This window comes from Rutidosis leptorrhynchoides, chromosome 3 (assembly GCF_046630445.1).
Source record: "Rutidosis leptorrhynchoides isolate AG116_Rl617_1_P2 chromosome 3, CSIRO_AGI_Rlap_v1, whole genome shotgun sequence".
Classification (NCBI taxonomy): domain Eukaryota; kingdom Viridiplantae; phylum Streptophyta; class Magnoliopsida; order Asterales; family Asteraceae; genus Rutidosis; species Rutidosis leptorrhynchoides.
The window spans coordinates 80,904,631-80,967,705 of NC_092335.1; the positions used below are offsets into that span (position 1 = coordinate 80,904,631).

Genomic DNA, 63,075 nt, shown 5'->3' on the forward strand with positions numbered 1-63,075 from the left:
ACAACAACCCCGCCAAGAAGCCTTTCACCTCTAACGACAAGAAAGGCTATGCCGGAAGTCTACCATCTTGCAACAAGTGCCACAAACATCATTATGGCGAATGTAGCAAACCATTTTGCAACAAATGCCGCAACCGTCATTATGGTGAATGTGGTAAGTTAACTTGCCACCGGTGCCAAGGAAGTGGTCATACGGCCAACGATTGTAGGAGTGTCGCCCCCGTCGCCCAAAAGGCGCCCAATGCACACCAGACGGGTGTTTGTTTCGAATGTGGCCAATCGGGTCATTTTAAGAATGCGTGCCCGGAGAAGAAGACAAAACCCAATACACGCGGCCGAGCTTTCAACATTAACACCGAGGAAGCCCGAGATGACAACTAGTCACGGGTACGTTCCTTCTCAACAACCCTTATATTTCATGTTTATTCAATTCGGGTACCGTTAGACGTTTTATAACCAAGGCCTTGACTCGTACTCTTTGCACACCACCATATCCCCTAGACACTACCTATGCCATTCAAGTGACCAACGGAAAACTATTGCGTACCGACAAATTTATCGGAGAGTGTACGTCAAACTTATTGGGTAGGTAATTTGAACTTTGATTTGACATCTATAGAACTAGGGAGCCCAAAACCTATACGTTAGGAAGGGAATGTTTTCCCCACATATATGTGATTTTAGTGAACTAAATAATTTCCGTTTAAGAACCGATATCCTCTTCCCCGTATCAACAACCTCTTGAACCGTTACACGGATCTCGCGTATATTCTAAAATCGACCTTCATTCTGGTTATCATCAATTGAGGGTTAAGGGAGAAGATGTCTCCTAAACCGCTTTCCGAACTCGCTACGATAGTTATAAATTTCTTTTAGTGCCATTCAGTTTATCTAAGGCTCCGCCCGTATTCATAGACCTCCGGAACCGCGTATGCAAACTTATCTAGACAGATCCGTCATCATATTCATAGGTGATGTTTTAACCTATTCAATTCAAGCAAAGAAGAAAACGAACAACATCTTTGTCTTACGCTTGAACTCTTGAGGAAAGAGCAACTCTATACCAAAATCTCCAAGTGTGAACTTTGGTTAAACAAAGTCCAATTTCTAGACCATGTTGTTAGTGGTCAGGGTATTACAATAAATCTCGCAATCGAAGCCACACGTAATCGGGAAACCCTCACAACTCTGACTTGTATTCGTAAAATCTTAGATCTCGCTGGTTATTACCTAAGATTCATTTCCGACTTCTTCTCGCGTTGTACGATCTTTAACCTCGTTAACTCACTAAGAGAAATTTAAACCTCTCCATTCCCGAACCTTGACCGTGATTATTCACACCAACTTTGCTAGCTAAATTCGTATAGCACAAGATGGAACCAAAAATGGAAATATTTCTACTTGAACGCCGGAAAGGCATACTCTCTCGACTCGAAATCAAGTAAACTGAAATTCGTCATTTTACACGGAGAATTTGAGTACTTAATTATGGATTCAATCAACCTTCTCGTCATCACGTACCACATTACATAACTCTGTTATTTCACCATTACCGTCTAGTATTACTACTCAACTCCGAACTATACAACTACGTGTACTATCTCGTTTCCCACCCCGTCTCAACATTTGACCACTAGATGCGCGATGTGGCTACCTCAAGACGTAAACTCATCCTGTTCTAAGTTCTCATTTCATTCCTATCTTTTCACTCGTACTTCCGTATACGGAAACCTTTTTATATAATTTCTCAATGGAGAGAGAGACTCTTCACGTGTTACTAGTATTCGCCACGAGGGTGACTAGCCCTTACGAACATTTTTCAGTAGCCGACAAGAAACCTGTTCTAACAAACGCTTTCGAACCCTAACTAACTTGTCCAAGCATATCTTAAGAAATTATATTCCAACACGGTGTATCATTGTCAATTATCCCGGATCGAAAATACTCGTTACACATCTTGTTTACAAGAAGCCTTCGGAACACGTTTAGACGTGAGTACTGCGTATCTTCCACAAACAGACGAGCTAAGCAAACGAACAATTTACATCTTGGAAAGACATGTTACAAACTTGTATTGTCGCCTTTAGTTGATCCCTCTTACAACAGTAGTTACCACTCGCGTGTTAACGCGCACTTTTTGAAACTTTATATAACCACAAATGTTGTTCTCCTATTCGTTGGACCGAAGTAGGTGACAAGCAAATCATCAGATCCGAAATCATTCAAGAAATAACCTTTGAGATAGTTCAAGTCCGAGAAGGGCTCAAGACGGCCCGTGGTTGCCAAAGGAGTTATACCAATGTTAGATGAAAATCTCTCAAATTTAAAGTCAGTAACCGTGTAATATTGAAAACCACACCTTGGAAAGGTGTAATCCGTTTCGGGAAATCGAGGAAATTTTGTATCCGCAATATTGATCCTTTTGAAATCTTGGGGCGTATTGGAACCGTTTCCTACCGTTTAGAACTTCCGACTCAATTAAGTTTCCGTTTACCTTACGTTCCATGTAACAAACTTAGAGACGTATCCTGCGGAACAGGAATGTGCTACCATTCTAGATAAACTTACTATCGATGACAAACTCCCCTTCGTGGGAAAACCGGTTGAAGTTGTGGATCGTAAAATCAAGCCTTAATACAACGTGAAATCCCGAATGTCAAAGTTCATGAGAATGCCCAAGGACGTATCTTCACTTATTCATAGCATTGACAACGTAAGGTCTCGAGTAAGAGACATCGACTATTACTTCCAACTAAATATCGGGACGAAATTTCTTTTAAGGTGTAGGTAATGTAACATCCCGCGTTTTTCCGTTAAAATTTATTTTTAACACTATCTTTTTTTTTTAAATAATATCTTTTGTTATTCAAATTCGTAGTTTTCGTTAACTAACGTTCTTAATATTTCTGTTATTTAATTATAACATCTCTCGGTTACTTTAGCGTTTTTAAAATATTCGTTCGGTTAATTCACGCACCCGCTTTGAAACTTAAGGGACCGAAGTTGTCAAGTGGGCAAACTAGTTGACTAGGTCAACTAGTCAACCCACCATTCTCATCCATTCATTTCCATCCACCTTCCACCTCCTTTCTCCTTCTTTTCTCTCTAGTTGCAAGAACAACCATAACACCCAATTCATTCAATCATCATCTAAATTCGATCTAGGAGGCCAACATCAAAACAAATTACATATTCGTGATCCTCTCTTCATCCTCTACATTTTGGTACCAATTTCATCACATTTGGGTAACATTTCTAAAACACTAGATTTCTCTAAATTCGTTTTATATACTTGAAATGGTGTTAGTTAGTGTCTATGGCTCGTGTCTAGCATGAATATATGTTTTGTTTGCTCGATTTGTTGTTTTTGGAGTAACTAGAATGAACTTGAAATAGGTGTGCTTAATCTTTGATTTTGGAAGATTAAATGTTGTTAAATTGTTAAAGTTCATGTTTTAATTGTGTTACTAGTATCACTAGCTTCGTTATGATGTGTAGGTTGATTAAGAAAACTTCAAATACATGATTTGTGATGTTTGTGAATTTTGATTAGGGTTTGATGAACTTGAAATGAACTTTTGATACTTTGGATGCCACGAAATGTTGTTAGTAAGTGTTTAGTTGTAACGCACGTTTCATTACCTTCAAAACGGCATATCATATGTGTGAATTGGATTCCCGAAACTTAAAATGCATTTGATGAACTTGAACTTTGAAAATAAACCTTTATTGATCAATTAACGAGTTTTTAGTTATTGTAATTGATGTTTTTGCTTGGTGAAAAGTAGTTAGTTGTATTACTTGTCAAAATACCTTTCCAACGATATAAGATACTTGTTTTGGATGTTTACGCTTTAGGATTTATGGGTATTTGAAGTTGGATTCGTGCTTGAGTGTGAAAACTGCCAGAATTCTCTGCACAGGTAATGGCGCGGCGCGCCATATACCCGCGCTGTGAAGACCCGTCCTAATCCATCCGGACAAAGTCCATATCGATTATAAACGATTCACAACAGTTGATTACATCGCGAGGTACGTGACCTCTATATGATACATTTTACAAACATTGCATTCGTTTTGAAAAGACAATCTTTCATTACATCTAAAATTGACGGCATGCATACCATTTCATAATACGTCTAACTATAATTGACTTAATAATAATCTTGATGAACTCAACGACTCGAATGCAACGTCTTTTGAAATATGCCATGAATGACTCCAAGTAATGTCTCTAATATGAGCTAATGCACAGCGGAAGATTTCTTTCATAATTGAGAATAAACATACTTTCAAGTGTCAACCAAAAGGTTGGTGAGTTCATTAGTTTAACATGAATAATCATTTCATAATTTTAATAGACCACAAGATTTCATATTTCCATTTCTCATAAACATATGTCCCATACATAGAGAAAAAATATCATTCATATGGATTGAACACCTGGTAACCGACATTCACAATATGCATATAAGAATATCCCCATCATTCCGGGATCCTCCATTGGACATGATATAAATTTCGAAGTACTAAAGCATCCGGTACTTTGGATGGGGCTTGTTAGGCCCGATAGATCTATCTTTAGAGTTCGCGTCAATTAGGGTGTCTGTTCCCTAATTCTTAGATTACCAGACTAAAAAGGGGCATATTCGATTTCGATCATTCAACCATATAATGTAGTTTCAATTACTTGTGTCTATTTCGTAAAACAGTTATAAAAACAGCGCATGTATTCTCAGTCCCAAAAATGTAAAGAGTAAAAGGGGATCAAAGGAACTCACCTAATGTATTTTGTAGTAAAAATACATATGACTATGTTGAACAAAGCAGGGTTGGCCTCGGATTCACGAACCTATATCACGTATATATTTATTAAAATATATAATCGTAATCAAACAAATGTATATGTATTTAGTTATGTAATTGTTATAATATTTTATAAGTTTTATTATCTAATTATATTTTCATTTTATATAAAGTTAGTAATATAGTTAAGTTGTGTGTAAAAATATATTTTTATATATATAGTCTTCATTTTTATATTTATAATCTTAACATCGTTATTAAGACCTTTATCTTTTTAGTCGTAATTATTTTAATACTAATACTAATAATAATACTATTTATAAAATAATAATTTTTACTACTACTAGTTAAAATAATGATCCTACTAATAGTATAATAAATATGATACTCATGGTGTTATTAATACTAATACTTATAATAACCTAGTAATATTAATAATAACGATAATAGTAATAATTATAATATTAATAAGAACAAGAACAATAATAATCATAATAATAGCAATTATACTCAAAGTAATAACTAATAATAATAATAATAATAATAATAATAATAATAATAATAATAATAATAATAATAATAATAATAATAATAATAATAATAATAATAATGATAATAATAATAATAATAATAATAGAATACAACCTTTGAAGAACAAAGCATTTAAAAAGAAAAACCACTGCTCGGGCTCGAACTCGAGACCTCGCGTTCGACGACTAAATGCCTAATCCACTGCTCTACTCGTGTGTTTCTGTTATTATTCCTAACTTTAATCCATATAACCCATTTCATGATCATCATCATCATCTAACAACATCATTACCATTATACATATCATCATATGATCAACATCATCATCTTGCTATCATCAGTATTATAGTACGGTTATCACTAACATCATCTCCATGAAATTATCATCACGATTATCATATACTTCTTCCATCATCACGACATCATATATCGTTATTCATTATTCCCGTATACCATTATCTTTATCAACATCATCGATCATCTTTATCAATCCATCAACATACCCGTCACCATCATCATCATCATTTTCTTTCGTGAATTATAAATATCTAATATTATTATCTTAATTTTGAACAATTGTGTATGATTGTTACGGTTTCAAAGAAAGCCCAAACTTTGGAACACGGCCCAATACATGATAAGCCCAAGTCGATTGAATCAATACAGTCCAACCTAGCAGCCCATTAGCATAACTTAGGTTGTTTTCGGTTTGTAAAGAAATCAGGAAAAAGAAATGAGTGAGCAGCCGTGAAACAAAAAGAAATAAAGGGTTTTCGGTTTATAATATAACTTAAAAGAAAAGGCAAGTGGTAGCAGGTATGTACGACTCCTCCCATCATTATCATACTCGTCCCACCATCATTCTTTTTCTCTTTTCACTTTTACTTTCCAACAGAAGGAAAAGAAAAACAGTAGTAATCAACTTCGATGGGTCTTGTTTGTTTGTGGTTTCACGAAGTAAGACAGAAACAGCGAGCTGTGTGTAGTAGAAACAGGGATAAGGTGATAGCATAGCAGGCTTTTTGATTAGGAAGATGAAGTGGGTTTCGTTGTTGTTGCGTTAAACAGAAACAAAACACGAAGTAGGATACTCATCTTGATTCATCCTCTTCATCAACATAAAATCACGATTGAAACAAAGAAAACAACGGAGTAGAAGACGAGTAATAGCAATTAGGAATTAAGTGGTTTGGTTTGGGTGTTCCAATACAAAAGTAAAAACAATAGCTGCAGCTGGGTTTCTACGGGTTTAAACAGAAAATCAATATAGTTGCAGTAAGTATAACAGCGAGGATAGTTTTAAGGTGGTGTTTGGGCAGTTTTGAACAAGGTTATAAATAAAGAGGTTGTGGTGTTGGGTGTCGATCATACAAAGGTCAATAAACAGAAGGTTATCGTGTTTTGGTGGTGGCGTGTGTAGGTAATAAGCTGCAATAGCAGCAGTTTGTGCCAGAAGGAAAAAAAAACAACAAAAAGAAAATAAAACTGGTTAGAGTGATGGTGATGATAGTTGTTAAATAAAAAAAAATATTATCAATTTGATGGTGGTAATTTGTATAATTGTTGGAAGTTGTACCCTGTGATAGTGGAAGTGAAATCAACGAAAATAGAACAGTATAAAGTAGAAGCATTGATAACAAATTATTTGCATAAGTGAATGTTGATCTATGCCTCTTAACTATCTATATATATATCTCTCTCTCTCTCTCTATATATATATATATATATATATATATATATATATATATATATAAAATAATATCCTCTGTAATGTTTTAAAATTTGAGTACAAATCAAACACAGTGATTAGTTAGTAATTTCCATAAAATTCAAGGATGATTGAATCAAGTGGTGTCTTATTATCACATAAAATAAAGTATAATATTATACTATAATAATAATATTAATAATAATAATAATAATAATAATAATAATAATAATATTAATAATATATTCATTCGATTAGGGGTTCAATCGGTTGAAAACAGAATTCAAAACTTTAATAATAATAATATAATAATAATTATTATAATATAATTAAAAATATAAACGTGTGATTAAGTTAGCCGTCGTCTACTATTTCATTCACGGACTAGAATTCGTGCTCCATTGATCATCAGTGGTGGACAAAAGTACACAGAAAATCTCATATTTTTAAATTAACTATATTTATTTATTTTGGTCATTATGGTATAAAATTCGATCATAAATTATTAAATAAAAATTACATCAACTGTCCCTCTCATTTATGGGTGAAATATAAAAAGTTTTGAAATTTATTAATTAGCTTCTAAATATATTTTTAATAAACCTAAAATTTATATAGCTCATTTTCGGATCACCGTTTATTTTATAATTACATATGTTTGAATTTAATTTGCTTAATATCAATCGAAACATCAAACGAGTATTACAATTATTTAATATTTATTTTTAATATACTTTATTTATATGTGGAGATATATTTTAAATAACAATTACTATAATATCCTATTTTTAATTTATAAATTTTTAATAACAATGACATATAATACTTCAAATTATATTTCGAGTTATTATTTATATATATACATAAACACATATCTATTTACAATTAATTGTTCGTGAATCGTCGGGAGATGTCAAAGGTTCATGTAAACAGTTCAGAAATTTTGAGACTCAACTTTACAGACTTTGCTTATCGTGTCGGAATTATAAAAAGATTAAGTTTAAATTTGATCGGAAATTCCCGGGTCATCACAGTACCTACCCGTTAAAGAAATTTCGTCCCGAAATTTGAGTGAGGTGGTCATGGCTAACAATAGCAATGTTTTCATGACGCATATGAGTTAAAAATTAGAGTTTTTATCATCAATGAGTAATATGGATAAAACAATTTAATTTTTGTGAAGAGTACGAGTGAATCTATCGTAAAAGAGTGAAAAGTTTTGTCTGAAGTTTTGACGTAGTCATAGCGGATTTCCGGAATTCAAGGAATTTAAGGAAATCTTCTAATCAGAAAGAAAATGTAATATCATGATTAATTAGCAAACTGCTGGAATCACAGTAAGGATAGAACTATCAAGAAAATAATCTCTTGATATGTTTAGAGGTTAAGTAGAATGAAAGAGTTATGTAACATGGCACATGATGAGGGTAAGATCTGTGAATCATCATCACGTTCCATTAGAAATTCAGCATGACTTACTGTAATATAACCACGTTGGCCTGACATCATTATATTATACTAATTCATGCTTCAATTCCCAACACTTCTCAAAAAAACCATTCATAATAAAAACTCAAATTTTACAGTAATTTAGAAACTAAAATAGTTTCCTTTATAATGTAATATAGATAGCACGAAGAGATAAATAATTCCGGACCAGAATATTTATGAAAATATCTTCAGAAATATCGAAGATATTAATGATGATATTTTGGAATTTCTAAGTTCGATGGTTGATGAGGAAAGATTTTCCGCAGGATTTTAACATGATTTTGGAGCAAGATATTCTCTAAAGATTTCAACGTATCCAGAATTACTTGGGTTCTTTGAATATAGGGTTTGATCCTTGTATTTGTCCTCGGTCTCCTTCAGGGTTAGCTCAGTCCGTTTTTTTTTTTTTTTCAGTTTCAACTTTTCTGTGCTTTTCCAACATACTATTCTTTATCATTAAACTTTCGATGATTAAGGTCGTTTACGGTAGTCTACTGTTTCTGCTACTTCATTCAGCTTTTTCAACATTCAAAATATTGATTTGTAGACTGAGTGCTTTTCAGTTTCATAATGAAAGATCATAACTCTAAGAGATAAACATTATACATATAACTGTTGATGTAGATATGCTGTGAGTTTTCAAAGTACTGATTGCTGATTCCCAGTAATTGGTATAACAGTTCTCGTTACAAGATGCGGATGAGTATATGATAGGGTTTCAATGAATAAATATAATGATTTATCAGAATGATTTAAGCCAGGAAGCAACGAGGTTGCTGGTACGTCTGCTGGTAATGTGGTGGAATATAAAAAAAAATTCTCCGGTATCAAAAGGGTAATTGTATATATATCAGGATTATAGTAAGACTACTTCAAATGAAAAGTCGAAGTTAACTTGCTGGAGCTGTGACAAAATTGACTACTTTGAAAAGGAATTGCAAAGTTATTTTTGTTAATAGATGTCAAAGGATCTGACGCGGTTACGTGTTAAACTTTTACTCAGTTGCCGAGAGTTTCTCAGGTGCATAACTATATGCATAAACCTTTCCTTCCGTAGGTGAAGTGCGGTTGATTCATCCTATCGATTGAGGTGTTTTCAAGAATCATGAAAGGTTTGCACGCAGATTGTAATCGTCAAGATACAGATGAGGTTTAAGATGAGATCAAGTGGCAAACTTGAAGAATTGTTTAGTTTCATATGTTATAATCAATATTTTAATTCATTTTAATTGTTTAATGTTATTAGTCCACAGTCGATAGTTCACAATTAACAGTTCAATAATTTATATATAATTTAATATATAATATTTGAATTAATTAATACATATCGTGACCCGTATACGTCTCAGACTCGATCACAACTCAAACTATATATATTATTGTAGAATCAACCTCAACCATGTATAGAGAACTCGATCATTACTGCATATAGAGTGTCTATGGTGATTCCAAATAATATATATAGATGCGTCGATATGATATGTCAAAACCTTGAATACGTGTCCCGATATTTAAAGTGCGTAAAATAAATAACAGAAATTAAATAACTATAAATAAAGTGCGTAAAGTAAATAACAGAAATTAAATAACAACAAATAAAATTGCGAGAATTAAATTGCGATAAAATAAATTGCGATAATTAAATTGCGATAAATAAAATGTAATACGGAATTAACAGTTAGCTAGGAACAGTTAGCTAGGATTTTGTTAGCGTGGATTCTTAACAAAATTTCATATTGTTAATTAGTGTGTTTCTAATCAATTTTTATTGTGTCCATTTTTTTTTTCTTCATTATGCCACTTGTTGGATTCTGATATGTCAAAATCCTAATATGAAATTTGAATTTGAATGAAAATAGTTATTCTTTGGTGAACGGATACGTATATCGGTGGATGTAAGTAGGATAGTATATGACTGTTGAAACAGATTCGAAGAATGTACAATGTAACTATTTAATGTGAAATTTAAATATTCCTCGGGTATTACCTACCCGTTAAAATATTTTCATCATTAACAGTTTGTACAAAAGAATTTTTAATTACAATCTTTATGAAAATATATATACATATATATTTTCTTCAGATATAATCATAGATTTAATGAGTTAATATGATATTAAACTCATTTGGTTTACCATTAGAACTAGAATACATAATCTCTAAAACATTTAGAGATTACTTAATCGTCATGAAGAATAAAGATAATCGATGTAGAACGATACGTAGAATGATGATTATACTCGAGGTACATAATGAGATGTTGAGGCATGAATTGTTGATGGTACTGGTGCTGTTACTGATGGTACTGTTGGTGCCGGTGATGTTGCTGGAGCTGGTACATTTTGCACCATATTCTCCAAATTGATTACTCGAGTGCGAAGTTCATTGACTTCTTCTATTATTCTGGGATGATTGTTGGTCGAAACGAGCGGATGAATAAGGTTCAGAATTGTGGATATAATATAATCTTGTCAAGTTACCCTGGAAATGAGACTGAAAATGGTGCTTCGGATAGGTCCGCCGGTAAACGCTTCAAGTTCATTGTCAAGAGGTGAATTCGGTTGGTGGAAGGGATCGCCTTCTTCGCGTCTCCATTGATTAAGTCGACTACGAATGCATCAGATGAATTGGGAATGACTGATTGGTTGATACATTCTAGTGACACTGCTTTTGGAGCTTAGGTGAATATCCATGCCGGAATAGCTGTCGGAATAACTATCAGAATAGCTATCGAAATCTGAGGGACTCGAACTGGTGGAGGGATTCATCTCGTACGATCAGATGAAGGATTTTGATATGAAATAGATTATAGGATGTAGATTAGTACCCTGCAATACATAATTTTCATATGCATATAAAATACTAAAATCCCATAAGTTACGGAGGAATCTACAGAAGCTGTTCAGGCAAAGGTAACAATAACAGATACGCTAAGATATGAATTTATCTATACACTATCTATGCAATAGAGGCAGTAAGACATGTCTAGACTAAGAATGATAAGCAGGTAATTTCCTAAGGATGATAAGTAGATGATTTTTGACACGAAATGATAAGCAAAATTTTTGACATGCAGACACGGTCGAAGTCCAGACTCGCTAATGCATCCTAACGACTTATCAGTTAGACACACTAATGCAGACCTGGTTCACTAAGACCACCGCTCTGATACCAACTGTGAAGACCCGTCCTAATCCATCCGGACGAAGTCCATATCGATTATAAACGATTCACAACAGTTGATTACATCGCGAGGTACTTGACCTCTATATGATACATTTTACAAACATTGCATTCGTTTTGAAAAGACAATCTTTCATTACATCTAAAATTGACGACATGCATACCATTTCATAATACGTCTAACTATAATTGACTTAATAATAATCTTGATGAACTCAACGACTCGAATGCAACGTCTTTTGAAATATGCCATGAATGACTCCAAGTAATGTCTCTAATATGAGCTAATGCACAGCGGAAGATTTCTTTCATACCTGAGAATAAACATGCTTTCAAGTGTCAACCAAAAGGTTGGTGAGTTCATTAGTTTAACATGAATAATCATTTCATAATTTTAATAGACCACAAGATTTCATATTTTCATTTCTCATAAACATACGTCCCATACATAGAGACAAAATATCATTCATATGGATTGAACACCTGGTAACCGACATTCACAATATGCATATAAGAATATCCCCATCATACCGGGATCCTCCATCGGACATGATATAAATTTCGAAGTACTAAAGCATCCGGTACTTTGGATGGGGCTTGTTGGGCCCGATAGATCTATCTTTAGAGTTCGCGTCAATTAGGGTGTCTGTTCCCTAAGTCTTAGATTACCAGACTAAAAAGGGGCATATTCGATTTCGATCATTCAACCATATAATGTAGTTTCAATTACTTGTGTCTATTTCGTAAAACAGTTATAAAAACAGCGCATGTATTCTCAGTCCCAAAAATGTAAAGAGTAAAAGGGGATCAAAGGAACTCACCTAATGTATTTTGTAGTAAAAATACATATGACTATGTTGAACAAAGCAGGGTTGGCCTCGAATTCACGAACCTATATCACGTATATATTTATTAAAATATATAATCGTAATCAAACAAATGTATATGTATTTAGTTATGTAATTGTTATAATATTTTATAAGTTTTATTATCTAATTATATTTTCATTTTATATAAAGTTAGTAATATAGTTAAGTTGTGTGTAAAAATATATTTTTATATATATAGTCTTCATTTTTATATTTATAATCTTAACATCGTTATTAAGACCATTATCTTTTTAGTCGTAATTATTTTAATACTAATACTAATAATAATACTATTTATAAAATAATAATTTTTACTACTACTAGTTAAAATAATGATCCTACTAATAGTATAATAAATATGATACTCATGGTGTTATTAATACTAATACTTATAATAACCTAGTAATATTAATAATAACGATAATAATAATAATTATAATATTAATAAGAACAAGAACAATAATAATCATAATAATAGCAATTATACTCAAAGTAATAACTAATAATAATAATAATAATAATAATAATAATAATAATAGTAATAATAATAATAATAATAATAATAATAATAATAATGATAATAATAATAATAATAATAGAATACAACCTTTGAAGAACAAAGCATTTAAAAAGAAAAACCACTGCTCGGGCTCGAACTCGAGACCTCGCGTTCGACGACTAAATGCCTAATCCACTGCTCTACTCGTGTGTTTCTGTTATTATTCCTAACTTTAATCCATATAACCCATTTCATGATCATCATCATCATCTAACAACATCATTACCATTATACGTATCATCATATGATCAACATCATCATCTTGCTATCATCAGTATTATAGTACGGTTATCACTAACATCATCTCCATGAAATTATCATCACGATTATCATATACTTCTTCCATCATCACGACATCATATATCGTTATTCATTATTCCCGTATACCATTATCTTTATCAACATCATCGATCATCTTTATCAATCCATCAACATACCCGTAACCATCATCATCATCATTTTCTTTCGTGCACTATAAATATCTAATATTATTATCTTAATTTTGAACAATTGTGTATGATTGTTACGGTTTCAAAGAAAGCCCAAACTTTGGAACACGGCCCAATACATGATAAGCCCAAGTCGATTGAATCAATACAGTCCAACCTAGCAGCCCATTAGCATAACTTAGGTTGTTTTCAGTTTGTAAAGAAATCGGGAAAAAGAAATGAGTGAGCAGCCGTGAAACAAAAAGAAATAAAGGGTTTTCGGTTTATAATATAACTTAAAAGAAAAGGCAAGTGGTAGCAGGTATGTACGACTCCTCCCATCATTATCATACTCGTCCCACCATCATTCTTTTTCTCTTTTCACTTTTACTTTCCAACAGAAGGAAAAGAAAAACAGTAGTAATCAACTTCGATGGGTCTTGTTTGTTTGTGGTTTCACGAAGTAAGACAGAAACAGCGAGCTGTGTGTAGTAGAAACAGGGATAAGATGATAGCATAGCAGGCTTTTCGATTAGGAAGATGAAGTGGGTTTCATTGTTGTTGCGTTAAACAGAAGCAAAACACGAAGTAGGATACTCATCTTGATTCATCCTCTTCATCAACATAAAATCACGATTGAAACAAAGAAAACAACGGAGTAGAAGACGAGTAATAGCAATTAGGAATTAAGTGGTTTGGTTTGGGTGTTCCAATACAAAAGTAAAAACAATAGCTGCAGCTGGGTTTCTACGGGTTTAAACAGAAAATCAATATAGTTGCAGTAAGTATAACAGCGAGGATAGTTTTAAGGTGGTGTTTGGGCAGTTTTGAACAAGGTTATAAATAAAGAGGTTGTAGTGTTGGGTGTCGATCATACAAAGGTCAATAAACAGAAGGTTATCGTGTTTTGGTGGTGGCGTGTGTAGGTAATAAGCTGCAATAGCAGCAGTTTGTGCCAGAAGGAAAAAAAAAAACAACAAAAAGAAAATAAAACTGGTTAGAGTGATGGTGATGATAGTTGTTAAATAAAAAAAAATATTATCAATTTGATGGTGGTAATTTGTATAATTGTTGGAAGTTGTACCCTGTGATAGTGGAAGTGAAATCAACGAAAATAGAATAGTATAAAGTAGAAGCATTGATAACTAATTATTTGCATAAATGAATGTTGATCTATGCCTCTTAACTATCTATATATCTATATCTATATCTCTCTCTCTCTCTCTATATATATATATATATATATATATATATATATATAATAATAATAATAATATCCTCTGTAATGTTTTAAAATTTGAGTACAAATCAAACACAGTGATTAGTTAGTAATTTCCATAAAATTCAAGGATGATTGAATCAAGTGGTGTCTTATTATCACATAAAATAAAGTATAATATTATACTATAATAATAATAATAAGAATATAATAATATTAATAATATATTCATTCGATTAGGGGTTCAATCGGTTGAAAACAGAATTCAAAACTTTAATAATAATAATAATTATAATATAATTAAAAATATAAACGTGTGATTAAGTTAGCCGTCGTCTACTATTTCATTCACGGACTAGAATTCGTGCTCCATTGATCATCAGTGGTGGACAAAAGTACACAGAAAATCTCATATTTTTAAATTAACTATATTTATTTATTTTGGTCATTATGGTATAAAATTCGATCATAAATTATTAAATAAAAATTACATCAACTGTCCCTCTCATTTATGGGTGAAATATAAAAAGTGTTAAAATTTATTAATTAGCTTCTAAATATATTTTTAATAAAACTAAAATTTATATAGCTCATTTTCGGATCACCGTTTATTTTAGAATTACATAAGTTTGAATTTAATTTTCTTAATATCAATCGAAACATCAAACGAGTATTACAATCATTTAATATTTATTTTTAATATACTTTATTTATATATGGAGATATATTTTAAATAACAATTACTATAATATCCTATTTTTAATTTATTAATTTTTAATAACAATGACATATAATACTTCAAATTATATTTCGAGTTATTATTTATATATATACATAAACACATATCTATTTACAATTAATTGTTCGTGAATCGTCGGGAGATGTCAAAGGTTCATGTAAACAGTTCAGAAATTTTGAGACTCAACTTTACAGACTTTGCTTATCGTGTCGGAATTATATAAAGATTAAGTTTAAATTTGATCGGAAATTCCCGGGTCATCACACGCGCGGCGCGCCAAAGTGGTCTGTCCAACTTTGTAGATTTTTGAATAATGTTTGCTATGCTACACACCCCCGATCAACATGAAACTTGGACAACATGCTCATATATGATTTCTAAGCTCATGAAAATAGTTCGGGACCCGACCCGACCCCATTGACTTTTTCGTTGACTTTGACCAAGTTTGACTTTTAGTCAAACTTAACAAAACACTTATGCAATCGCTCTAATCTTATTTTATATTTGATTCTTGCATGAAACTTGACAATTTGATTCACATGCTATATAATCGAGTCGTAACGAGCCATAGGACTAATTGAACACATTTCACCCGACCTTGTGTCGTAACCAGTAAATTGATACAACTTACTTGTTTAGGTCAAGGCTAAGCAACTTTCATGCACACGTTTACTTTGTGAAGTACTTTTATACTCGTGCACTCGAGGTGAGATCATAGTCCCACTTTTTCAACAACTTTTATATTTTTAAATCGTGGGCTGAGAAACATATACGTTACATACTTATATACATTTCATATGTATATATACCTTTCATACTTTTATACATCGAACACGAATACAAATACAAAGATACGGACGAGTTTGAACGAAAACCCTCAATTCAATTATCATTAATTACATCAGATGGTGTAAGCGAGACTATGTTGTGTGGATCCATACGGGTTTGACTAACCCTCATTCGGACGGTTCGCTACCGTTAAGCGAATGAAATATATTCTGGTACGATGTATGTTCTAACACTTTTATGCTGAGGTAAATGATACGGTTAAGCTTTGATAATTAGGTGCTCGGTAAACAACAATACTTATGGAATTCAAACGATTCGGAAAATCGACTTATACTATAACTTGTGGTTCAACTTATTTTACTTACATACTCATTTACTAAACCTATGATTTCACCAACGTTTTCGTTGACAGATTCTCTATGTTTTCTCAGGTCCCTGAATGCTATATGATACATGCTTCCGCACTCTTTTTGATACTTGCTTGGATGTCGAGTATACATGCATATTTGGAGCCCTTGACTTGCTTTTAAATTGTGTCGCATAGGTTTCAATTGTACGTTAAACATTGTAACGTAACTAGTCGTTGAACTACTTTTGTAAACTTGAAACGTCCTTTACATTTGAAATGAATGCGACATATTTTTGGTCAAACGTCATCTTAAGGACTTATGACCACGTAACGGGACCTCAGTAGACGGCGCCGTCAATGACGATTTTGTCGGGTCGCTACAATAGGCACAATTCTGTGAATCGTCTTTCGTACGTGGTAATATCAAATCCTTGGGTTCGTAACCCTCTAAGTTCTGTCTTGAGCTTATTGACCTCGGTTCTGGGATGGTACTTCTCGTTCATCAAGTGCTTGAATGCTGACCATGGTAGTGCGTACGCATCGTCTTGTCCCACTTGCTCTAGATAGGTATTCCACCATGTTAACGCAGAACCTGTGAAGGTATGCGTAGCGTACTTCACTTTGTCCTCTTCAGTACACATACTTATGGCAAACACCGATTCGACCTTCTCGGTCCACCGTTTCAATCCGATCGGTCCTTCGGTTCCATCAAATTCCAAAGGTTTGCAGGCAGTGAATTCTTTGTAGGTGCATCCTACACGATTTCCTGTACTGCTAGATCCAAGGTTATTGTTGGTATGTAGCGCAGCCTGTACTGTGGCTATGTTTGAAGCTAGAAAAGTACGGAATTCCTCTTCATTCATATTCACGGTGTGTCGAGTAGTCGGTGCCATTTCTGTAGTGACCCGAACTTTTCCATGTTTATATATATTAATTGAGATTGATATTTACATGATTAAATGTTTCCAACATGTTAAGAAATCAAACTTGTTAAGACTTGATTAATTGAAATAGGTTTCATATAGACAATTGACCACCCAAGTTGACCGGTGATTCACGAACGTTAAAACTTGTAAAAAAACTATATGATGACATATATATGGTTATATATATAGTTAACATGATATTATGATAAGTAAACATATCATTAATTATATTAACAATGAACTACATATGTAAAAACAAGACTACTAACTTAATGATTTTGAAACGAGACATATATGTAACGTTTATCGTTGTAACGACATTTAATGTATATATATCATATTAAGAGATATTCGTACATCATAATATCATGATAATATAATAATTTAAAATCTCTTTTGATATTATAAACATTGGGTTAACAACATTTAACAAGATCGTTAACCTAAAGGTTTCAAAACAACACTTACATGTAACGACTAACGATGACTTAACGACTCAGTTAAAATGTATATACATGTAGTGTTTTAATATGTATTTATACACTTTTGAAAGACTTCAATACACTTATCAAAATACTTCTACTTAACAAAAATGCTTACAATTACATTCTCGTTCAGTTTCATCAACAATTCTACTCGTATGCACCCGTATTCGTACTCGTACAATACACAGCTTTTAGATGTATGTACTATTGGTATATACACTCCAATGATCAGCTCTTAGCAGCCCATGTGAGTCACCTAACACATGTGGGAACCATCATTTGGCAACTAGCATGAAATATCTCATAAGATTACAAAAATATGAGTAATCATTCATGACTTATTTACATGAAAACAAAATTACATATCCTTTATATCTAATCCATACACCAACGACCAAAAACACCTACAAACACTTTCATTCTTCAATTTTCTTCATCTAATTGAACTCTCTCAAGTTCTATCTTCAAGTTCTAAGTGTTCTTCATAAATTCCAAAAGTTCTAGTTTCATAAAATCAAGAATACTTTCAAGTTTGCTAGCTCTCTTCCAATCTTGTAAGGTGATCATCCAACCTCAAGAAATCTTTGTTTCTTACAGTAGGTTATCATTCTAATACAAGGTAATAATCATATTCAAACTTTGGTTCAATTTCTATAACTATAACAATCTTATTTCAAGTGATGATCTTACTTGAACTTGTTTTCGTGTCATGATTTTGCTTCAAGAACTTTGAGCCATCCAAGGATCCATTGAAGCTAGATCCATTTTTCTCTTTTCCAGTAGGTTCATCCAAGGAACTTAAGGTAGTAATGATGTTCATAACATCATTCGATTCATACATATAAAGCTATCTTATTCGAAGGTTTAAACTTGTAATCACTAGAACATAGTTTAGTTAATTCTAAACTTGTTCGCAAACAAAAGTTAATCCTTCTAACTTGACTTTTAAAATCAAATAAACACATGTTCTATATCTATATGATATGCTAACTTAATGATTTAAAACTTGGAAACACGAAAAACACCGTAAAACCGGATTTACGCCGTCGTAGTAACACCGCGGGCTGTTTTGGGTTAGTTAATTAAAAACTATGATAAACTTTGATTTAAAAGTTGTTATTCTGAGAAAATGATTTTTATTATGAACATGAAACTATATCCAAAAATTATGGTTAAACTCAAAGTGGAAGTATGTGTTCTAAAATGGTCATCTAGACGTCGTTCTTTCGACTGAAATGACTACCTTTACAAAAACGACTTGTAACTTATTTTTCCGACTATAAACCTATACTTTTTCTGTTTAGATTCATAAAATAGAGTTCAATATGAAATCATAGCAATTTGATTCACTCAAAACGGATTTAAAATGAAGAAGTTATGGGTAAAACAAGATTGGATAATTTTTCTCATTTTAGCTACGTGAAAATTGGTAACAAATCTATTCCAACCATAACTTAATTAACTTGTATTGTATATTATGTAATCTTGAGATACCATAGACACGTATACAATGTTTCGACCTATCATGTCGACACATCTATATATATTTCGGAACAACCATAGACACTCTATATGTGAATGTTGGAGTTAGCTATACAGGGTTGAGGTTGATTCCAAAATATATATAGTTTGAGTTGTGATCAATACTGAGATACGTATACACTGGGTCGTGGATTGATTCAAGATAATATTTATCGATTTATTTCTGTACATCTAACTGTGGACAACTAGTTATAGGTTACTAACGAGGACAGCTGACTTAATAAACTTAAAACATCAAAATATATTAAAAGTTTTGTAAATATATTTTGAACATACTTTAATATATATGTATATATTGTTATAGGTTCGTGAATCAACAGTGGCCAAGTCTTACTTCCCGACGAAGTAAAAATCTGTGAAAGTGAGTTATAGTCCCACTTTTAAAATCTAATATTTTTGGGATGAGAATACATGCAGGTTTTATAAATGATTTACAAAATAGACACAAGTACGTGAAACTACATTCTATGGTTGAATTATCGAAATCGAATATGCCCCTTTTTATTAAGTCTGGTAATCTAAGAATTAGGGAACAGACACCCTAATTGACGCGAATCCTAAAGATAGATCTATTGGGCCTAACAAACCCCATCCAAAGTACCGGATGCTTTAGTACTTCGAAATTTATATCATATCCGAAGGGTGTCCCGGAATGATGGGGATATTCTTATATATGCATCTTGTTATTGTCGGTTACCAGGTGTTCACCATATGAATGATTTTTATCTCTATGTATGGGATGTGTATTGAAATATGAAATCTTGTGGTCTATTGTTACGATTTGATATATATAGGTTAAACCTATAACTCACCAACATTTTTGTTGACGTTTAAAGCATGTTTATTCTCAGGTGAATATTAAGAGCTTCCGCTGTTGCATACTAAAATAAGGACAAGATTTGGAGTCCATGTTTGTATGATATTGTGTAAAAACTGCATTCAAGAAACTGATTTCGATGTAACATATTTGTATTGTAAACCATTATGTAATGGTCGTGTGTAAACAGGATATTTTAGATTATCATTATTTGATAATCTACGTAAAGCTTTTTAAACCTTTATTTATGAAATAAAGGTTATGGTTTGTTTTAAAAATGAATGCAGTCTTTGAAAAACGTCTCATATAGAGGTCAAAACCTCGCAACGAAATCAATTAATATGGAACGTTTTTAATCAATAAGAACGGGACATTTCAGTTGGTATCCGAGCGTTGGTCTTAGAGAACCAGAAAATTTGCATTAGTGTGTCTTATCGAGTTTGTTAGGATGCATTAGTGAGTCTGGACTTCGACCGTGTTTTCTTTAAAAATGATTGCTTAACATTTTTGTTGGAAACTATATATTTTTAACATATGAATATTATGTGATATATTAATCTCTTAACGTGTTTGATATTATGTGATAGATGTCTACCTCTAGAACAAGTCCCATTGACTCACCTAATAATAATGAAGAGTCAAATGTAAATTGGAATGATTTGTGGACTGATTCACAAGTTCCCGAAGAGGAACCGGAAGAAGAGTCGGAACCGGAAGAAGAATCGGAACCGGAAGAAGAATCGGAACCGGATGAAGAAATAGAACCGGTGGGGGAAATAATAAAACGGTTAAGTAAAAGAAAATCCTCAACCAACCGACCAAAGTTAATTATGGTCAATGGTGTTTCCGCCAAGGAAGCAAAATATTGGGAGGATTACCAATTCTCCGATGAATCGGATTCCGACGAAAATTCCGATGATGTTATAGAAATTACCCCAACTGAATTTAAAAAGGAAAAAGAAAATAATAAGGGAAAGGGCATAAAAATAGAGAAATCTAATTCTAACCCCGATGAACTTTATATGTATCGTCAACCCCCGAAGTCCTTAAGTTGTAACAATGACCCGGGAACCTCTAAACCACCAGGTTTTTCTAAACCAATGTGGACAACGACGGCTCGTATTAGGGGAACATCATATATCCCTAGAAACTTGGCAAAACGAACCAAAACCGAAGAAGAAGAAACGAGCGAGTCGGAATAAGATAGTTGTATTCGTGTGGTGTAATATATGGAATATAGTGTTCTTATGCTTTATGATATATGTAAAAAAATTGCTTGTATTAATAAGTATTTTTTTTATGAATCTAACTCTTGTCTATTTTACAGTTTAAAAACACAAAATGGATAGACAACCCAATATTTTAAGAGACCTACCCGGAGACATGATTGATGAAATCTTGTCTAGAGTCGGCCAGAATTCTTCGGCACAACTATTTAAGGCGAGATCAGTTTGTAGGACATTCGAAGAACGTTCCAAGAATGTCTTGATTTATAAGAGACTTTCGTTTGAAAGATGGAGGATATCACATTGGGAAACCCATAAGTTACGATGTGTTTACTTTGACGCATATATTGCGGGGAACCCAAATGCTATTTTACGCAACGGGTTAAGAAATTATTTTGACTCAATATATCCGAATATTGGACTTCGTGATTTAGAAAAAGCGGCTAACATGCAACATAAAGAAGCATGTTATGCTTACGGATTAGTAATGTTCGCTTCTCACCAAAGTGAGAACAAGAACATCGGGCTACAACTATTAAACAAAACGTTTCCACAAGTGACGGAGTCGGTAATTGGGGTAAGAAATGAGGTTTTTAGATTATTACGGGACTGTTGGACATTACGTAACCCTCGTCCCTTTGATGACGTTACAACACGCTGTCTTATCAACGGCCATAACGGTTATGTTGCACAAGACCAAGGATGGGAAGTAGTCCTAGTAAAACCAGAATGCATGACTTGTTTCTGGACGTATGAATTACGTGTCTTTATTGCCTTTGCTGAACGACTTGTGTACTAGCTAGAATTGTCTTCACAACTATCTTGTATCAAAGTTATTGTGTGCTATATTTCATGCTTTATGTAAAATAAGCGGTATTGTAAGTTTGTAAAATATTGTATAAAAGTTTGAACGCGAAATATTATTATAATCAGTTTTTTCATATAGAATTGTAGTAGTTGAATTGTATATTAGCTACTAAGTATGAACTTAACGGGTAGGTACTACCCGAATTTAAACTTATAAAATGCTAATATGAAGAAAAAGCTTTTATAAATGAGTTCATATTATGCTACGAAATACTATTAACTACTCTTAATATTCTGTATGATTAACTTGTTCCATTTAACTATTTTGAAGGAAATGGCACCGACTACTCGACACACCGTGAATATGAATGAAGAGGAATTCCGTACTTTTCTAGCTTCAAACATAGCCGCAGTACAGGCTGCGCTACATACCAACAATAACCTTGGATCTAGCAGTACAGGAAATCGTGTAGGATGCACCTACAAAGAATTCACTGCCTGCAAACCTTTGGAATTTGATGGAACCGAAGGACCGATCGGTTTGAAACGGTGGACCGAGAAGGTTGAATCGGTGTTTGCCATAAGTAAGTGTACTGAAGAGGACAAAGTGAAGTACGCTACGCATACCTTCACAGGTTCTGCGTTAACATGGTGGAATACCTATCTAGAGCAAGTGGGACAAGATGATGCGTACGCACTACCGTGGTCAGCATTCAAGCACTTGATGAACGAGAAGTACCGTCCCAGAACCGAGGTCAATAAGCTCAAGACAGAACTTAGAGGGTTACGAACCCAAGGATTTGATATTACCACGTACGAAAGACGATTCACAGAATTGTGCCTATTGTGTCCGGGAGCATTCGAAGATGAGGAAGAGAAGATCGACGCGTTTGTGAAAGGATTACCGGAAAGAATCCAAGAAGATATAAGTTCACACGAGCCCGCCTCCATACAACAGGCATGTAGAATGGCTCACAAACTAGTGAACCAGATTGAAGAAAGAATTAAAGAACAGACTGCTGAAGAGGCCAATGTGAAGCAAGTCAAAAGAAAGTGGGAGGAAAACGGTGATAAGAATCACCAATACAACAACAACAGCAATTACAACAATAATCGCAACAATTATCCCAACAATCGCAACATCAATCGCAACTACAACAAACGGCCTAACAACAACAACAACAACAACAACAACAGCAACTACAACAATCATCCCAACAACAATAATAACCGCAACAACAACAACAATCAGAAGCAGCTATGCCAAAGGTGTGAAAAGAATCACTCGGGGTTCTGCACCAAATTTTGCAACAAGTGTAAAAGAAATGGTCATAGCGCGGCGAAGTGTGAGGTCTACGGACCAGGGGTTAATAGAACGAAAGGAACAAATGGTGTCGGAACGAGTAATGGCGGAGCAAGTAGTGTCGGAGCAAGTTATGCCAATGTAGTTTGTTATAAATGTGGAAAACCAGGCCACATTATTAGAAATTGCCCGAACCAGGAGAACACGAATGGACAAGGCCGTGGAAGAGTTTTTAATATTAATGCGGTAGAGGCACAGGAAGACCCGGAGCTTGTTACGGGTACGTTTCTTATTGACAATAAATCTGCTTACGTTTTATTTGATTCGGGTGCGGATAGAAGCTATATGAGTAGAGATTTTTGTGCTAAATTAAGTTGTCCATTGACGCCTTTGGATAGTAAATTTTTACTCGAATTAGCAAATGGTAAATTAATTTCAGCAGATAATATATGTCGGAATCGAGAAATTAAACTGGTTAGCGAAACATTTAAGATTGATTTGATACCAGTAGAGTTAGGGAGTTTTGATGTGATAATCGGTATGGACTGGTTGAAAGAAGTGAAAGCGGAGATCGTTTGTTACAAAAATGCAATTCACATTATACGAGAAAAAGGAAAACCCTTAATGGTGTACGGAGAAAAGGGCAACACGAAGCTACATCTTATTAGTAATTTGAAGGCACAAAAACTAATAAGAAAAGGTTGCTATGCTGTTCTAGCACACGTCGAGAAAGTACAAACTGAAGAAAAGAGCATCAATGATGTTCCCATTGCAAAAGAATTTCCCGATGTATTTCCGAAAGAATTACCGGGATTACCCCCACATCGATCCGTTGAATTTCAAATAGATCTTGTACCAGGAGCTACACCAATAGCTCGTGCTCCTTACAGACTCGCACCCAGCGAGATGAAAGAACTGCAAAGCCAATTACAAGAACTTTTAGAGCGTGGTTTCATTCGACCAAGCACATCACCGTGGGGAGCTCCTGTTTTATTTGTCAAGAAGAAAGATGGTACATTCAGGTTGTGTATCGACTACCGAGAGTTGAACAAACTTACCATCAAGAACCGCTACCCACTACCGAGAATCGACGACTTATTTGATCAACTACAAGGCTCGTCTGTTTATTCAAAGATTGACTTACGTTCCGGGTATCATCAAATGCGGGTGAAAGAAGATGATATTCCAAAGACTGCTTTCAGAACACGTTACGGTCATTACGAGTTTATGGTCATGCCGTTTGGTTTAACTAATGCACCAGCTGTGTTCATGGACCTTATGAACCGAGTGTGTGGACCATACCTTGACAAGTTTGTCATTGTTTTCATTGATGACATACTTATTTACTCAAAGAATGACCAAGAACACGGTGAACATTTGAGAAAGGTGTTAGAAGTATTGAGGAAGGAAGAATTGTACGCTAAGTTTTCAAAGTGTGCATTTTGGTTGGAAGAAGTTCAATTCCTCGGTCACATAGTGAACAAAGAAGGTATTAAGGTGGATCCGGCAAAGATAGAAACTGTTGAAAAGTGGGAAACCCCGAAAACTCCGAAACACATACGCCAGTTTTTAGGACTAGCTGGTTACTACAGAAGGTTCATCCAAGACTTTTCCAGAATAGCAAAACCCTTAACTGCATTAACGCATAAAGGGAAGAAATTTGAATGGAATGATGAACAAGAGAAAGCGTTTCAGTTATTGAAGAAAAAGCTAACTACGGCACCTATATTGTCATTGCCTGAAGGGAATGATGATTTTGTGATTTATTGTGATGCATCAAAGCAAGGTCTCGGTTGTGTATTAATGCAACGAACGAAGGTGATTGCTTATGCGTCTAGACAATTGAAGATTCACGAACAAAATTATACGACGCATGATTTGGAATTAGGCGCGGTTGTTTTTGCATTAAAGACTTGGAGGCACTACTTATATGGGGTCAAAAGTATTATATATACCGACCACAAAAGTCTTCAACACATATTTAATCAGAAACAACTGAATATGAGGCAGCGTAGGTGGATTGAATTATTGAATGATTACGACTTTGAGATTCGTTACCACCCGGGGAAGGCAAATGTGGTAGCCGATGCCTTGAGCAGGAAGGACAGAGAACCCATTCGAGTAAAATCTATGAATATAATGATTCATAATAACATTACTACTCAAATAAAGGAGGCGCAACAAGGAGTTTTAAAAGAGGGAAATTTAAAGGATGAAATACCCAAAGGATCGGAGAAGCATCTTAATATTCGGGAAGACGGAACCCGGTATAGGGCTGAAAGGATTTGGGTACCAAAATTTGGAGATATGAGAGAAATGGTACTTAGAGAAGCTCATAAAACCAGATACTCAATACATCCTGGAACGGGGAAGATGTACAAGGATCTCAAGAAACATTTTTGGTGGCCGGGTATGAAAGCCGATGTTGCTAAATACGTAGGAGAATGTTTGACGTGTTCTAAGGTCAAAGCTGAGCATCAGAAACCATCAGGTCTACTTCAACAACCCGAAATCCCGGAATGGAAATGGGAAAACATTACCATGGATTTCATCACTAAATTGCCAAGGACTGCAAGTGGTTTTGATACTATTTGGGTAATAGTTGATCGTCTCACCAAATCAGCACACTTCCTACCAATAAGAGAAGATGACAAGATGGAGAAGTTAGCACGACTGTATTTGAAGGAAGTCGTCTCCAGACATGGAATACCAATCTCTATTATCTCTGATAGGGATGGCAGATTTATTTCAAGATTCTGGCAGACATTACAGCAAGCATTAGGAACTCGTCTAGACATGAGTACTGCCTATCATCCACAAACTGATGGGCAGAGCGAAAGGACGATACAAACGCTTGAAGACATGCTACGAGCATGTGTTATTGATTTCAGAAACAGTTGGGATCGACATCTACCGTTAGCAGAATTTTCCTACAACAACAGCTACCATTCAAGCATTGAGATGGCGCCGTTTGAAGCACTTTATGGTAGAAAGTGCAGGTCTCCGATTTGTTGGAGTGAGGTGGGGGATAGACAGATTACGGGTCCGGAGATTATACAAGAAACTACCGAGAAGATCATCCAAATTCAACAACGGTTGAAAACCGCCCAAAGTCGACAAAAGAGCTACGCTGACATTAAAAGAAAAGATATAGAATTTGAAATTGGAGAGATGGTCATGCTTAAAGTTGCACCTTGGAAAGGCGTTGTTCGATTTGGTAAACGAGGGAAATTAAATCCAAGGTATATTGGACCATTCAAGATTATTGATCGTGTCGGACCAGTAGCTTACCGACTAGAGTTACCTCAACAACTCGCGGCTGTACATAACACTTTCCACGTCTCGAATTTAAAGAAATGTTTTGCTAAAGAAGATCTCACTATTCCGTTAGATGAAATCCAAATCAACGAAAAACTTCAATTCATCGAAGAACCCGTCGAAATAATGGATCGTGAGGTTAAAAGACTTAAGCAAAACAAGATACCAATTGTTAAGGTTCGATGGAATGCTCGTAGAGGACCCGAGTTCACCTGGGAGCGTGAAGATCAGATGAAGAAGAAATACCCGCATCTATTTCCAGAAGATTCGTCAACACCTTCAACAGCTTAAAATTTCGGGACGAAATTTATTTAACGGGTAGGTACTGTAGTGACCCGAACTTTTCCATGTTTATATATATTAATTGAGATTGATATTTACATGATTAAATGTTTCCAACATGTTAAGAAATCAAACTTGTTAAGACTTGATTAATTGAAATAGGTTTCATATAGACAATTGACCACCCAAGTTGACCGGTGATTCACGAACGTTAAAACTTGTAAAAAAACTATATGATGACATATATATGGTTATATATATAGTTAACATGATATTATGATAAGTAAACATATCATTAATTATATTAACAATGAACTACATATGTAAAAACAAGACTACTAACTTAATGATTTTGAAACGAGACATATATGTAACGTTTATCGTTGTAACGACATTTAATGTATATATATCATATTAAGAGATATTCGTACATCATAATATCATGATAATATAATAATTTAAAATCTCTTTTGATATTATAAACATTGGGTTAACAACATTTAACAAGATCGTTAACCTAAAGGTTTCAAAACAACACTTACATGTAACGACTAACGATGACTTAACGACTCAGTTAAAATGTATATACATGTAGTGTTTTAATATGTATTTATACACTTTTGAAAGACTTCAATACACTTATCAAAATACTTCTACTTAACAAAAATGCTTACAATTACATTCTCGTTCAGTTTCATCAACAACTCTACTCGTATGCACCCGTATTCGTACTCGTACAATACACAGCTTTTAGATGTATGTACTATTGGTATATACACTCCAATGATCAGCTCTTAGCAGCCCATGTGAGTCACCTAACACATGTGGGAACCATCATTTGGCAACTAGCATGAAATATCTCATAAGATTACAAAAATATGAGTAATCATTCATGACTTATTTACATGAAAACAAAATTACATATCCTTTATATCTAATCCATACACCAACGACCAAAAACACCTACAAAAACTTTCATTCTTCAATTTTCTTCATCTAATTGAACTCTATCAAGTTCTATCTTCAAGTTCTAAGTGTTCTTCATAAATTCCAAAAGTTCTAGTTTCATAAAATCAAGAATACTTTCAAGTTTGCTAGCTCACTTCCAATCTTGTAAGGTGATCATCCAACCTCAAGAAATCTTTGTTTCTTACAGTAGGTTATCATTCTAATACAAGGTAATAATCATATTCAAACTTTGGTTCAATTTCTATAACTATAACAATCTTATTTCAAGTGATGATCTTACTTGAACTTGTTTTCGTGTCATGATTTTGCTTCAAGAACTTTGAGCCATCCAAGGATCCATTGAAGCTAGATCCATTTTTCTCTTTTCCAGTAGGTTCATCCAAGGAACTTAAGGTAGTAATGATGTTCATAACATCATTCGATTCATACATATAAAGCTATCTTATTCGAAGGTTTAAACTTGTAATCACTAGAACATAGTTTAGTTAATTCTAAACTTGTTCGCAAACAAAAGTTAATCCTTCTAACTTGACTTTTAAAATCAAATAAACACATGTTCTATATCTATATGATATGCTAACTTAATGATTTAAAACTTGGAAACACGAAAAACACCGTAAAACCGGATTTACGCCGTCGTAGTAACACCGCGGGCTGTTTTGGGTTAGTTAATTAAAAACTATGATAAACTTTGATTTAAAAGTTGTTATTCTGAGAAAATGATTTTTATTATGAACATGAAACTATATCCAAAAATTATGGTTAAACTCAAAGTGGAAGTATGTGTTCTAAAATGGTCATCTAGACGTTGTTCTTTCGACTGAAATGACTACCTTTACAAAAACGACTTGTAACTTATTTTTCCGACTATAAACCTATACTTTTTCTGTTTAGATTCATAAAATAGAGTTCAATATGAAATCATAGCAATTTGATTCACTCAAAACGGATTTAAAATGAAGAAGTTATGGGTAAAACAAGATTGGATAATTTTTCTCATTTTAGCTACGTGAAAATTGGTAACAAATCTATTCCAACCATAACTTAATTAACTTGTATTGTATATTATGTAATCTTGAGATACCATAGACACGTATACAATGTTTCGACCTATCATGTCGACACATCTATATATATTTCGGAACAACCATAGACACTCTATATGTGAATGTTGGAGTTAGCTATACAGGGTTGAGGTTGATTCCAAAATATATATAGTTTGAGTTGTGATCAATACTGAGATACGTATACACTGGGTCGTGGATTGATTCAAGATAATATTTATCGATTTATTTCTGTACATCTAACTGTGGACAACTAGTTATAGGTTACTAACGAGGACAGCTGACTTAATAAACTTAAAACATCAAAATATATTAAAAGTTTTGTAAATATATTTTGAACATACTTTAATATATATGTATATATTGTTATAGGTTCGTGAATCAACAGTGGCCAAGTCTTACTTCCCGACGAAGTAAAAATCTGTGAAAGTGAGTTATAGTCCCACTTTTAAAATCTAATATTTTTGGGATGAGAATACATGCAGGTTTTATAAATGATTTACAAAATAGACACAAGTACGTGAAACTACATTCTATGGTTGAATTATCGAAATCGAATATGCCCCTTTTTATTAAGTCTGGTAATCTAAGAATTAGGGAACAGACACCCTAATTGACGCGAATCCTAAAGATAGATCTATTGGGCCTAACAAACCCCATCCAAAGTACCGGATGCTTTAGTACTTCGAAATTTATATCATATCCGAAGGGTGTCCCGGAATGATGGGGATATTCTTATATATGCATCTTGTTATTGTCGGTTACCAGGTGTTCACCATATGAATGATTTTTATCTCTATGTATGGGATGTGTATTGAAATATGAAATCTTGTGGTCTATTGTTACGATTTGATATATATAGGTTAAACCTATAACTCACCAACATTTTTGTTGACGTTTAAAGCATGTTTATTCTCAGGTGAATATTAAGAGCTTCCGCTGTTGCATACTAAAATAAGGACAAGATTTGGAGTCCATGTTTGTATGATATTGTGTAAAAACTGCATTCAAGAAACTGATTTCGATGTAACATATTTGTATTGTAAACCATTATGTAATGGTCGTGTGTAAACAGGATATTTTAGATTATCATTATTTGATAATCTACGTAAAGCTTTTTAAACCTTTATTTATGAAATAAAGGTTATGGTTTGTTTTAAAAATGAATGCAGTCTTTGAAAAACGTCTCATATAGAGGTCAAAACCTCGCAACGAAATCAATTAATATGGAACGTTTTTAATCAATAAGAACGGGACATTTCAATTTCCTTCAAAATAGTCAAATGGAACAAGTTAATCATACAGAATATTAAGAGTAGTTAATAGTATTTCGTAGCATAATATGAACTCATTTATAAAAGCTTTTTCTTCATATTAGCGTTTTATAAGTTTAAATTCGGGTAGTACCTACCCGTTAAGTTCACACTTAGTAGCTAATATACAATTCAACTACTACAATTCTATATGAAAAACTGATTGTAATAATATTTCGCGTTCAAACTTTTATACAATATTTTACAAACTTACAATACCGCTTATTTTACATAAAGCATGAAATATAGCACACAATAACTTTGATACAAGATAGTTGTGAAGATAATTCTAGCTAGTATACAAGTCGTTCAGCAAAGGCAATAAAGACACGTAATTCATACGTCCAGAAACAAGTCATGCATTCTGGTTTTACTAGGACTACTTCCCATCCTTGGTCTTGTGGAACATAACCGTTATGGCCGTTGATAAGACAGCGTGTTGTAACGTCGTCAAAGGGACGAGGGTTACGTAATGACCAACAGTCTCGTAATAACCTAAAAACCTCATTTCTTACCCCAATTACCGACTCCGTCACTTGTGGGAACGTTTTGTTTAATAGTTGTAGCCCGATGTTCTTGTTCTCACTTTGGTGAGAAGCGAACATTACTAACCCGTAAGCATAACATGCTTCTTTATGTTGCATGTTAGCCGCTTTTTCTAAATCACGAAGCCCTATATTCGGATATACTGAGTCAAAATAATTTCTTAACCCGTTGCGTAAAATAGCATTTGGGTTCCCCGCAATATATGCGTCAAAGTAAACACATCGTAACTTATGGATTTCCCAATGTGATATCCCCCATCTTTCGAACGAAAGCCTTTTATAAACCAAGGCATTCTTGGAACGTTCTTCGAATGTCTTACAAACTGATCTCGCCTTAAATAGTTGTGCCGAGGAATTCTGACCGACTCTAGACAAGATTTCATCAATCATGTCTCCGGGTAGGTCTCTTAAAATATTGGGTTGTCTATCCATTTTGTGTTTTTATACTGTAAAATAGACAAGAGTTAGATTCATAAAAAAAATACTTATTAATACAAGCAATTTTTACATATATCATAAAGCATAAGCACACTATATTACATATATTACACCACACGAATACAACTATCTTATTCCGACTCGCTCGTTTCTTCTTTTCGGTTTTGGTTCGTTTTGCCAAGTTTCTAGGGATATATGATGTTCCCCTAATACGAGCCGTCGTTGTCCACATTGGTTTAGAAAAACCTGGTGGTTTACAGGTTCCCGGGTCATTGTTACAACTTAAGGACTTCGGGGGTTGACGATACATATAAAGTTCATCGGGGTTGGAATTAGATTTCTCTATTTTTATGCCCTTTTCCTAATTATTTTCTTTTGCCTTTTTAAATTCAGTTGGGGTAATTTCTATAACATCATCGGAATTCTCGCCGGAATCCGATTCATCGGAGAATTGGTAATCCTCCCAATATTTTGCTTCCTTGGCGGAAACACCATTGACCATAATTAACCTTGGTCGGTTGGTTGAGGATTCTCTTTTACTTAACCGTTTTATTATTTCCCCCACCGGTTCTATTTCTTCTTCCGGTTCCGATTCTTCTTCCGGTTTCGATTCTTCTTCCGGTTCCGACTCTTCTTCCGGTTCCTCTTCGGGAACTTGTGAATCAGTCCACGAATCATTCCAATTTACATTTGACTCTTCATTACTATTAGGTGAGTCAATGGGACTTGTTCTAGAGGTAGACATCTATCACATAATATCAAACACGTTAAGAGATTAATATATCACATAATATTCATATGTTAAAAATATATAGTTTCCAACAAAAATGTTAAGCAATCATTTTTAAAGAAAACACGGTCGAAGTCCAGACTCACTAATGCATCCTAACAAACTCGATAAGACACACTAATGCAAATTTTCTGGTCCTCTAAGACCAACGCTCGGATACCAACTGAAATGTCCCGTTCTTATTGATTAAAAACGTTCCATATTAATTGATTTCGTTGCGAGGTTTTGACCTCTATATGAGACGTTTTTCAAAGACTGCATTCATTTTTAAAACAAATCATAACCTTTATTTCATAAATAAAGGTTTAAAAAGCTTTACGTAGATTATCAAATAATGATAATCTAAAATATCCTGTTTACACACGACCATTACATAATGGTTTACAATACAAATATGTTACATCGAAATCAGTTTTTTTGAATGCAGTTTTTACACAATATCATACAAACATGGACTCCAAATCTTGTCCTTATTTTAGTATGCAACAGCGGAAGCTCTTAGTACTCACCTGAGAATAAACATGCTTTAAACGTCAACAAAAATGTTGGTGAGTTATAGGTTTAACCTATATATATCAAATCATAACAATAGACCACAAGATTTCATATTTCAATACACATCCCATACATAGAGATAAAAATCATTCATATGGTGAACACCTGGTAACCGACATTAACAAGATGCATATATATAAGAATATCCCCATCATTCCGGGACACCCTTCGGATATGATATAAATTTCGAAGTACTAAAGCATCCGGTACTTTGGATGGGGTTTGTTAGGCCCAATAGATCTATCTTTAGGATTCGCGTCAATTAGGGTGTCTGTTCCCTAATTCTTAGATTACCAGACTTAATAAAAAGGGGCATATTCGATTTCGATAATTCAACCATAGAATGTAGTTTCACGTACTTGTGTCTATTTTGTAAATCATTTATAAAACCTGCATGTATTCTCATCCCAAAAATATTAGATTTTAAAAGTGGGACTATTACTCACTTTCACAGATTTTTACTTCATCGGGAAGTAAGACTTGGCCACTGGTTGATTCACGAACCTATAACAATATATACATATATATCAAAGTATGTTCAAAATATATTTACAACACTTTTAATATATTTTGATGTTTTAAGTTTATTAAGTTAGCTGTCCTCGTTAGTAACCTACAACTAGTTGTCCACAGTTAGATGTACAGAAATAAATCGATAAATATTATCTTGAATCAATCCACGACCCAGTGTATACGTATCTCAGTATTGATCACAACTCAAACTATATATATTTTGGAATCAACCTCAACCCTGTATAGCTAACTCCAACATTCACATATAGAGTGTCTATGGTTGTTCCGAAATATATATAGATGTGTCGACATGATAGGTCGAAACATTGTATACGTGTCTATGGTATCTCAAGATTACATAATATACAATACAAGTTGATTAAGTTATGGTTGGAATAGATTTGTTACCAATTTTCACGTAGCTAAAATGAGAAAAATTATCCAATCTTGTTTTACCCATAACTTCTTCATTTTAAATCCGTTTTGAGTGAATCAAATTGCTATGGTTTCATATTGAACTCTATTTTATGAATCTAAACAGAAAAAGTACAGGTTTATAGTCGGAAAAATAAGTTACAAGTCGTTTTTGTAAAGGTAGTCATTTCAGTCGAAAGAACGACGTCTAGATGACCATTTTAGAAAACATACTTCCACTTTGAGTTTAACCATAATTTTTGGATATAGTTTCATGTTCATAATAAAAATCATTTTCTCAGAATAACAACTTTTAAATCAAAGTTTATCATAGTTTTTAATTAACTAACCCAAAACAGCCCGCGGTGTTACTACGACGGCGTAAATTCGGTTTTACGGTGTTTTTCGTGTTTCCAGGTTTTAAATCATTAAGTTAGCATATCATATAGATATAGAACATGTGTGTATTTAATTTTAAAAGTCAAGTTAGAAGGATTAACTTTTGTTTGCGAACAAGTTTAGAATTAACTAAACTATGTTCTAGTGATTACGAGTTTAAACCTTCGAATAAGATAGTTTTATATATATGAATCGAATGATGTTATGAACATCATTACTACCTCAAGTTTAGTAGGTAAACCTACTGGAAGTGACAAGAAATGATCTAGCTTCAGAGGATCTTGGATGGCTTGAAAGTTCTTGAAGTAGGATCATGACACAAAAACAAGTTCAAGTAAGATTTTTACTCGAATTAAGATAGTTTATAGTTATAGAAATTGAATCAAAGTTTGAATATGAATATTACCTTGAATAAGAAAGATAACCTACTGTATATAACAAAGGTTTCTTGATCTTAGATGATTACTTGGAATGGATTAGAAAGCTTAGAAGTAAATTAGTAAACTTGAAGGGATTTTTGAAGTGTTCTTGAAGTGTTCTTCCTATGATGATTATAGCTTGATTCTTGAAGTGATTTTTGATGAAGATGATGATTAACTACTGGAAAAATACGTTCATAATAGTGTGTGTGTGTTGAGAGAGAATTAGAAAGAGAATTGGAAGTGAAATGGAGTGAATGATGAGTGGTAATTGGTGAGTGGTGAGTGGGGTTAAAAGGAGTTCTAGTTAGTTGACTAGCTCATGGTAGAAGTTAAAATTGATTAGTCATACATGACATAATCAAGAGTGGAATCCCATGCTAGTTCCTATTGGTATATACTCATAGTAAGTACGTTTTGAAGCTGTGTATAATACGGGTAAGAATACGACTAGAATTCTTGATGAAAGAAAAGAATGGAAAAGTAATTGTAACCATTTTCGTTAAGTATGAGTGTTTTGATATATGTCTTGAAGTCTTCCAAAAGTATTTTAATACATCTAAATACACTACATGTATATACATTTTAACTGAGTCGTTAAGTCATCGTTAGTCGTTACATGTAAGTGTTGTTTTGAAACCTTTAAGTTAACGATCTCAATTAATGTTGTTAACCCATTGTTTATTATATCTAATGAGATGTTAAATTATTATATTATCATGATATTATGATATATTAATATATCTTAATATGATATATATACATTTAAATGTCGTTACAACGATAATCGTTACATATATGTCTCGTTTCGAAATCCTTAAGTTAGTAGTCTTGTTTATATGTATATAACTCATTGTTAATATACTTATGGAGATACTTACTTATCATAATCTCATGTTAACCATATGTATATCCATATATATATCGTCATGTCGTTTTTACAAGTTTTAACGTTCGTGAATCGCCGGTCAACTTGGGTGGTCAATTGTCTATATGAAACATATTTCAATTAATCAAGTCTTAACAAGTTTGATTTCTTAACATGTTGGAAACATTTAATCATGTAAATATCAATCTCAATTAATATATATAAACATGGAAAAGTTCGGGTCACTACATTTGAGTGACCCGTGTAAGGAAGTCAAAGTCATGTAACCTCCTCTCATGCTTGCAGAGATAGTTTCTACCCTTTTTAGAAGACGGTTTGTCTGATCTTGCTCTTATAATAAATAACAAGCCACTTGAATAATAGAACAGAAACCTCAGAAGCATCCTTGAACTCAAAATAAAAGAGAGGTTTTCTTGAGGACAAGCAAAGTCTAAGTGTGGGATATTTGATATCGGCCAAAAAAATCACGTTTTTACCTCTGATATTGAGCCCTAAAACCATAAAGTTCCAAAATTTATCGCCAAAATAATCACTTTGTTGGTTGATTTAGTAGATTTAGTCATTACAAAGGCTATGTTTCAAGAATCACTAAGAACGGATGAGAAACGAGGAAAAATGAGCAAAACCGGCTAAGACGATTAACTCGCGTTTAAATAACTTATTTTATAATTTTTAAAAAGTTTAATTACTTAATCTCATGTTGTAGGATATTCAATTAAGAACGCATGGGCACAAGAATCGTCAAAAACGGAGCTAAAACGAAGATTCTAGAGCGAAAACAGTGAAAGATCCAGTAGACCCCTTGCCAAACGGCTTGCCATAATGGAAAACGGCATGCCAGCAAACGGGCATCAAAAACGGTCTTGGCAAACGGCTTGCCAAATCCCCTGCCAAACGGCCAGCCAGCCATTTGCCAGGAAAATTTTGCCTATTTAAGGAGCTTTTTGCATTCATTTCAACACACACCAATTCTTCACTTCTCTCTCAAATATCTCTCTATAGTCGCTCTCTAGTGATCTATAGGAGATTAGTTCTCTCTCTAATTTCTCTCTGTAGATTCTAGAGAGAGAAAAGTACAGAGATTAGGAAATGTAATTATCTCTCTATTGTCGCTCTCTAGTGATCAATAGGAGATTAGTATGTAGTTAGTAGTAGAAGCTATCAAGCATTGTAACGCTATGGATATTATGAAGAAATACAAGTGTTATTCTGCCGACATTATACGGTAATATCTATCCTTTCTTTTATTAATTTATTATAATATTCTTGTTAGATATTTGTGATTTATTAATATTAGAAATGCTTGTTGCCATGATGTGTGGGTAATTGCTTGATTGTTTTCCATGATTTAATAATGTTAGTTAGGGATGATTATCGTTTCGTACTCGCTTTCTGTCTATGATATTAAACCTCGTTATTATCGTCCTTCCACCAATAAACGTGATTAAAACCTATTATAAAGTCGACATTATAAAGGTAATTAATTATTTGTGTTTATACATTGGTCAAGGTATGAACCCATCGGAAATACTATAAAGTACATGGGAAATTACCATAGGACCAGATCAAGACATTGGTCAAGAGTATAAGACTCGAGGAAATACTGTTGCAACAGTAGAGTACAGTGTTGATGTACTATAGGACCACTTGAGCATGGTCAAGGTTAGAAGCTATGGAACCACTATAAGTCTAGTACATGGTGGATAACTAAGGGATTTATTGGGTAGATTTAAGTAAGGGCCGGTTTAAGTCATAAATGGGAATTTAACGCACTACAATACAAACTAAGCTTATAAATCTTTAAGGATGACTGAGAACCATCAGAGGTTCTAATTTGTCTACAAACCCTTAGATTTTACCAAGCCATTGACAGAAAGGAATTCGAAACACAATCATAACCACTCACTTGGGTGATACACTAAGGTGTTAAGAAAGGTTGGATATTATCTATATAAGGCTATGCTACTTTATTCGTGCGCTCAAGGTATGCATTGCATCCAAGATGGGTCGCTTATATTCTTAAACCGGATAAAGCGTCAGGAGTTGAGCATAGCCCATCCGATCAGAATCTTTAAAGCCTAGTTCCTCGTGACTTGCTAATCGGGAAATCGCTTAGTAGGGAATCTAGTGTTCACACTGAGGTATATCTATCCAATGAGTGTCTCGCAATCATCCCGACACTACGTTATCTTAAATCATGGTGAACTACGTCTTCTCTGTCCTTAGTTGTTGCATGCTAGCTAGCTTATTTTAATTATATTGCTTTAATATTTTAAATACAATTATAAATCAAATCAACTCAACTATTGCCTTTACACAATTTGATATTCCGGAAAAAAGTGGTGTCTAGAATAAACCGGTTGGACTTGGTTGTTGGATTTTCCGAACAGTCGCCAATTTATTGGGACCAAAAGGATCCTGCCTCTCCACACAAGGTGTACCTGACCACTAGTCTTGGATACTGAATTGTGTACAAACCCCATCTTAATTACTAAATTATCTAAATAAGCTCCGTTTCAAATTCGACCGCTCAAGGAACGACCCTTGGTCATATTTGCCCTTGCTAACCCATAGGAAGGAATAATAGATTTAGGCCCATCACATATAAATTAAACAATCAACTTCTTCTGTTGATATCCTGAATTGACGTTTTGCGACCTAACGACACCGCATAAATAAAACCGTCCGTTTCGGGCATATCAATCTTCTAGTCCCATGCTGTCATTTAGAGGGAAATGATGATATTTTCCTGATCCCCTAAGTTTACAATATTTACATTAATTTAATTTAATTTCTAACAAGCAATGGCCTCGAGATACATACGAAATTTCTCAAGTTACTCCAACCGTTTCGTATTCCAGAAGAATCCTCCATAGAAACTTATGACAATGGAAGCTTTGAATTCCATTTGACAGACGAACACCTTTCTTCAGAATCTAAGATGGTGATGGATGAAGTAATATCAATCCCATCATCGCGTGAAATTTATGTGCATGTTACGTGGCCTAATGAAATGTTGAATCGATACGATACTCTTACATTTCTTAGCCATTTACAAACGGGTGACTTTTTAGAGTCCGTATCACTATATGAATGTCTAGATGTTTCGTCCAAGGAAGAAATGTTAGGGCCTAAAGATATGTGGTACGTCATGCTACTTTCATATTAATTATTACTACTAAACCTAAAGACGACCAGTTTCACGTTTTGTTTATAATGTGCCATTTTTTTTTTTAGTTTATACTTGTCAAGAATCAAAGATTAAAGATTGTAATTTGTTTATTGAATGCAAATAATCAGTTACAAATATTTCTCATAGTTTTAGTTACAAGAAATTATGTCTTATATACACATATTTGACTAACAGCTAATTCTTGAATTGGGTAGGCTCCAAACCAATTTGACTAACAGCTAATTCTTGAATTGGGTAGGCTCCAAACCATCTTTTGGAACCCCCATGGCATTTGAGGAAAGTTTGAAACAGATAGCAAACTTGACCCGTTATTCTTGGCAGTTTCTTGATCTCTAAAACGGGAAATGATGACATTAAAATCTGATCCCAAAAGGTTAAATTACCAAACAAGGTAATTTAACTTTTTCTAGTGTTGTATTCTAACACTCCCCTCAAGTTGAATAATGTGATTTTCAATATTCAACTTGCTAAGCACTTCACTAAATAATCTTCCATTGACTGACTTGGTGAGAATATCGGCTAGTTGGTCTTCTGATCTGATAGATGGAAGAGAGATAATTTCGCCATCTAGCTTTTCTCGAATAAAATGTCGGTCTATCTCCACATGCTTGGTTCTGTCGTGCTGAACTGAATTTTCTGAAATGGCAATTGCTGCTTCATTGTCGCATAAGATTTGAATTGCCTCATTTGAAGGGAAACCGATTTCTGTCAGCAATTTCTTGATCCATAGCGCTTCAACAACCCCTTTTGCTATTCCCCTAAATTCCGACTTGGCACTTGAAAGAGATACAACTTTTTGTTTCTTACTTTTCCATGCCACCAGATTACCTCCAACAAGGGTGAAGAATCCGGATGTAGATTTTCTATCCCCTTTTTCTCCAGCCTAACTTGCATCTGTATATATTTGAGTTTTTAGGTGTCCATGTCTTTTAAAAACAACTCCATGATCTGCTGTCTTCTTCAAGTATCTGATGATTCTCATGACAGCTTCCATATGGTGAACTTGTGGTTGATGCATGAATTGACTCACAACTCCAACTGCATGTGCTATATCAGGTCGAGTGTGAGCAAGATAGATGAGTTTTTCCACCATCCTTTGGTGTTTCCCCTTATCAGCAAGATCATCTTCATCTTCCATATACAACTTCTGGTTTGGAATCATTGGAGTATCAGTTGGTTTGCAATCAATCATACATGTTTCTGCAAAAAAAATCAAGAATGTACTTCTTTTGACAGATAAATATTCCCTGTTGGGATCGTAATATCTCAATCCCCAAAAAATACTTAAGTCTGCCCAAATCTTTCATTTCAAATTCTTTAAATAAGTTCATTTTTAAGTTAGAAATTTCCTCTTTATCATTTCCTGTTATTATCATATCATCAACACAAATGATTAAGCATATAATTAAATTTCCTTCTCATTTAAAAAAGAGAGTATGATCCGAGTTGCTTTGTTTAAAATCATATTTTTTCATGAATAGTGTAAATCTCCCAAACCAAGCCCGTGGTGATTGTTTTAGCCCATATAAAGCCTTTTTAAGTCGACAAACTTCCCTGGTTTTAAAGTTATCGGAGAATCCAGGTGGTGCTTCCATATAGACTTCCTCTTTTAATTCGCCATGGAGAAAAGCATTCTTCACATCAAATTGATGAAGTGGCCAATCTTTATTTGCAGCGATAGAGAAGAGAACTCTAATGGTATCAATCTTTGCAACTGGTGAGAAGGTTTCGGAGTAATCAATCCCGTATGTCTGAGTGTACCCTTTTGCAACCAGTCGAGCTTTGTATCTTTCAATAGTTCCATCTGGTTTATGTTTTATAGTAAATACCCATCGACATCCCACTGGTTTTTTTCCTTGGGGCACAACAAATTTTTCCCACGTGTCATTATCATTCAAGGCTTTCATTTCAACTTTCATTGCTTCTTTCCAATTTTTTGATTTTAGAGCTTGTTCAACGGAAGTTGAAATATTTTCAGAGTAAATTGCGGAATTAAACTGATGAGCTTCTTTTGACAGATTTCTGTGTGCTATATTAGCCATATGATATCTGGATCTTTGCGCTTCTTTTTCTGGTGAGTATCGTTTAGGTGGGACACCTCTATTGACTCTTTGAGGTAGGACATATCGTTGGGTGGTTTCATCGAAATTGGTGTCATTTTGTTCCTCGTGGGTTTGATGTTCATTGTTCGAGGAGGTTTCAGTGGTATAATGGTTTGGTGGGATAGTTTCTATGGGTTCATGGTCTTGTGTTGGCTAGGGGTTTAGTGTTGGAGTTTGTATAGGTTCGGGGTTTTGTGTTGGCTCGGGCTCTTGTGTTTGAGTTGGTTCGGGGTTTTGTGTTTGAGGTATTTGATGTAGGACCCATGTCATCCAACTGAGGTGTCATTGATTGCATTCTCCTCCTCACTCGTGAGTTGGGTATTATTGTAAAAATATTCAGTTTCAACAAAATCACAGTTCATTGTGGTAAAAACATGACGTCTTTTTGGACTGTAACATCGATATCCTTTTTGGTTTATTCCATAGCCAACCATGACACGTTTTTCCGCACATAGATATAGTTTGGTACGCTCATGTTTTGGAATATGGACGAAGACCGAGCACCCAAATATTCGAGATTCAATGCTAAATGAAGTCGGAAGGGTATGGAATTGGGAAAGCGTATCTTTAGGGGTTTTTGTGCCCAAAATCTTAGTAGGTAAACGGTTGATAAGGTAGGTAGCGGAAGCAAGAGCTTCGGGCCAAAAACTTTTCGGAGCCTTGAATTCAATTAATAAAGCTCTTGTCATTTCTAAAAGTAGTCGATTCTTACGTTCGGCTACGCCATTTTGCTCGGGGGTATGAGCACACGAGGTTTGATGAATAATCCCATTATTTTTGCAAAAAAATTTCATTGATGAGTTTACAAACTCACCCCCATTATCGGATCTCAACATTTGTATGTGTTTATTAAATTGGGTTTGTACCATTTTATAAAAGTGAGAAAATTTCTCAGAGACTTCTGATTCGTGGGTTAGAAAATAAATCCAAGTCATTCGGGTATGATCGTCAATAAATAAGACAAAATATCGAAAATTTTTCCCCCCAATGACCGGTGCAGGACCCCAAACATCCGAATGGATTAAAGCAAAAGGAACATCCTTTCTCGTATTACTCGGTTTAAACGTACTTCGGTGGGTTTTAGCCAAAATACAAGTTTCACAATTTATGTTTACATTTGACGGAAAAAGACTAGGAAATTAAGCATGTAAATATCCGGCAGAAGGGTGACCCAACCTCCTATGCCATAATCAAGCTTCCCTCGTAGGTGTTCTATGAGCAAGCATCACGGTAACTTGTTGGGTTACTTCGTTCACATAGTACAATCCACCCTGTTCGGTACCACGCCCAATAATTACCCCAGTTCTGATATCTTGGAGGATACAGAAAGTGGGGTGTAATAAAATGGAACAGTTTAATTCTTTTGTTACATGACTAACGGATAATAATTTATGGGACAGGGTTGGAATATATAAGCAATTGGATAATTTCATAGTCGGAGTAATTTCGATTTTTCCACCCCCTTCAACTTGTACAACACCCCCATTGGCCGTTTGAATTTTACTCACCCGAGGTGTTGATTGCGCATAAAAATCGAATTTTTCAAAACTCATGGTGTGGGTAGCACCACAATCAAAAATCTATTCGTTATTTTTATTTGAAATAATATCGGATTTTCCAATAAGACAATAGTTATTAGTTTTATTTTCAAAAGGTTGGACCGCAAAAACGTTAGACTTTTGTATCTTTTCTTTATTATAAAAATTACCTTGTTCGGCCCCAAAAAACGTGTTTTTAATTGACCCATTAATAATAGAGTCATTTGTGAGTTTATCATGTTTTGGCCCACTAGACTCCTTTTTCCTATGTATATTTGGCCCAACAGTCCCATTTGTCCTTTCCTTAAAACACTTCGGCCCAATAATATTCCCTTGAATATTTTCCAGTCAAATATTAACCTTTGGCCCAATTTGATTACTTTGGACATTTTTTGGTCCACCATTAAACCCCCATTTGACCATATTTTTAAGATAGGTATAGGAAAGTACGCATGAGTTTTTCATCCGTTCCTGTACACACTTTATCATGCGTGTACCTAGGCAATGGCGGAGCCAATAGGGGTGTTTTGGGGTGCCGAGCATCCCCTGTTGAGCCCATATACTTCACGTTTGTAATGAAGTGTAAGGAGTAAAAAGCTCGTTCTTTAATTTAATGGAGGTTGTGATTTGATTTACACAGTCAGAGATGAAGAAGATGGGTTTTATTATCCCAATATAACCATATTATCAGTTTTAGTCCTTCAACTATCTAGCTTTATTTCTTTTATGTTCCTCTTATTAATTACACTCGAATTTAATTTAATTTAATTGATTTGTGATCCTATATTAAATGTTAACACCATTTTAATATACTTGATTTTATACATCGTAATCTTATTTTTGAACGATTCATTTTGCATCCTTTTAGTAAAAAAAAATATACTTTTTTATATAAATATAAAAATATAATAGTAAAATATATTAAATACTTTGATTTGTGTCCTTTCTATGAAAAATGAATCTTTTAGTTTATTAAGTCACCGAATTGTTGTCACTATTAAGTTTTTTTATCTAAAAGTTTCTCAAACGTTAATTTGTAATTTCACTGATTTATTGTAACTTAGATAATAATTCATTTATATGTTGTTTTAAAATTGCTTTTTAAGTTTTATTTCTCTAAACGTGTAATGACATTGTTTTAAATCACTTCAATAATTTAATAATTTTGCAAATTTTTTAATAAATTTTTTTGTAAGCCACCCTATGTTCAAATTCTGCTTCGCCATTGTGCCTAGGGTTATGAGCTTGTTGTTTCCTACGGAAACTCATCGGTCCTCTATGTTCATCACTCCCAAACCAGTTGTTATCCCAGATCGTCTTCTATCTTTAATTTTTTTTTTTTCTTTTTATCAATTGTCGATAAAGCAGTTTGAATAAAAGGTTTTGTAATTTTGAGATTAATTGAAGTACGATTGGGGCTTTTGGGTTCTACTTTTTCTTCTTCTTTCATCAGTTCGTGTAAACAATTGAACCGATTATCATCAGTCATTTCAAAGTGATTAGGGTTTACCCCAATTACTTTGATTGATTGGGGTAATTTATTAGGGTTTGAAGATTTATTCTTCACCCACTTGGTTGATTTTTTAGATAAGTAGAGGTTGGAGTTACCTCTTGTGGTGGCCGGAAGGTTGCCGTTGCTGGTAGCCGGAAGGTTGCCGCCGGTCACCGCTGCCACCGCCATCATCACCTTGCCACTTTTCTGCTTTCTCCACCATTTGGGATACCCAATTATTTCAAAGCACTGAATAATTGTGTGTTTTGACACACCACAATATACGCATCTTGGTCGTTCTAGTGGTGGCTTACGATGATGGTTTCCAGGAATGGTTTTGGTTTCTTTATTGGTTTCTTCATAGGCTTCGGCTTTGGCAATGAAATTTGATGGTTTACAGAGAACACTCAGGTAACTCTCTTCAGTTCTGAATTTTAATCGATTCTGATTGTTAACCAAGCTACCGTCAATTTTTGACGTGGAAGCTTGGTTCAATAATCTGCTTTTCTGTTCTGACATTTAAGCTACCGTCAATCTGACATGGAAGCTTAATTTTTTGGTAGATGATTGAAGCTTAGAAAACGAGTGTCTTGATCCTAGATCGACACCAAAGCTCTTGATACCATGTCAAGAATCAAAGATTAAAGATTGTAATTTGTTTATTGAATGCAAATAATCAGTTACAAATATTTCTCATAGTTTTGGTTACAAGAAATTGTGTGTTATATACACATATTTGACTAACAGCTAATTTTTGAATTGGGTAGGCTCCAAACCATCTTTTGGAACCCCCATGGCATTTGAGGAAAGTTTGAAACAGATAGCAAACTTGACCCGTTATTCTTGGCAGTTTCTTGATCTCTAAAATGGGAAATGATGACATTAAAATCTGATCCCAAAAGGTTAAATTACCAAACAAGGTAATTTAACTTTTTCTAGTGTTGTATTCTAACAATACTGACGGCTCAACTAAATGAATTAGCTGAAAAGGGAAACGGGTCAAACTGATTAGATGATGTCTGAAGTGTGTAATGACCTTCTATTTTGTTACTTTTAGTAAAAGTTTTAGTGAACTTATTAACTACTACGTATAGTTGATTATTATTAGTATAAAGATGGACAAGCTATGTGAGACCTGTTATTTAAATTTAATACATTATTTTCAGGTATTGTACTAAATGCGATAAACATCACCAAAATAGAAAAAAGGTGGCTCTCTGAAGTTACCAGAAATTTTAATTGGTCATTTGAAGGGATTTTCAAACAACCCGTTGCTCACAAACATTTTTGGAAACTTTACTTGACTTTCCTGTTGATAATGATAATCTTTCACTTTGTACGTTCTGGTGTCCTCCTTTGTTCGTGCCTTCATCAACGACGACATTGAGTATGACATTGATGGTTTTGAGCTCTGATGGGTCCACTAGGCCAACTCAAGTCACAATCACAGTTCCAAAAGAGAGAGGAAAAAACAAGGATCTTATTCGGGCTTTGAGTTACGCTTGTTCTTTGCGAGAGAATGAAACTCTTTTGCTGGCTCGTGTACGAACCGTACCAAGAAGCCTTCTTCTTTGAGCTTATTTTTGGGTGTTTCTTACCTTATATGATCACATAATTTTATTATTTATGCTTTTTGTGTGCATGTAGATATCCTGCAACTGCTTAATGCGTTTCTTGGATGAATTAGATGAATCATTGAGCCGAGCCGAGGATGATGATGTGCTTATTGCTTACAGGCTGCTTAAGGATGAGGATTCATGGCCCTTGGTTGTGTTTAGACATTGTCATGTAGTGTAAGGATTTATTTTTTTCCAAAAAAAAAATGGAAAACTTTATAATGAATCTTTATTTCGGAAAGAATAAAGAAAACAAAGATACAAAAAGAGCATGGACGAGGCTCGAAAGTAACCCAACAAACGAAACCAACCTAAAGCTAGCTAAACCCAAGCCTCGCCATGAACTAACGAAATACACGATCTAAAATCACAAGATATGAAAAATAAACCTCAAAACCAATGTAACAACCCCAAACCCGTTTACCAAAAACGGAGTACATTTATTTATTTATTTATAAGTTAGGTCCCAATAACATCCGAGTATACAAACCATTTCAAAATAGTTATCCGTATACAATTTATCATAATAACACGTTAAACGTTTTATCTCGACTCTTGGTTTACAAATGACACCATACATCCTTACGAGAATGCATTTCACATACAAAGTTTGACTCGACACAACCAAACGATGCGACCTCGAAACATTTACTCAACACCACGGTTAAGACACAGTAGTCCAACCCGATACCAAGAGCATAATTCGGAGGATCTACCAAATCCCCAATCCACGTCCAATATCCAATAGCTACCCCATCGAGCCCAAGTGCTCATACGCATCTAGTCTAACGACTAACTAGCTTCACAATCACAATACCTGTAAAAAGGTAAACAACGAGAGGGGTAAGCTAATGCTTAGTGAATGCAATAATTATACATATACATATATAATCTACTTACTTGCAAACGCTTACACAAATACCGCATACATGCTAGCAATCTAATTAGCATACCATCACAAGTACAAAGCTAATACTCTCACACACCGCAAGCTAGCATAACCAATAGCATATATTCATCACAATATTAAATGCTAAATAAACAACACACACGCACAATATGGTTAACCATACATACGCTATGGTGCTACCGGCTCTTTGGTTCACACCATACGTCACATGCTATGGCGCTACCGGCTCTTTGGTTCACGCCATTACGCAATTGTGATGATGATACCGGCTCTTTGGTTCACATCACAACACTGAGTCATACTCACGCTAAAGTGCTACCGGCTCTTTGGCTCACACTCTAACAAAGCTAAGGTGCTACCGGCTCTTTGGTTCACACCCTAACAATTCATGATATAATGCTACCCGCTCTTTGGTTCACACTATAACATACGTACTACGATGCTACCGGCTCTTTGGTTCACATCATAGCACACTCGCACATGCTATGGCACTACCGGCTCTTTGGTTCATACCATAGCACACAAATAAATACACTATATACATACATGTATAATTATTCCACTCACTTCGAAATGCCCGCACACGTCATGTATGTAAATCGCCTCCAAACGTAACCGAGCAAACCTTTTACCTATAATGCGCATATAGATATACAAACAATCAACATACATTCTCTAAGAGAGAATTCGACTTCAACACCCTTAACCAAGGGTTTATACCTATCTCCACAATCCGCTCATTTAGACACGTAAAGTGGACTTCACCAATTACCACCACGGGTGGTAATTTCAAACCCCACAACAAAGTACAATTTAGCCCAAATCATACTTTACACCAATTAGACCAACCCTAGGTCTTAACATTAAATTACTACTTAGGTAGTAACCATTTCAAACGCCAAATACACCAAAAACCTTAACACGTGCAATATTGACCCATATTGCTTTTGACTACATTTGACTTATGTTAAAATATCACTTAATACTTAACAAAAGCGTTTAACATTCATTTAATCCAAAATTAGTGTCATCATCAATTTTGACCCAATTCAAAGTCAACCCATTTCACATTAGTCTCCAAAAACGTCCAAAATCACTAACGACTAGTGATTATACTTCCAAAACACCAATTAACACTTAAATCAAGTATTTACATACTTGATTCACCGAAACTTGACTCAAATCTTAGTTTGAAACTAAATCAAGGTCAACACCCATTTTTGACCAACTAACATGTTCTTATGAACATCTATACACTAACACATTTATAAACTAGTGATTTACACCCAAAACCATGACCAAAATCGTCATCAAACCCTAACCCACCAATAACGGGTCAAAACTCATCTACTAACCATAACAAACCCATTTCACAACCATTAAAGGTTTTCTAACAAAATCAAGCTCAAACCCTAATTTGAATATCAAAATCAAATAATGAAAATCGGAGTTAGAACTTACCAACACTACCAAAACGTAGCCATTAACGAGATGAACAACTTTAACACTTGAGGTTTAACCCGAAACACACTTCTTCTTCTCCAAATGGAGCTTTCTCTCACTGGAACTCAATCTCTCTCTAGGGTTTGAGGATGAGAGTGTTTGTGTGTGAAAATGAAAATAAGATAAGCATTGGGTCAGTTTTGTGGCTCAAAAACCGACCCTCAAGTGAAAAGACCAACCTACCCTTCTTTTAAATTATAAAAATAGTAAGTATGCTGATTCAGGGGTGTGCGCGCCGTGCACACTTTAATACGCGCCCCGCGCACCAAGTGTAATTTGTGTGAGCCGCGCACACTATAATGCGCGCCCCGTGCACCAAGTGAAATTTGTGTGAGCCGCGCACATAAAATTGCGCCCCGCGCCGAATGGTGATGCATTATTTGATTGATTGATTGTTCTTGGAAATGGAGCCTATCGCCGAATGGTTTGTTCACGGTTAATAAGCTAAGTAAAATGGTTGATTCAAAAGTCCTTGGTTCTTATGATAATTCTCCTTACACTATGCGAAACAACCTTGTCCTAAAAAAAGTGGGAATTTTTATTTGGCGAACGCAAATTGGTAGATTGCCGGTAAAAATTGAACTTGATAAGAGAGGGATTGATTTACACAGTGTGAGGTGTGATTTATGTGATGAAGATCTTGAATCGGTGATGCATTGTTTGATTGATTGTTCGTTTGCGAAAGATATATGGAGTCGAGTTTTTTCGTGGTGGGATTTTGGGGCCTTCTCCTCGGCAAATGTTACTGATATGATAAGAGATAAAGGTCCAATTTCGATGTCGAGTTTCGGGTGTAAAGTTTGGCAAGATACTAAGTGGATTACTTTGTATCTTATTTGGAAAAACCGGAACAATGTGGTATTTCAAGGCAAATCTGGGACCGCACCGGTGGCTTTAAATGAGATACAAAATTTGACATTCGAATGGATTACTTCGAGGGCTAAAGATCGTTGTTTTGATTGGCTTACTTGGCTCTCAAAGCCAAAAGTCTATCTTAACATGTTGTGATTGTTTTTGTATTTCTTGTCGTGTGGTTTTTTTCGAGTCAAGTTGCTCGCTTAGCAACTAAATATTGTTATTTTGTTGTTTAGCTTGCTAGAGGTCCTCTGTGCTGTACATGGTTCTGGTTCTTTTTATTAATGATATTTATCTTTGCTTTTCAAAAAAAAAAACAAATTGCGCCCCGCGCACCCAGTGTAATTTTTGATTGTTTGCTTTTTCTTCATATGTGCGCGCCTCACACCCCTTCTAGCGCGCCTCACACATTCCAAACTTCAATTTTTGGACATTTTCTTGCACTTTAAACCATTCGAACCTATACCCACAACCTATATAACCCACGATAACATATGTGATGACCCGGGAATTTCCGACTAAATTTAAACTTAATCTTATATAATTTCGACACGATAAGCAAAGTCTGCAAAGTTGAATCTCTAAATTTTTGGAACAGTTTACATGAAACCATTTGACCTTTGACTATTCCCGACGATTCACGAACTATTGTCTGTAAATAAAAATGTATATATATTTATATAAATAAAAGTATTATATATAAAATTTTTCATAAATAAAAATACACTTTAATTTAATTAGAATTAAAAATGTAAAAATAAAAATCGAATAATTGTGTACAATTAAAACGAATATATATAAACATGTATATGATATTATTATGAAACTATATGTTTATGTATATGATTCCTATTAATAATTGGTATTATATTTTATAAATTATATAAAATATTCAATATCTAATAAATGTTGTCATAGGGTATATAACATACTTATTAATTATTAGATAGTTAATAAGATATAAATTCTACATATTAAATCTAATTACAAGTTAAAATATAAAAGTTATACTAATAACCTTACCTTCATTATAAATGTTAATATTAATAATTTTATTATTAATATTATTATTATTATAGAAAAGTATAAGTTATTATGTTATTATTATTATCATCATCATTAATATCATTATAACTAATATTATTCTAGTATCATTAATAAGATTATTATGATCAAATTAAATTATCATTATTGTTAATATTATCATATTATTATCTTTATCAATAATATTATTATTATTAATAATATTATTATTTGTATTATTAATCACTAGTATTATTATGATAATTATTATTAGTAATATTAACAAGTATAATTATTATTAAGATATTTAATATTTAATAAATATTTATATAAAAAAAAAGAGGGAGACAGATATTTACACGGGACATGTTCTTTTTTTATCTTCATTCTCTTTTTTCTTCTTCTTCTATTTTACTCGTGACCTCCTTCCATCCTAGTCTCGATTAATAATTTTTTTTTCTTTTCGACAACAATCATTCATCATAAAAATCATTTACAAGCCGCTACTCTGATATGATTCAGGCGATTAAGCTTATTTATATTGTGTTTATTTTTTTTTATTTTTTTTATCTCTGCTCGTATAACTTTTTGCTCTTAATTCGAAATCGAATTCCATTTAAAAATCTAGAAATGTCATGTTGTTAGGAATCGTTCATTCCACCTTTCTGCAAAACTAGAGATTCCAATTCTTAAAATTGAGGAAGAATTTCGAAGTCAAAGTTTTTGAGATAAAAAGTCAAATTATGTTCATCAATCGAATTCGTGTTAATCGTTTCAATTCAAGTTAAATTAACAATTCTAAAAGTTTTTAGTAACGATTTGCAATGTATTTTGTATTATAATCATAGTCTATAACTTACTCCTTCTCCTAATCAATTTTTTTTTTTTTTTTTTGTATTGTTCAACAGCGACGAGCATGTTGCTTATTTTTTTTATTTTTTTTATTATTTCAACTAATTTTAAATAATTGTTTCTGAGTTGAAGATCTAATTCCGAAAATCAAGTTTATAAAAACGATTAAGATTAATAGGATTTTGAGTCGGGTTGGATTTAGAAACGAAAGAGATGAAGGATTATAGGCAGATTATAGGTACGTATTAAGTATAGATGAGTTTGAGATTAATCAGAAAAACAAGAGCAGCGTGATGGTTGGGTCTTTGATTGTGATGACCCGGAAATTTCCGATCAAATTTAAACTTTAATCTTTATATATTTCCGACACGATAAGCAAAAGTTGTTAAGTTAAACCTCAAGAATTTTAAACTGTGTTCATACATTCCTTAAACCCTTGACTGTTCCCAACGATTCACGAACAATTATTTATAAATGAATATATGTAAATGAATATATGTGTAGATATATATATGATAAAATAATAACTGAAAATACATTAATAAAATATTATACGATTTAGTTTCTGTAAGTAAAGACGTAAGATAAGTTATGACATACAAATAAAAACTTGATATTTAAAAACATAATTATATATATAGTAGTTTGAATACATATATGATTTCGATACATAACTATTACTATATGTATATTGTTAAATGTATAAATAATAAATAATGTATATTATATGAAACATTACAAAACTAATAAGGTATATGTAATTACAAGCTAAAATATAATTATTAACAATATTATTATTACATTTAATACTAAAATAAATATTAATATTAATACTAATATCAGTATTATAAATATCACGATAGATATAAAAGTTAATACGTTTAAGTTGTAATATTATTATTACATTTATTATTAATAGTATTAACAAAATTATGACATGAAACTCGATACATTTAATTTCTACCTTCACTTTCATTCTTGTTATTAACATCAACATTATTAGTAATATCAGTATTATTAATATTATTGTATATATATGAAATTTGATACATTTGATTTATGATTATTATTTATTATTATTAAGATTATTATAATTATTAATATTATCCTTAATATTAAAACTAGTAGTAAAACTATAATTTTATTTATTATTATTAATATTAGTATTATTATTAGATATTATTATTACTATTATCATTAAGAACTATTATTATTACTATTAGAATTATTAATTATATTATCAATTAAAATATAGCAATTTCATTATTATTGTTATTAGTATATATATATTTTTTTAGTATTAATGATATATTATTCATTATTATTATTTCTATTATTATTATTATTATTATTATTATTATTATTATTATTATTATTATTATTATTATTATTATTATTATTATTATTATTATTATTATTATTATTATTATTATTATTATTATTATTATTATTATTATTATTATTATTATTATTATTATTATTATTATGAATTATGATTAGTATTATTGTTGTTATTATTGTTAGTATTAAAATTAGTATAATAGTTATTATCATTACCAAAACAAGTAGTAAATATTATTATGATTATAATGACAAAAATGTATATTATTATTATTGTTGTTAATATAGGTATTATTATAAATATCATACTACGATTTATTATTATTATCATTAAATATTAGTATTATCATCATATTTACGATTATTATTATAAAAATGATTATCAATATCAATATGGTTATTATTATTATTAGGGTTAAGTTAATTATTTGTATTACTATAATAATTCAATTACCTATTATTATCATTAAAATGAGTATCATCACCATAGTTATAATTATTATTATCATCATTAATATTAATATTAAGATTATTATTATTATTATTACCACTAATATGATTATAAGTATTATTTATATTATCATGAGTAATAGTATTATGTAATTACTAAAAATCATTATCATAATTATTATTAACAGTAAAATTAATATTTTTAGAGTTATTATCCTTAATATCATTATTATTGTCACTAATAAAACTATTAACATTATTATATTAGAAATATTAAGTATTATAATCAATTCTTACCACTATTAATATTATTTTGGTATCATTATAACTACTATTATTAATATATAAATAATATATTTAATACATATAACATAACAAAAATTAATATTTTTATATACAAAATGAATATATGAAACATATATATATTATTAACATAAAAATGATATAACTAATACATTTATATATATGTGTTCAATTACAATTATGAATATTAATAAATATACAAATGATATAGGTTCGTGAATCTGAGGCCAACCTTATACTTGTTCAATGTCGTCATATGTATTTTTACTACAAAATACAGTATGGTGAGTTTCATTACTTCCTTTTTAAATGCTTTTGCAATATATATTTTTGGGACTGAGAATACATGCGCTGCTTTTATAACTGTTTTACGAAAAAGACACAAGTACTTAAAACTACATTCTATCGCTGGATTATTAAACCGAATATGCCCCTTTATAGTCTGGTAATCTAAGAATTAGGGAACAGACACCCTAATTGACGCGAATCCTAAATATAGATCTATTGGGCCCAGCAAGCCCCATCCAAAGTACCAGATGCTTTAGTACTTCGAAATTTATATCATGTCCGAAGGAGGATCTCGGAATGATGGGGATATTCTTATATGCATATTGTGAATGTCGGTTACCAGGTGTTCAATCCATATGAATGATATTTTTGTCTCTATGCATGTGACGTATGTTTATGAGAAATGAAAATATGAAATCTTGTGGTCTATTAAAATTATGAAATGATTTTTTATGTTAAACTAATGAACTCACCAACCTTTTAGTTGACACTTGAAAGCATGTTTATTCTCAGGTTTGAAAGAAATCTTTCGCTGTGCATTAGCTCATTTTAAGGATATTACTTGGAGTCATTCATGACATATTTCAAAAGACGTTGCATTCGAGTCGCTGAAGTTCATTAGAGATTATTATTAAGTAAATGACGGATTAGGTCATTTATAGTTGGATATTATGAAATGGTATGAATACCTGTCAACTTTCGATGAAATGAAATTTTGTCTTTTAAAAACTAATGCAATGTTTGTAAAATATATCATTTAGAGGTCAAGTACCTCGCGATGTAATCAACTATTATGAATCGTTTATAATCAATATGGACTTCGTCCGGATGGATTAGGACGGGTTGTTAAAGTTGGTATCAGAGCGGAGGTCTTAGCGAACCAGGTCTTGCATTAGTGAGTCTAACTGATAGTCGTTAGGATGCATTAGTGAGTCTGGACTTCGACCGTGTCTGCATGTCAAAAGTTTTGCTTATCATTTCTAGTCGGAAATCATCTGCTTATCCTCCTTAGGAAATTACCTGCTTATCATTCTTAGTCTAGACACATCTTACTGCATTGATTGCATAAATAGTGTATAGACAAAACTCATATCTTAGCGTATCCGCTAATTCATATCTTAGCATATCTATTACTGTAAACTCTGCCTGACTTACTCCGTATATTCCTCCGTAACTTATGGGATTTTAGTATTATATAAGCATATGTAACTTATGTATCGCAGGGTACTAATCTACATCCTATAATCTATTTCTTATCGAAAATCCTTCAGCTGATCGTACGAGATGAATCCCTCAACCAGTTCAAGTCCCTCAGATTCCGATAGCTATTCCGATAGTTATTCCGACAGCTATTCCGATATGGATTTCCACTCGAACTCCGAAAGCAGTATAACCAGAATGAATCAACCAATCAGTCATCCTCAATTCATCTGATGGGTTCATAGTCGACTTAATCCATGGAGATGCGAAGAAGGCGATCCTTTCCATCAACCAAATTCACTTCTTGGTGAAGAACCTGAAGCACTTACCGACGAACCTGTCCGAAACACCATTTTCACACTCATTTCCAGGATACCACGCAATGATATTATGATATCAAAAATTCTAAAACTTTATTCATTCGCTCGTTCCTACCGACAATCATTCTGGAGTAATAATTCAACGAGCTTCGAGTCTGAGTTGTAGCCTTGGAAAATATGGTGCAAAACGTACCAGCTTCAGCAACATCACCGGCACCAGTAGTACCATCAATAACAGCATCAGTACCATCAACAATCCATGCCTCAATATCACCATCTGTACTTCGAGTATGATCTTCGTTCTACGTATCGTTCTACATCAATTATCTTCGTTCTTCATGGCGATTAAGTAATCTCTAAATGTTTTAGAGATTATGTATTCTAGTTCTAACGGTAAACCAAATGAGTTTAATATCATATTAACTCAATGAATCCGTGATTACATCTGAAGAAAATATATATGTATAGATGTTTTCATAAAGATTGTAACTAAAAATTCTTTCGTAAAAAGTGTTAATTGTGAAAATATTTTAACGGGTAGGTAATACCCGAGGAATATTCAGATTTCACATTAATAAGTTACACTGTACATTCTTCGAAGCTGATTCAACAGTCGTTTACTATCCTACTTACATCCACTGATATACAAATCCGTTCACCGCAGAATAACCATATTCATCCAATTTCATATTGGGATTTTGATTTATCAGAATCCAACAAGTGGCATAATGAAGAAAACATTTGACAAAATAAAATTTGTTAGAAACAAACAAATTAACTATGAGAAATTTTGTTAAGAATCCACGCTAACTGTTCCTAGCTAATTGTTCATAGCTAACTGAATACATTCTATTTATCGCAATTTAATTATCGCAATTTACATTCTCGCAATTTTATTTATCGTCATTTAATTTCTGTTATTTACTTTACGAACTTTATTTATCGTCATTTAATTTATGTTATTTATTTTTACGCATTTTAAATATCGGGACACGTATACAAGGTTTTGACATATCATATCGACGCATCTATATATATTATTTGGAATAACCATAGACACTCTATATGCAGTAATGCGGGAGTTAGCTATTCAGGGTTGAGGTTGATTCTACAATAATATATATAGTTTGAGTTTTGATCGAGTCTGAGACATGTACATGGGTCACGATACGTATTAATTAATTCGAATATTATATATTAAACTATATATGAATTATTGAACTGTCAACTGTGGACTATCGACCGTGGACTAATAACATTGGACAATTAAAATGAATTAAAATATTGATTATAACATATGAAACTAAACAATTCTTCAAGTTTGCCACTTGATTTCATCTTAAACCTCATTGGTATCTTGACGATTACAATCCGTGTTCAAACCTTTCATGATTCTTGAAAATACCTCAATCGAGAGGTTGAACCAACCGCACTTCTTCTACGAAAAAAAAAAAATTGATGCATATAGTTATGCACCTGAAAACACTCGAAAACTGAGTAAACGTTTAACGTGTAGCTGTGCTAATTCCTTTAACGTTATTATTACCGAAAATAACTTTGCAATCTCTTTTCAAATTAGCCAATTTTGTCACAGCTCCAACAAGTCAACTCCGACTCTTTGTCCGAAACAACCTCATTATAACCTTGATATATATGCGTACTCTTTATTGTTATTGGGGAACCTTTTATATTACACCATGCTACCATCAGCGTTTAATCATCTAAAAACACAATTCTCTTGAAACCACTTCGGAATGATAACCGATGATTCAGATATCGTAGCATTAAATGCATAAAAAAAATTGTAGATGGTCTAAACGGTCAAAAGTTTGATGATAAAGAAGAGAGTGTTGGGAACGCTCGATAGAAAATTTAGTACTGAAAAACAGATTGAGCAAACCATGAAGGAGATCAAGGCCAAATACCAGGACCATACCATATATTCAAAGAATCTAGGTAATTCTGGAACCGATGAAACCTTCAACGAATATCTTGCTCCGTACTCATGTTAAAATCTTGCGTAAAATCTTTCTTCATCAACCATCGAACTTAGAAATCCCAAAATATCATCATAAATATCTTCGATATTTCTGAGGATATTTTCTTAACTCTTCTTGTCCGAAATTAGTTATCTCTTCGTGCTATCCGTATTACATCAAAAAGGAAACCATTTTAGTTTCTAAATTTCTTTAAAATTCGAGTTTAAATTATGAATGACTTCTGGAGTAGTGTTGGGAACTGATGCATGAGTTAGTATAATATAATGACACTTGATCAACGTGATTATATTACAGTAAGTCATGCTGAGTTTTTAAATGGAACATGATGATTCACAGATTATAACGTCATCATGAGTCATGTTACATAACTCTTTCATTCTGATTAACTTCTGAACATATCAAGAAAATATATTCTTGATAGTTCTATTCTCAGTGATTCTGGCAATTTTGACAAATCAAATCGTGCTATTACGTTCTTTCTCGTTTAGAACATTACGTTCATTCGAAACTCCATATTTACGAAGTCCGGACCATTACTCGCTTTACTAGAGGACGAGAGGAGAATAAAAAGGCAAAGAGCTCCAAAATATAAGAGAAAATATAAAGCCCAATAACAACACGGAGGTTACAAACCGTGGGTATTAATACGAATAGCAATATAAAGACACAGTACAGTTAAGAATAGTATCACCCCAAGGTAATAGTAGAAAGGAATAGATTCCTCTAGTGGTAGTTGAAAAAGAAGAGTGATTGATACGATAATCAAGAAGATATTAAGGATTAGAACTGGATTAAGCATTTTCACAATTTTTTTGAATGTATGAACTAAGAAAGAAAGTACAGGAATGGTGAGAATAATGGAACGGAGGAGTTTAATTTATAATGGAAATATCAGATAGAGTAATCGAGGCAGATCACCGTATTTAATTATAGAGATCTTTATCTCCTTATTCGCCGAAGAATCAAATCTCTCAGATTTCGAAGATTTTCTTTAAATCCCTTGAATTCCAGAATTCAACCGAGACAACGTCAAAAGTTAAGACGAACCTTATTTTTTTCTAAATTCAACCCTGACTACGTCACCGGTTAAGACGAATTCCTATTCCTCATTTCACTCTGTTATAATAAATTCAACCATACGCTTCGAGTAAGCGAATTATTTTATTCATATTACTCAATGACGATAAAACTCTATTTATCAACTCATATTCGTCATGAAAACATTTTTTTTAGTTAGCCATGACGACCTCGATCAAATTTCGGGACGAAATTTCTTAAACGGGTAGGTACTGTGATGACTCGGAAATTTCCGATCAAATTTAAACTTTAATCTTTATATGTTTCCAACACGATAAGCAAAAGTTGTTAAGTTAAACCTCAAGAATTTTAAACTGTGTTCATACATTCCTTAAACCCTTGACTGTTCCCAACGATTCACGAACAATTATTTATAAATGAATATATGTAAATGAATATATGTGTAGATATATATATATATATGATAAAATAATAACTGAAAATACATTAATAAAATATTATACGATTTAGTTTCTGTAAGTAAAGACGTAAGATAAGTTATGACATACAAATAAAAACTTGATATTTAAAAACATAATTATATATTTAGTAGTTTGAATACATATATGATTTCGATACATAACTATTACTATATGTATATTGTTAAATGTATAAATAATAAATAATGTATATTATATGAAACATTACAAAACTAATAAGGTATATGTAATTACAAGCTAAAATATAATTATTAACAATATTATTATTACATTTAATACTAAAATAAATATTAATATTAATACTAATATCAGTATTATGAATATCACGATAGATATAAAAGTTAATACGTTTAAGTTGTAATATTATTATTACATTTATTATTAATAGTATTAACAAAATTATGACATGAAACTTGATACATTTAATTTGTATCTTCACTTTCATTCTTGTTATTAACATCAACATTAGTAGTAATATCAGTATTATTAATATTATTGTATATATATGAAATTTGATACATTTGATTTATGATTATTATTTATTATTATCAAGATTATTATAATTATTAATATTATCCTTAATATTAAAACTAGTAGTAAAACTATAATTTTATTTATTATGATTAATATTAGTATTATTATTAGATATTATTATTACTATTATCATTAAGAACTATTATTATTACTATTAGAATTATTAATTATTTTATCATTTAAAATATAGCAATTTCATTATTATTGTTATTAGTATATATATATTTTTTAGTATTAATGATATATTATTCATTATTATTATTCCTATTATTATTATTTTTATCACTATTATTATTATTATTATTATTATTATTATTATTATTATTATTATTATTATTATTATTATTATTATTATTATTATTATTATTATTATTATTATTATTATTATGAATTATGATTAGTATTATTGTTGTTATTATTGTTAGTATTAAAATTAGTATAATAGTTATTATCATTACCAAAACAAGTAGTAAATAAATATTATTATGATTATAATGACAAAAATATATATTATTATTATTGTTGTTAATATAGGTATTATTATAAATATCATACTACGATTTATTATTATTATCATTAAATATTAGTATTATCATCATATTTACGATTATTATTATAAAAATGATTATCAATATCAATATGGTTATTATTATTATTAGGGTTAAGTTAATTATTTGTATTACTATAATAATTCAATTACATATTATTATCATTAAAATGAGTATCATCACCATAGTTATAATTATTATTATCATCATTAATATTAATATTAAGATTATTATTATTATTATTACCACTAATATGATTATAAGTATTATTTATATTATCATGAGTAATAGTATTATATAATTACTAAAAATCATTATCATAATTATTATTAATAGTAAAATTAATATTTTTAGAGTTATTATCCTTAATATCATTATTATTGTCACTAATAAAACTATTAATATTATTATCTTTATTAGAAATATTAAGTATTATAATCAATTCTTACCACTATTAATATTATTTTGGTATCATTATAACTACTATTATTAATATACAAATAATATATTTAATACATATAACATAACAAAAATTAATATTTTTATATACAAAATGAATATATGAAACATATAAATATATTATTAACATAAAAATGATATAACTAATACATTTATATATATGTGTTCAATTACAATTATGAATATTAATAAATATACAAATGATATAGGTTCGTGAATCCGAGGCCAACCTTATACTTGTTCAATGTCGTCATATGTATTTTTACTACAAAATACAGTATGGTGAGTTTCATTACTCCCTTTATAAATGCTTTTGCAATATATATTTTTGGGACTGAGAATACATGCGCTGCTTTTATAACTGTTTTACGAAATAGACACAAGTACTTAAAACTACATTATATGGCTGGATTATTAAACCGAATATGCCCCTTTATAGTCTAGTAATCTAAGAATTAGGGAACAGACACCCTAATTGACACGAATCCTAAAGATAGATCTATTGGGCCCAGCAAGCCCCATCCAAAGTACCAGATGCTTTAGTACTTCGAAATTTATATCATGTCCGAAGGAGGATCCCGGAATGATGGGGATATTCTTATATGCATATTGTGAATGTCGGTTACCAGGTGTTCAATCCATATGAATGATATTCTTATCTCTATGCATGGGACGTATGTTTATGAGAAATGGAAATATGAAATCTTGTGGTCTATTAAAATTATGAAATGATTATTTATGTTAAACTAATGAACTCACCAACCTTTTGGTTGACACTTGAAAGCATGCTTATTCTCAGGTTTGAAAGAAATCTTTCGCTGTGCATTAGCTCATTTTAAGGATATTACTTGGAGTCATTCATGACATATTTCAAAAGACGTTGCATTCGAGTCGTTGAAGTTCATTAGAGATTATTATTAAGTAAATGACGGATTAGGTCATTTATAGTTGGATATTATGAAATGGTATGAATACCTGTCAACTTTCGATGAAATAAAAGTTTGTCTTTTAAAAACGAATGCAATGTTTATAAAATGTATCATTTAGAGGTTAAGTACCTCGCGATGTAATCAACTATTATGAATCGTTTATAATCAATATGGACATCGTCCGGATGGATTAGGACGGGTTGTTAAATTGATTAGGGAACGAGAGGTTGCAGGTTCAATCCCTGCTGTGCCACATTTTTTTTTAAAAAGAAGAACTAGAATTGCTGCTGGGCCGTGGCTAATTTTTTACTTCCTGTTAGGCCGTGAGGATTAAACATTGAGTTGGGCTTCTAGTTGAGTCAAGAGATACATGATAAAAAGAATTATTCGGGTAATAAAAGCAAAAAAACAAAATGGCTCAAATGGTTTGAGAGGAAGGCGTGTTATCGAGAGGTCTTGGGTTCGAGTCCTGTCCAAGGCTATTCTTTTTAGAAAAGCTTTTCATGAGGGTATACCTTTCTTTTCATTTTATTATTATTACCATTATTATCATTGATATCATTAGTTATGGTTATTTGTAATATTAGAAAAGGAATTATTGTTAGTGTTAATACAACTAGTACTACTACTATTATTAATACTATTATTATTATTATTACTAATATAAGTGTATTTATAAAAGTTATCATTTATTAACATTATCAAGTATTGTGGATATTATCATTATTATTAGTATGATTATAGTTATAATTAAGAATATTGTTGGTGTTGTTATTATTATTATTATTATTATTATTATTATTATTATTATTATTATTATTATTATTATTATTATTAATACAAATAATTATGTTTATATAAAAATACATTACTAGAACGTTAAAATCACATATCACTATAATTTTATTATTAACAAGATAGTAACTAAGTTATATATATGAAATATATCGATTAATATATATATATATATATATATATATATATATATATATATATATATATATATATATATATATATTTTTTTTATATAAACCCTAATATAAATTATTATTATTAATATGTTATAATGAAAGATAAACACTAATTAAATCAAATAGATAAATCAAATATATCTATATCTATACCTATATAACAAATAATTTTACAAGTATATTATTAAAAATAAGATATAGATTTATTCGAATACGAGTATATGTTTTAATATATATACAAATGATATAGGTTCGTGAATCCGAGAGACCAGCCCTGCATTGTTCAGTTGTTCAATATCATCATATGTATTTTTACTACAAAATACATTAGGTGAGTTTCATTTGCCTTTTTACCCTTTATATTTTTGGGCTGAGAATTCATGCGAAATTTTTATAAATGTTTTACGAAATAGACACAAGTAATCGAAACTACATTATATGGTTGAATTATCGAAATCGAATATGCCCCTTTTTAGTCTGGTAATCTAAGAATTAGGGAACAGACACCCTAATTGACGCGAATCCTAAAGATAGATCTATCGGGCCCAACAAGCCCATCCAAAGTACCGGATGCTTTAGTACTTCGAAATTTATATCATGTCCGAAGGAGGATCCCGGAATGATGGGGATATTCTTATATGCATATTGTGAATGTCGGTTACCAGGTGTTCAATCCATATAGATGATATTTTTGTCTCTATGCATGGGACGTATGTTTATGAGAAATGGAAATATTAAATCTTGTGGTCTATTAAAATTATGAAATGGTTATTTATGTTAAATTAATGAACTCACCAACCTTTTGATTGACACTTTAAAGCATGTTTATTCTCAGGTACGAAAGAAATCTTCCGCTGTGCATTTTCTCATCTTAGAGATATTACTTGGAGTCATTCATGACATATTTTAAAAGACGTTGCATTCGAGTCGTTGAGTTCATCAAGATTATTATTAAGTCAATTATAGTAAGATATATTACGAAATGGTATGCATGTTGTCAACTTTCGATGTAATGAAAGATTGTCTTTTCAAAAACGAATGCAATATTTGTAAAATGTATCATATAGAGGTCAAGTACCTCGCGATGTAATCAACTGTTGTGAATCATTTATAATCGATATGGACTTCCTCCGGATGGATTAGGAAGGGTTGCTACAGTTGGTATCAGAGCGGTGGTCTTAGCGAACCAGGTCTGCATTAGTGTGTATAACTGATAAGTCGTTAGGATGCATTAGTGAGTCTGGACTTCGACCGTGTCTGCATTGTCAAAAGTTTTGCTTATCATTTTTGTGGAAAATCATCTGCTTATCATCCTTAGGAAATTACCTGCTTATCATTCTTAGTCTAGACACGTCTTGCTGCCTCTATTGTATAGACAGTGTATAGATAAATTCATATCTTAGCGTATCTGTTATTTTTACCTTTTCTTGATGAAAGGACCCGTTCA

The 63,075-nt window shown here is 32.5% G+C and overlaps 1 protein-coding gene and 1 long non-coding RNA gene across 2 annotated transcripts; both read left to right on the forward strand.

Moving 5' to 3' along the window:
• The first annotated feature begins 43,728 nt into the window (after positions 1-43,728).
• On the forward strand, positions 43,729-45,802 carry LOC139896399 (uncharacterized). Its single transcript, XR_011776222.1, has 3 exons — positions 43,729-44,420; positions 45,176-45,551; positions 45,657-45,802. It is a non-coding gene; the product is annotated as an uncharacterized lncRNA (long non-coding RNA).
• A 2,689-nt stretch (positions 45,803-48,491) lies between these two features.
• On the forward strand, positions 48,492-49,046 carry LOC139900134 (uncharacterized). The gene has a single exon (XM_071882934.1). The coding sequence runs from the start codon at positions 48,492-48,494 to the stop codon at positions 49,044-49,046; it is 555 nt and encodes a 184-aa protein (XP_071739035.1).
• Positions 49,047-63,075: the final 14,029 nt, after the last annotated feature.

Excerpts from the sequence above, each read along its gene's own strand:
- LOC139900134 (XM_071882934.1), top strand. The coding sequence starts at position 48,492 with ATGGTTGATTCAAAAGTCCTTGGTTCTTATGATAATTCTCCTTACACT.